Below are 72089 nucleotides of genomic sequence, written 5' to 3'. Positions count from 1 at the left end.
CCCAACTCAGGAAGCGAGAGAGAAAATGGCGGCCGCCGCTTCCTGGTTTCGACCGACTCGAATGTTTACTAAGATCTAAGAGCCAATCAGAATCGCGCTCGCGCACGCCACCGTACGCGTACGGTAAGCTTACGGTAAGCGCACCGTAAGTGCACCGTAAGCTGCTACAGATATATATATTGATTTAAAGGCTATTTTCTCAGAATCTACTGAACAGATTTACACCAAACCTACAAAAGGCACTTCCTTGACCTGGGGACTACCTCTCTGCCAAATTTCATTAAATTCTGTTCAGCCGTTCGGGCTGTAGCCCTGTCTAAAGGTCCTATGGAAAAATGCATGGGAAAAACGTGTTTTGGGACCCCCCTTTTATCTCAGCCCCCGCTTGACGAATCCCCCCGAGACTTTCAGGGTAGGAGCGGAGCGTAGCGCCCCACCTATTTTGAAAAATTCGCGAGGATTCGTCGACCGGCGCCAAAGTTATTCAAAATAGAATGTTGCGGATTTCCTATGGAAACGTGGTCCTAACTATAACTATCTACTGGCGACCGCCAGTAGATAATATATATATATATATAATCTACTGGCGGTCGCCAGTAGATAGTTATAGTTAGGACCGAGTTTCCATAGGAAATCTCAAAATTCTATTTTGAATAACTTTGGCGCCGATTGACGAATCCTCGCGAAATTTTCAAAACTAATGGGGCGCTCCGCTCCGCTCCGCTCCTACCCTGAAAGTCTCGGGGTGATTCGTCAAGCGGGGGGCGAGAAAAAGGGGGGGTCCCAAAACGCGTTTTCCCCATGGATTTTTCCATAGGGACTTTAGTCGCAGCTACAGCCCGAACGGCTGAACAGAATTACGTGAAATTTGGCAGAGAGGTAGCCATAAGGTCCATGAAGTGCCTTTTGCAGGTTTGGTGTAAATCTGCTCAGTATTTCCAGAGAAAATAGCATTGAAATCAATATATATATCTGTACGCGCGCAGCGTGCGCGCTGGGTGCGCGCACCTTGCCGTGCGCGAGTGCAATTCTGATTGGTTGTTAGATCTTAGTAAACATTCGAATCGGTCGAAACCAGGAAGTGTCGGCCGCCATTTTGTCTCTCGCACTCTGAGAGGGTGAAAAACAAATGTGGAGAACGTGAAAAGGGGGCAGGGTGGACAGTTCCTGACCCCCTAGCCGTGGTCAGGGGGTCCCAGAAGGACCCCCAAGGGCAAAAATTTTTTTTTTTTTGTTCGAAAAATCGCCGAGTGCGCGCACCCTGCGAGCACCACCCAAACGGAAAAAATTCTGCGAAGTTCGCGCAGCGTGCGCGCACTCTGCGATTTTTCGAAAAAAAAAAAATTTATTTGGACCTTGGGGGCGAAGCGCTCCGAGCCTACCGTGCGCTCATGGTGCTGCGTAAATTGTGCGCGAGGTGCGCGAAGCGCACCGCGCGCCCACTGTGCGCGCACGGTGCGTGAAGCGCACCTTGCGCGCACGGCATGAACTGCGTAAAGTGCACCGTGCACGCGCCGTGAAAAAGTTTTGTTTAAAAAAATATATTAATAAATACATAACTTAGCATTTAAAAAACCGTACAAATTCACTGAAAAAACCATAGGTTTCACACACGTTATAGTTAGGAATTAGCATTTAAAAAACCTTGCAAATTCACTTATAAAACCATAGGTTTCACACATGTTATAGTTAGCTGGGCATTTCCCTCGTAAAAAACCAATGAAATTCCCCCGTTATAGTTAGTGCAGGCAACTATAACTCACGCGACCGCAATCCGCTGCTGATGACGTCAGATATTACATCACTGATGACATATGTGACTTTCTGAAAAAAATGAAATATATGTATAGCTAAAGATGAATGGAAGAAGACATGGGTAAATAAGTGTCTAAATACAGTGATGTAATATCTGACGTCATCAGCAGCGGATTGCGGATGCGTGAGTTATAGTTATCTGAACTAACTATATCGAGGGAATTTCAATGGTTTTTTACGAGTGAAATGTCCAGCTAACTATAACATGTGTGAAACCTATGGTTTTTTAAGTGAATTTGCAAGGTTTTTTAAATGCTAATTCCTAACTATAACGTGTGTGAAACCTATGGTTTTTTAAGTGAATTTGTAAGGTTTTTTAAATGCTAAGTTATGTATGTTTTATTATATTTTTTATATATTTGTTTTACAATAAGCTACCTATGTATATAGTTATAGATTGACTGTATCCTGTAATTTGGAATGGCTCGTTTAAAATGTTTTATCTTTTTAAGGATTTTCACCATGCGCGCACGGTGCGCGCACCCCGCGATTTTTTGAAAAAAAAACTAAAATGTTTTTTTCACCCTTCGGGGTCCTTCAGGGACTCCCTGACAAAGGCTAGGGGGTCAGGAACTCTCTACCCTGCCCCCTTTTCACGTTCTCCACCTTTCTTTTTCACTGTCACACACAAAATGGCGGCCGACACTTCCTGAATTCGACCGATTCGAATGTTGACTGACATGAATCCACCAATCAGAATTACGCTCGCGCACGGTGCTTATAGATATTTATGTGCTTTTAACTGCAATTTTCTCAGGAACTACTGAACAGATTGACACCATATATGCAAAAGGCACATGCCTGACCTGAGGACTACCTCTTTGCCAAATTTCAAGTAATTTTGGGACCCCCCTTTTTTCTCAGCCCCCGCTTGACGAATCACCCCGAGACTTTCAGGGTAGGAGCTGAGCGGAGCGCCCCATTAGTTTTGAAAATTTCGCGAGGATTCGTCAACTGGCGCCAAAGTTATTCAAAATAGAATTTTCAGATTTCCTATGGAAACACGGTCCTAACTATAACTATCTACTGGCAACCGCCAGTAGATAATATCCTATGTCATAAATCGAAATATCTTTCCTACAAGTGGGAACAATACTAGCCCCTAAACTGGGTGTAACTGATTAACATCTACTATGGCAATGGTCTTATCCTCTGGTTCATGGACCCATAGAAGCCAGCACCGCCTACTCAGAAAGTCCACACTGATTCGAAAATTAAACAATATTAGCAAATTAATAAAGTATATATAAAATATAAAATGTTAAAATACTTTGTAAATGGAGAACATACATTAGGCGCAAGACTGTCTAGATCTTGTTTTCTTCTTTTAGAAATAAAAAAACTTTCGAAAAGCTACATGCCTCCCATTAAAATTTAGATTTTTTTAATTTTTCTGTTTCTTAATTATGTAAAAAAATATTTAGTCATTTATATTTGTTTAATGTTTATTTTGTTTCTGTATTTTTGTGTATTGTTTAGAGGTTCAGCTCGTAGACATTGGTTAGAATGGGGCGCCCAGCTTCCAATAGTGATGAATGGGGGTCCACTGAAGTCAAAATATTAGGAACCGCTGAACTATAGTATATTAGTTATAAAAAGTAGACACAATGATTCTTAAGTATATGAGCAACAAGAATAAAAAATAAAGAGCAAACCTAGAGGCCCCCTAAAGCACACCGCAATAACTATTGACAACTTACAAACAATAATTGATGAGATTTTATGTATAAACGCTGGGCATCTATTATTTAGTAGCACATACGAGACACTTCCCAAACTCATCGGCAACAAATATGATAAGGCATTTTTAATGACAAACAGACTTTAATAAGTGATAAAATCCCTACTCAGAAAACCACTACCTTTGTTGGAGATTTGTTGCTTTTGTACATTAAAATGTAAGTTTGGAACAATCATTTAGAGTATAGTTAAAAAATATGAGCAGGTGTGTGTACCGAAAGAAAATGATTTTTAGGCCACGTTAAGAATAAAATGTCTTTTATGGCAATTTAACATTGGGATTATCCTAGCAATCTGTTTGGGTTTGAAAATTTACATAAGCAGAAATCACATCATGTGGATCTCTCCATCAAGCCAGCAGTGGCTATTTATCGGTTCAGTTCATCGTTTAAGAAGCACTCTATCTCTCACTTACTTTCTCTCTCTTTCCTCTTGCTCAGCATTCTGAACTTTGTAGTTTAATCTCAGCATACTACCACAATGGAAGATGAACTAGAATCAATGGCTGTGGGGGTTGAGTCCAGTCCACACACATATAGGTGTGGGTGAATAAAAGAACACAAACGATTGTTGTAATTGTACTGCAAACTGAGTGCCTACTAATAAAAAAGGGTGCTCCACTTGTCTATTAGTATGGGTGCAGTTGGTGGGGTGTGGTTAGGATATTGTAATCAGAATATCTTTTGAGGTAAATAATATGTCCTATTTCGTTTACAATAATATCACTCTAAAGGTTTATAGTAGAAAATCTACACCCAGTTTGATGTTATTTGTGTAAAAGATATCTAGGGTACATTGTTAACGTCAGATGATATTTCAGACTATTATATTCTTATGCACAGGCTGTTTATGTTGTGAATATCCGCTTGTGAATGTTCGTTTGTAGTTCAATTGTCTGCTGGTATTGTTTGTATCGGGTAGATTGTGCATTGCCGTTGTACAAATATTTTGTAACTCACATGATTCTATCAGAAAGTTAGTTCATACCTCACTTTGTGAACAAAGTAAGCACAATAGCCTTGTGTCTATGGGCAGACTGAGCTCACGGCCAGACAGGTGTTTTATTCCAGTGGGCATTTCCCCGGTGGGCTGAAGCACTTGGAGATTGGTTTTGAGAGCCTAGGGCCGATCCTGATGTCTCTGTCACTTTCCCCAACTCCCCGAAGTTAACTGCAGCAAGCACTGGTAGGTTTCAAGAGAGAAAGAGAGGATGGAAGGGGAAGGTGGATAGAAAGTGATCAGGGAGGGAGAAGAAAAGAGAGGAGAAAGAGAAAGAATGCGGATTGATGGAAAGTGAAATTGTGCGAGGAGACGAATTGAGCAGGACCGTTTTGGGCATTTTTGCCAGGACTGCTTTTGGTTCCCCAGTCCGACCCTGACTGAACTTTACGTTCATGTGTTACCATCTTAAATTAATATTCAACAAAGGAAGTGCATAATGCTAAATGAAGAGGACTGCCTCCAAAATTTGAGGAACCATTGATATTTATTCCTTCTTTCACTGGGTTTGAGCTACAGTTTCCAAAGTAATTCCTGTTGTCCCAATGTAAGTTCTCAATTCCTTCCTCTTTTGAGCAGCTTAATTTCATATGTAACAGGGAAAAGCATGCCCATATTGATCTTGTGATATTATAGATAGGATTCTCTCACTGTGAATCTGGATTCTATACCACGTGTTTCTGTTTGTAGATGCGAGTTTCAGAATACATATTGTGATTTTGTTGTATATTTGACTACAAGAAGACTTCTTTGCATATGTGCTGTTGGAGGAAAAGAAAACAAATTCACACAATGAGAAAGACTTTGGCTACTGAGGCTAAAAGAATGGAAGAAGGACTAAATATGAGTGATGACAGATACACAGGCACACACATACACTGTGCAGTTACAATCCACTTTCTCTCTTAAAAACCAAATACCCCTCCAATAACTCATTGCCTGCACCTTTGCCAATGACCCGGTACAGCACTGTGCTGCCCTATATATATATGCCTGTCTGTGCTTTGCCTGTGATCAAGAACTGCTATGTCCAAAACACATTAGGCTGCTGAAATTTAAGGCAATGGAAGTTCCTGCTTGTGCTGTGTTCCTAATAAAAATGAGCCTTTTGAGAGTGTGTCTTCGTTGAGGGCACCTCTTTCTTTGCAAGTATTAAGGCCAGTCCAGTCATAGAGGTGCACCACTGCGGACACCAGCGGGGCCTAGTGCCTTTTTTGTTAGTCACTTTTGGAGCAATCGGCTTGGAGGTAATTGAACAGCACAGCAAGGAATGGGACACTGTTTTAGCCCACTGGAGGGTTTTGAACTTATTTTTACTTATTGCATAGAGTTGGCAGACCTACTGGGTTAGAAGGTATTGTTTGGGACTACCTTTACCAGCATGCACTAGCATAGTCACATGAAGCCCATCGGGACAGGATTCTATTTAAAAGGTATTCAGGTGCCTGCAATCATGCAGCTGACTCTCTGTGCTTTACCTGCCATATCCAAAACATGTTAGGCTGATGAAATTTAAAGCAGTGGAAGTTCCTGCTTGTGCTGTGCTCCTAATAAAAGTAAGCCTTTTGAGAGTGTGTCTTCGTCAAGGGCACCTCTTTCTTTGCATATATATATGCATATATATATTCAGCACAATGTTCGCGTTCTACCTCTGCCATCCAATGGTGGCGGGCTGCCGGCGAGGTCGCGACCCCCGAAATACACAAACACTAATCCTTAATGTAGAAAAGATTGAGCCGAGCACAAAATCCTTTTTAACGTGGTTTATTCAATCCAAAAGCATATGGCAAACACTGCCTGACGCGTTTCGGGAACAGCTGTTCCTTTCTTACCTGAGAAAGGAACGGCTGTTTCGAAACGCGTCGGGCAGTGTTTGCCATATGCTTTAGGATTGAATAAACCACGTTAAAAAGGATTTTGGGCTTGGCGCAATCTGTTCTACATTAAGGAATGGTGTTTATGCATATATATATATATATATATATATATATATATATATATATATATATATATATATATATATATATATACACATATTATCTACTGGCGGTCGCCAGTAGATAGCTAAAGTTACAACCTAGTTTCCATAGGAAATCTCAAAATTCTATTTTGAATAACTTTGGCGCCGGTTGACGAATCCTCGTGAAATTTTCAAAACAAATGGGGCGCTCCGTTCAGCTCCTACCCTGAAAGTCTCGGGGTGATTCGTCAAGCGGGGGCCGAGAAAAAGGGGGGGTCCCAAAACGCGTTTTCCCCATGCATTTTTCCATAGGACCTTTAGTCGAAGGTACAGCCCGAACGGCTGAACAAAATTACGTGAAATTTGGCAAAGAGGTAGCCATAAGGTCAAGGAAGTGCCTTTTGAAGGTCTCGTGTAAATCTGTTCAGTATTTCTTGAGAAAATAGCATTTAAATCCATATCCATATCTATATGCGTGCACCGTGCGCGCACTGTGCGCGCACCCTGCCATGCGCGAGCGCAATTCTGATTGGTTGTTAGATGTCGGTAAACATTTGAATCGTTCGAAACCAGGAAGTGTCGGCCGCCATTTTGTCTCTCGCAGTCTGAGGGGGTGAAAAACAAAGGTGGAGAACGTGAAAAGGGGGCAGGGTGGACAGTTCCTGACCCCCTAGCCTTGGTCAGTGTGTCACAGAACGACCCACCGTGCGCGCGCTGTAGGCGCTTGGTGCGCTTCGCGCACCGAGTACCAACGGTGCGCAGTGCGTGCCGTGCGCGGACGGTGCGCGCACGGTGCGCGCACGGTGAAAAACCTGAAAAAAAAAAATTATAAATACATAACTTAGCATTTAAAAAACCGTACAAATTCACTGAAAAAACCATAGGTTTCACACACGTTATAGTTACGAATTAGCATTTAAAAAACCTTGCAGATTCACTTAAAAAACCATAGGTTTCACACATGTTATAGGTAGCTGGACATTTCACTCGTAAAAAACCAATGAAATTCCCCCGTTATAGTTAGTGCAGGCAACTATAACTCACGCGACCGCAATCCTCTGCTGATGACGTCCGATATTACATCACTGATGACATATGTGTCTTTCTGAAAAATAAATATTTGTAATATATGTATAGCTAAAGATTAATGGAAGAAGACATGGGTAAATAAGTGTCTAAATACAGTGATGTAATATCTGACGTCATCAGCAGAAGATTGTGGTCGCGTGAGTTATAGTTACCTGCACTAACTATAACGGGGGAATTTCATTGTTTTTTTACGAGTGAAATGTCCAGCTAACTATCACATGTGTGAAACCTATGGTTTTTTAAGTGAATTTGCAAGGGTTTTTAAATGCTAATTCGTAACTATAACGTGTGTGAAACCTAGGGTTTTTTCAGTGAATATATATAAATATATATATATATATATATATATATATATATATATATATATATATATATATATATATATATATATATATATATATATTTCAAAAAACGATGACGACGCCATGTGCGGGTTCAAACATTTATTCTTCTGCCGCCACCAAACGCGTTTCGACTGCCAAGCAGTCTTGCTCACTGGTACAAGTATTGTAAAACGCGGCCATTTTTTAAAGTGCAACACGTGCAAATTGTGACTACAACTTTAAATGACATAAAAAACAGACTCGTAGTCTATGACAACATAATCACACAAAATATTTTCTAAAGCATAATACTTTGGTTGTACAATTTTTCTAATGACCAATTTGTTAATTTAAATTACTCGTATCACAGAGGCAATTTAATTCTTGTATTCTTTATGTTATCGCTGCTGTATATATTGCCAATTCAAGCTTCAGTAAGCTTTATTGATACCACATGCAAAACGACAAACGTAGTCATTTAGATTGACGAAAGCCTCTGTAAATTTACTCATATACTGCAAATAAAACTCAAGTGAGATTCGTTAACACAGCGCATTGCATCCTTATTTCGCTCAAGTGAGCTTACACTTGCTATTTTATAATTTGTTGAAACCTCGGCTCGACAAATTAACTTGAATACAACTAATTAATTCTTTTGCCCAACAAATTAACTTGAATACAAATAATTCATTCATTTGCCCAAAAAAATCATGCCCAAGTGGGCTTAAATCAATCGACTTTTGACAACCATTCCATACTCTTCATATTTAGTGATTCTTTTGAGTCTGTCAAGTTTCTCTCTCTCTCTTTTTAATTAAAACATGCATTTCAAAGGCAACGCTTGACTATTGCTAACTATAAGTGAGTGTGTAAATCTTCCTCCATGTTCAGGCCTTCAGGTTGTTTAGAATTCAACTCTATAATATATCGAGACTCAAGTCTCCGCAGTTTCTTGACTCTATTGCCTCTTCTTACATTTGCTTTTATCGAGTCGATCACATAGTAGGTTAGCCCTTTTGTGTCTTGGTTATGGACTTTCTCAAAGTGCCGGGCTACTGGGTATGACCTATCCCCATTCTTAATTCCCCTCAAATGCTGCAAAACCCGCTTGTGAACTTCGAGAATCGTGCTGCCCACGTAGCGCAGGCCACAAGGGCACTGCAGTACGTAGATTGCATGATCTGTTTTGCAGGTGTACCGGCCTTTGATCTTCCTCATCACATTTGTAAGGCCTACTTTGTATTGTGACATATTAATTCCATAAGTACAAGCCTTGCATTTGGTGCACTTGGTGAAACCTTGCTTATTGCTTAACCAAGTTGTTTTAACTGGCTGCTTTCTCATTGTATTACTTACTAGTGCCTGTCTGAAGGATTTAGCCTTTCGGAAAGTGATCTGTGGTCTCTTAGCAACTTGTTTGCCAAGCAGAGGGTCATTTCTTATTACGTGCCAATGTTTATTCAGTATTCTTCTCACTTCATCATGTTGCCTGCTAAAAGTAGTGATCAACCTACATTGATTATCACTATTTTTACTAGTCTTCTTATTGGTATAAAACAAGACTTCCTCTATTTTCTTCTTCAAAGATTTGTTCACACCATTGTCTATCCAAGCGTCTGGATAACCTCTACTTTTGAATCTTCTAGTCAATGTATCTAATTCCCTCCTGCATTCTTCTGGTGCACTACAGTTTCGCCTAACTCTAAGGCTCTCTCCATAAGGAATGCTCCTCTTTAAATTTACAGGATGGAAACTATGGGCGTGCAACAGGGTATTACCGGAGCTAGGTTTTCTGAACAGTTTAGTCTCAACTTTCCCATTGTCAATGTAAACTGTTAAATCAAGGAAATTAACACTTACTTTACTAATTTCACTTGTAAAGTTCAGATTCAAATCATTTCTTTGAATTTGGGCTATGAACAATTTGACTTCTTCTTCAGTACCCCTCCACACCAGTAATAGGTCGTCAATAAACCGACTCGAATGCATTATATGGTTATCCCATTCTCTGTGGTACTGCACTCCGATCACCTGCTCCTCCCACCAGCCCATATGCAAATTCGCATAGCTGGGGGCGAAGCAGGTGCCCATCGCAGTATCACATGTCTGGTGGAAGAGTTGCCCTTCAAAAAGAAAGAAATTACTGCTCAGACATTTTTCAACCATCCTAATTATCATCTGGGTATGGGCCCAGAGTTTAATTGATCTGGTATCGAGAAAGTGCCCCACTGCTCTCAGGCCATCTGTGTGCCTGATGCTGGAGTAAAGTGTTGACACATCGATAGTTACTAGTAAGTAATCATCTTCCCAAGGAAGATCATAGATCCTCCTCAGGAAATCTCCTGTATCCTGTATGTACGGAGGGAGTGTTTTGACTGGGGGATTCAGAAATGAATCTACAAACTTGGATGTGTTCTCTAATGCACTGCCCATAGCTGAAATTATTGGGCGGCCAGGAGGATTTTTCAAATCTTTATGCACTTTGGGGATTGAATAAAATATCGGAGTGACGGGTTGATCTATTTTCAAAAACATAAACTCATCATGATTCAACAGGGTTTGGTCATACCAATTCTTTAACTCATCATTAAATTGGTTGTTGCTCAACAACATAACTTGCTCCTCAACCCTTACATAACAGTTTTTGTTGTCCAACTGTTTGTATGCTTCTGTTAGATATTGCTTTTTTCCCCATAAGACAATATTGCCTCCTTTATCTGCATTACGTACTATACAGTTATCACATGAAGACAATTTCTTAATTAGGGCTTGATAAGTTTTCTGCTTGTTGGTACTTGATTTATTAAAGTTCTGATATGAATATTTGCCTAATTTCTTCAATTCATTCAAAACCAGATCATTATATACATCAGTCACATCTCTTGTAGTTATCGGAGTAAATTTTGAACTCCTTCTAAATCCCGTTGGTGCATCTTGATATATATCGATGTTTTCTTCCTGTGCAATCTCTGCAGCACTCCGAATGGCCTCATCATCGTTTTCTGCCTCCATGGCTTTCATTTCCATTAGTAAGTTCATATCTCCCACTGCAAGATTATCTACATTATCTGTTGTTAATCCCACTTGCTTACATCTTAATGATGGGTTGGATAGAAACTGTTTTTTTAGCTTTAGCACTCTGATGAATTTGAATAAGTCGATACGTGTTTGCACATAATCCAAATCTGCTTCTGGGCAGAATGATAGTCCTAATTTCAAAGTTTCCTGTTCGTCTTTAGTAAGTATGGTGTCCGTCAAATTTATGATCATTGTTTCTTTATTTTCTTCTATTCCTTTGTTATTTGCTTCTTCGGTCCTCTGCCTCCTGCAGGCTGCCCCCTTCCGCCTCTTCGACCTCTGCCTCTTCCTCTTGCTGTGATTGTACCCTGTATTGGTGGCCTTTGACGCAAATTGTATTTCCTTTCTTCGCGTAAAATATCAAATTCATCGATTATTGTAGGTACTAATCTCTGAGCATTTACTTCCTCTTCTAAGTCCGTATCAATTTCAGAACTTTGAAGGCTGCTTTGTTCTGACTGAGGTTCTGGGCCCACTCTGCTTGCCTTTCCCAGTTTTTGTTTCCTGATGGTATCAAACTTTCTAGCGAAAGTATAGATCTGACCTCGATCGTAGTCTTACTTGTCTCTTAAAAACTTCTGAGCTTTACGTTCTTTTATTGAGACTTCCAGTTTCTTTAGTCTTTCTTTTATTTCGCTTTTAAATTGTTTGATGGCTTCTTGATTTTCTTCTTTGCTTAAGCCTTCCACTATTAGCTCTATTTCTGCCAAGATTTTCTTTCTGTCTATGTCAGCATACTTAATTAGTATTCCTAACATTCTACGAGAAGCCTCATTGTTATTAGAAGCCCATCCTTTTAGCATCTCTGGGTTGGGTTCCTCATAGCTTGGTGCCACCATTATTCTTAACCCTCTAGGCACTCGTTGGACTTCGAGGTATCTCTGTAGGGACTTCGACTCCCACCATTTAGAAAGTTCGGATCTTTGCAACTTTTCTAATCTTTTTAGACGTGTTGTCAAATTCGTTTCATTCTTGCCACTGCTGCTGGACACAACTGGACCACTCTGATTTATACAAACATCGTTGAACACTTCAAGTGCTGCCTCTTCGCGCTCCTTTACTTCTGCGGCAGACATTTCTAGCAATATACAAGCGAACTCGCTTAAACCGCAACCGCTGTAACCATCTGTGCTGTGTCACTGTGGTATACAAGCTTCACTCTCTCCCCCACCGCTACTGTGCAGTCAACCTTACCCGGCACCCGGATCACGCAACTTCAAGTCCTCCGACTCGCCGATTCGTTCTCTCGTATTCCGGCGCTGATCTTGCTTCCGTCCTCGGCTTCTCAGCCTTGCGGTGTTGGGGGGTGGCAAACGTTTCAAATTCCTTCGTGCTCCTCGGGTATTCTCTGCCACTCCAAAGCGAGAGTTGCGTCGTCGATTTAGACTCTTCGAGGCGAGTCAAACAAATATTTCAAAAAACGATGACGACGCCATGTGCGGGTTCAAACATTTATTCTTCTGCCGCCACCAAACGTGTTTCGACTGCCAAGCAGTCTTGCTCACTGGTACAAGTATTGTAAAACGCGGCCATTTTTTAAAGTGCAACATGTGCAAATTGTGACTACAACTTTAAATGACATAAAAAACAGACTTGTAGTTTATGACAACATAATCACACAAAATATTTTCTAAAGCATAATACTTTGGTTGTTCAATTTTTCTAATGAGCAATTTGTTAATTTAAATTACTCATATCACAGGGGCAATTTAATTCTTGTATTCTTTATGTTATCGCTGCTGTATATATTGCCAATTCAAGCTTCAGTAAGCTTTATTGATACCGCATGCAAAACGACAAACGTAGTCATTTAGTTTGACGAAAGCCTGTGTAAATGTACTCATATACTGCAAATAAAACTCAAGTGAGATTCGTTAACACAGCGCATTGCATCCTTATCCTTATATATATATATATATACACACACACAAATACATCTAACTGCGGAATAATCTTTATAAAGATAAAAAGAAGAAGAATGAATGTAACAAGATATCTTTTGATTTCTGTCACCAAAAATGTAAACCTTTATCTGGAAATATGACATTGTTACTTTCAGAAACTTTAGCCTTCGGAATCAAAGTAGTTCAGCTAGAGTACAATAGAGCATTGCTGATTGGACTTAACAAACTGTATTAATATAAACATTAACATCCATGGAATTGGTAATTCCGTATGGTTTTACAGACAGAAAACAGACCCCCAAAAAAGGTATTTCTTGATTCCATGGGGTTTAACTCGTAATTGAATGGAACTGGGGGGGTTTTACAATGCAGTAAATCTGCCCCAGTACCATGCAGCTCATAAGTGGGGCTTTAGACTTTAAACAGCTTATTGAATGGAACCTATAGTGACAATTATGAGACTGTCTTTGCTTATACTTATGAAAAAACATATTCTGTAAGCAACTAAACCCAGACAACTTCTGTCTTTGTTATAACTGTTATCTTGTTAAACAGCTCATTAATATGTTAAACAATTAATAAGAGCTAGGAACTGATTTATAAACCAAGTGAGTTCAATTTACGATAGCATTTTCATGTATATTTGTTGGATAGTGCGTATGAGCGAAAATCCTTATTCTCTTAGGTCTTTTAAGTCCATATGTTTGGGAGTCATGACATATGCACGACCCATGGGCTATGCATAAGTTATCTACAGACAGTTCAATTTTAAATGCACAATCCACAAGGACAGGCACTTTATAGTTCAAGCTAAGAATTTTGAAATAAAAGACTAGTCTGGCAACTTAACATAAAAGCGCCATATACATGCAGGCATATTTATCTTCATGCTTCTTGGCCACTCCAAATGTACACATAAAAATGTCGCAGTCCTAAGCAGGCATTCCCTGAACAGTAACCATCATGCCATCCTAAGTATTGCTCTGTCTCTGCAGACTGAAAAGATGCTCTAGCAATAACTACACAAGTATAATATATGGACTACAATTAGCATCTACAGTGCCTATCTCCCTGCTACCAAACCCGGAAAAAGCAATGGAAAAGATGATAAAGAAATGCCACCTCATTGACATCACAGAATCTGGATGCAGGCCCAATCACAGTGCAGAAACCACCCTCATTGACGCCACGGATGACATCTGAATGATCATGGACAGAAATGAAACAATGGTCCTCGTTTTACTTGATTTTTCTGCAGCCTTTGACACTTGCTCCCACCCCATCCTTATCCAATGATAGCACAAAGCTGGAACCCAAGGTCAACCACTTTGCTGGGTGTTCTCCTTCCTAACAGGCTGTACCCAGTTGATTAGCCTGGCCCCCTTCGCCTCGGATCCTGTCAACCTCAATTGCGGATATTCATAAGGTTCCTCACTCAGGCCCACTCTGTTCAACGCCTGCATAACCCCACTCACCAGCATTATCCATATCCTTGTAAATACAGTCATATCCTATGCTAATGACACCCAGTTCATAGGCTCGCTCTCCGACAAGACGCCAAAAAACCTGGGCCAATTTCTCTACCTGCATGACCAAAATCACGCAGGAAAACCAATTACCTCAAACTCAACACAAACAAGAAGGAAGAAATAATCTTCGGCAAAGACAACTCACTTTGGAACTCCACCTGATGGCATGCTAAACACTGACCCACCCCCATCCTGGCAAACCACCACAAATAACCTCATAATAGTAATAAACAACCAACTCACCAAGACCGGCAGAGTGAATGCAGTCCCTGTCTCATGCTACCTAACACTTGAATTGCTCAAGAATATCTTGAAATGGATCCCCACTAACACTCGCAGAACCATCACCCATGCCCTCATCACCAGCAAGCTGGACTATGGAAATGCATTGTATTCTGGAATCAACACTCAACTGACCAAAAGACACCAAATCATCCACAACTCTTCAGCCAGGCTCACAACCAATCTCACTCTACAAACGAGAAACTCCACACACACACACACACACACACACACACCAACATTGGCCCCACATACCTCAACAACCGTATAAAATTCCACAAACCTACCACGGCTCAGCCGGACGCCTACTCCCACACACCCCACCACATAAGTAGAACCATATCTGGCAGTCATGCCATCTCTTACCTCACTCCTAAAGCCAGGAACGTACTGCCCTAACATCACAGCCTTATCCTTATTTCTTGAATTCCTCAAGAAACTGAAGACCTAGCTCTCTACCTAGCCCCTATGCTTCCTTGACCTATACAGCTCCTGCTTCATTGCCAGGATGCCCTCCCGGTACCTTGTGCGCTATACAAATACACATAACATAACAAAACACAGCAATGGATCCTTAACTAGGCTCATATGTATGCTTGGTATTTAGAAGTGGAAATACACCAATAAAAACATTATCAATTAATTTCAAGCAAAGAGTAAGGATGGGAAGGTGGATCTCTTAGTGTGTGGTTCTTTCACATAAAAGAAACACGAGATTTGTATGCTTCTAAAACTTGATTTTGAAAACAAATGTTTAAGACATAATTTCTTGAAGATGGCAGCTATGCAACAGCAAAGAACAACTATGATGCATAATGGTATTCTTCACAAATTCAATTGTATTCAGCAATGGACGAGGAATGACTAATATCTGTACCTTTTACAATATGATTCAATGATTACGCCAACAGAACCCAATTCTGAAGACGGTTTGTGAAGAAACAAGGGCTGAACTGCACCAGGAGATGAAGTTCAAACACTCATTTTGACACACATTCATGCATCTCTAAACATGAGGAACATTTGTGGGGCTTTATTTACAAGGAATAAACACAGAGTGGTGCCACAATCCATTTGGCTGCGCCGCGCTGCATTAATTCCAAAGCAAAGGGATGCGTCATACCTACAACAATACGACAGATCCCTTTGCTCATCCCGGCACTTGCGCACAATTGGCTGCCATGCACCGATGCAGGCACCTTTTGCACCATGGTGCAAGGGTGCCTGCGTCACAGGGATAATTGTTTTTGTGTAGGAAGGAACTCCTTCTTACACAAAGGCAATCACAAGAGAATATAAACATTTCTCCCCGTTGTGCCTCTCTATGCCTCTCCTGGGGAGGCGTAGCATTTAGACGTATTTCAAGGTTTACGGTTCCTCGTAAATCTGGGAATGTGTCAGGTTCCATGGGTGTTGCAAGGGAACCCTCACAGCAACACCGATGGAACGCCCCTTTCACGCAATGTGCTACGTGTAAAGGGGCTGTATTTACAAGGACAGGAAAAGCCTTGTAAATATGTGTCAGCACAATGCGCCACCGGTGCGTCACAAAAAGTGACATACCAGCGGCACAGGGGGCTTGTAAATAAGCCCCTTTAATTTTAAGGAAATCAGGAGGATATTGTTAATGGAAATAAGCTCTGTAAATTGAATATGCGTAACAGATCAACAACGGACAATAGAAGGCAAAGAGGAACTAATAAGAGGTCGCATGGCTGGAAGAGAACAAAGCTTAGCAGTAAATGGATAGACTAAACAAAGACAGGAGGATTGACAGAACAAACAAAAAAAATTATTTATCAGTTTGTGTATTCAATAACAAATATAGCTTTGTATTATTGTTGAAGTTTCTCTCATAAAAAACAGGTGAATTGCTTATTAACCTAATGACAGAGTTATTAAAGCATTTAAAGAAGACAACATTCAAACTTTTTTTTAAATTAAACCAACTAAATAAATAGTCAAGCTGCCTTTAGAGGGAATGAGTAATTGTACCATACAAAAACTGTTAGAGCTGCAGTCTTTCTAATCTTTAGAAAACCTGTGATAGAGACCTGAAGGACATAGCCAGGGAACTGAAGAGGCAGTATTCGCATGCAGTGGACAGTGGGCATAAGTTTCAATCCCATGTGTGCCTAATTTTTTCAATTTAAATAGTATTGATGTATACTTAAACAAAACAAGATCCAATACATCTAATATAAACATAAGTAACGATGACCTACACTTAAATTCCTCAATCTATCATAGAGGTGGTGGTGATAAGGTATTTGAATCGAAGGGAAAGAAACATGTTGGATATATAAATTAAAAGCTATCAATAATGACCTAAATAAAGATCATAAATATCAATAAAGAACTTAGGACCTTATTACGATGTTGTGAGTCCGACACCGATGGCTCGTCGGACTCACCGACCCCTGCAGTCCGCCAGCTGCATTACCATGTGGCGGGCGAAGGCATCGGGTGGAGTGACCGTCCGCCGCGCCTCCGACGGGATGCCTCAGAGGGTCAGTAATCCCTTCAATAAGGAGGATGCCTGCTCAGGCACCGCCGTAGGGTTTACAATGTCCCTTTCCACCTGCCCTTTCATGGCGGTTCACCCGCCATGAAAAATGCAGGTGTAAAGTGACTTCGGGAGCCCCTAGCGGGTCCCCCTGGCCCTCCTCTATGGAGCCTGCGAGGCACCTCTGGTAATCATCCCTGCACCATGTGTCAGGCACCACATGGTGCTTGTCATACGGTGGAGGGATGTTTTCAAAGTGTTTATTTTCTGTTGGGGCGAGTACTGCAGTCCGCAGCACATGCCACAATAGAAAACATATGCGGTTGCATCGTAATCAGGGCGGCGGAACCACCGACTTCTAGTCGGGCGCTCCTGCTTCTGCCACAGTGTCCGACCGGCATCGTAATCAGGCCCTTAATAAAGATCAGAAATGTGAATATATTTCTTTATAGCATTGGAAGACTGAGTAGAGAGAAATCTGGAATTGATTTAGCAAAAACTACTATGATCTTGTAAATGAAGGGACCCCCTCTAAAGCGATTAAGGTCTAGGAGTAAGAGGGGAAAATCAACAGTAATATATAAAGAGACTCCTCTGTGACCTATATTTCTTTTGTCAAAGATTTAATCAAAGCATGGGTTGACCAATGATTATAGACCTAAATATTTTGCATGTTAAATCATTTTTACTGAAACTTTTTGTTTTTTATAAAAAATATATTCTTTTTATTCATTTCACAATATCGTTTTTGTTATGTATCAATCTTCATTATTTTCTTACTTTGAATAAATCATTTTCCATTCCTGTAAACATATACACAAATATTTCACTGAAATCTGTGAGACAACAAAGCCCTACTCAGACAATGATCAATCAACAAACAAGTCCACACTCATTGCTCAATTATACTCTCATTCATACAGCACACTTATACTTTGTGGGTATAGGAAGTATCAGATTGTCAGAACTTCTTCAATAGTTGGTTATGGTAGAAATAACCTAGATAGGTCTGGGCGCACGTGGTCTACGCGCGTTTCGGTGGGATGTCAAGAAATAAACCACCTTCATCAGGACCTCGCCCAACTAACGTACAGTGTTTTCAGACTTGTACAGAGTAGGGAACCTAAAAACATGATAAACAAAATACATATTACTTTTTAATCAACCCATGCTTGTAACAGACATAATTTTAAAGACCAATACTGAGTGGTGTAATGAGCCCAAATAGTTATTAAACTCTATGCGAGGAAAGGGCACCAAAAACAAAATAAATATTGTGCATATTGATTCCAAAAATGAGTGATCAACATATATATAGGGCAAGAAGTAGTACAGACCCAAATGTACCTAGTGATCACCATTCATATGTCACAAAGAGACTGACAATGAATTTGATATATACAGTGCATGTTAAGAGAATTTTTGTTTTAAAAGGTTAAGGGGTGTACGATCTTTAACCGATATCAAGTGGTTCAAAGTTTCTATATCTTACTCATAAAAAATCGTATAGATATCGCGTTCTACAGATTTCAACTGGAACGATATGACACGTGGCTTCTGTTGTAGCAGGGGCAAAGCACGATTTCTGCGAAAAAGCAAAAACGATAGATATGCTGACTGTTTATGTGGGAAGACGAATATGAATGATGCCATATGTGAGTAGTGATCGTACCTGATAGGTATGAGAGATTAAATTTCACTAATCAGACATCGTGTCGAAGAAAGCGACGGCAGTGTGCTAGACTGCATGACATTCTGGGGATATGAGAGAAAAATTGTTTTTGCAAGCATGTATATAATGCAAACCGCTTTTAGTGTTGTTACATTTAGTGGTAGTGCTCCCTTAACTATCATATACTCACATACTTACTAAAATGTGCGCTAGATCCTCGAGTACTTGGATAAAAGAAGGATATCCTTAGTGCAGATACGATGGATGTGCGACAGTTGGTAAACTTTCTTAAGTATACGCGGAAGATGGCCTCCTAAACATGGAAAAGCAAATTTACAAGCGTGTTAGAACACAGGGGGATGATATCCTCATGACCTACTACAATAGGCTATGCACAAAGCAATCCATTGCTCATATGTAACTCTGCACACGACCAGAATAGATATATAAGGGAGTCTAGATACTGTAGACCAGAGTGATACGAGTAAGAAAAGCCTAACGATGGTTTGCAATGTGGGAATGCAAAAATACTAAAACGCTATGAAGGTCTGCGATACACGTATGTGTAGTCTATCTATGTCTGATTAGTGAAATTTAATCTCTCATACCTATCAGGTACGATCACTACTCACATATGGCATCATTCATATTCGTCTTCCCACATAAACAGTCAGCATATCTATCGTTTTTGCTTTTTCGCAGAAATCGTGCTTTGCCCCTGCTACAACAGAAGCCACGTGTCATATCGTTCCAGTTGAAATCTGTAGAACGCGATATCTATACGATTTTTTATGAGTAAGATATAGAAACTTTGAACCACTTGATATCGAATAAAGATCGTACACCCCTTAACCTTTTAAAACAAAAATTCTCTTAACATGCACCGTATATATCAAATTCATTGTCAGTCTCTTTGTGACATATGAATGGTGATCACTAGGTACATTTGGGTCTGTACTACTTCTTGCCCTATATATATGTTGATCACTCATTTTTGGAATCAATATGCACAATATTTATTTTGTTTTTGGTGCCCTTTCCTCGCATAGAGTTTAATAACTATTTGGGCTCATTACACCACTCAGTATTGGTCTTTAAAATTATGTCTGTTACAAGCATGGGTTGATTAAAAAGTAATATGTATTTTGTTTATCATGTTTTTAGGTTCCCTACTCTGTACAAGTCTGAAAACACTGTACGTTAGTTGGGCGAGGTCCTGATGAAGGTGGTTTATTTCTTGACATCCCACCGAAACGCGCGTAGACCACGTGCGCCCAGACCTATCTAGGTTATTTCCACCATAACCAACTATTGAAGAAGTTCTGACAATCTGATACTTCCTATACCCACAAAGTATAAGTGTGCTGTATGAATGAGAGTATAATTGAGCAATGAGTGTGGACTTGTTTGTTGATTGATCATTGTCTGAGTAGGGCTTTGTTGTCTCACAGATTTCAGTGAAATATTTGTGTATAAGTTTACAGGAATGGAAAATGATTTATTCAAAGTAAGAAAATAATGAAGATTGATACATAACAAAAACAATATTGTGAAATGAATAAAAAGAATATATTTTTATAAAAAACAAAAAGTTTCAGTAAAAATGATTTAACATGCAAAATATTTAGGTCTATAATCATTGGTCAACCCATGCTTTGATTAAATCTTTGACAAAAGAAATATAGGTCACAGAGGAGTCTCTTTATATATTACTGCAAAAACTACTATGATTCATCTCTAACTGGTGTGTGGCTCTCTAAATGAAAGGTATATCCATGATATTTTGGATCATGAGTACACTTTTTGCTTAATATTAAGTTATAATTTGACAAGTAGTAATAAAAACGTCTTCAGTGTGTAAAAGTGTTTTCTTACAAAGTGACCAATATATTCTATTCAGGCTTCTGAGATGATATGGTAACTTAATACGATTTATATTGCAGTTTATAAAGGTTTGTCATGTTTAGCTCATTATAATCCATGAATTATGAAATATATACGAAATGTATTTATTCGGGAGATTTTTGGTATAATAATAGAACACTATGCCACAGTGTCTTTGACTGTACCTAGCAAGTTTCGGGATGAGAGGTCATAGTTAGATTAAATTCCTGACAGAGTATTACTATACTAGAATCTATTTTTTTCCAGGGATAAATGTTAAACTTTAAAAGATATATTATTAAATGTATTTTTAATGAATTATATAATTAAGAATGAAATCAGTAAAGCGAATATAAATCAAAAATATTTGAATACATCTGCATTTTTCAAATGTACTATAACTTTTAATATTCTCAGCTCCCCCACACTGGTGTTGATCGATCCCTTCAATGCAAAGGATGTTTCAAACACCAAAAACGTAAGCAACGTTCTTCCAAGACTGCACACAGGTTATTGGAACAAAAAGTGAACACATGAGTCATGCCAGAGAATTTTGTTGAATTCATTGCAGCTGGTTTTAAAAAGAACTTAGATTATGTGAGAAATGCATCTGCCCATCAGTAATAGCACAGATTCTTTTCAGCATTTAATAAGCATGTTGTAATCTTGGCACTAGTTTCTCGTCTGCAAGATTGGGCATGCCCTAACCGGGGTCAAGCAAGGCCCTGATCACTTCCACTCCTGAGCCAGACTGGCAAATGGCTGTCTATTGGCAAGTGTCTAAGTGTGAGGCTTGAGGCACAAGCTAAATTGCTCCCCTAGCCTTTCTGTCATTGGCACTGCTCATTATGACACTTGCAGCTCTTTTACATTTGTGCTAGTCTATGTCTTGGTTTTTATTTTGGAAGAATGTAACTTTTATTGTTGCCAAAGATCAATATCTACACAAAAGCAAGTTACCCAGTGAGTGGTATATCCAGGCCCAGGCAAAATTTAATTTACGTCGATGCAACCTCTATAATTTCTGTTTTTTTATGTTACGATTGCCCGAGATAATGGCATTACGCCATATTACGTAAGTGAGAGTTCTTTCAGGTAAAGATAAAAATCCTATCTCACAGAAAGAACACGAAACAAATATAAAACAAGCAGCTGTTGCTCATCTCCTGCAAGTTCTTGTACTATGTTTAATTGTGAAATGCTTCCTGGCATTCAAACTGGACACAAAGAAGGATTTCACACTTAAAAATAGTGCAAAATGCTTTACTGGTGTTTCAAATTTTTTTGTAATTTTGGGGCATTTTATGCAATTTCCAGAAAAGGAATTTGTGTCAATTTTGCCCAGCCCTCGCTTTAACCACTAGTCAAATGGAGTTTTGGACAATAGTTCCTAAAGGATGATGAACCCTCACTCACTTAGTGAGGTGTGCTTCATGATCAGGCTCCTCGTCTATCTCTAAGAGATATGATACCGGGGTATTCCTCTGTATTGTGGCTACTCTTAATCGGGAGGCTGTAAAGAGGGTAAGTTGGGGCTGCGAAATTGCTGTTTGTAGAAAGAAATCTGGGAACTAAAATTTTGTAGGGGTGATTTACCAATCTGGTATAAATGTATTTGTGTCTCCAGGCCGGCCAACAAGTTTAAACAAGCATTGGCATAGCCAATAGGTCTCGCCTTTGGGACCTTATAAGTGTTTAGCCATGCAACAGTTGCATAACTAAATACTTATAAGGTCCCAAAAGCGAGACCTATTGGCTATGCCATGCGGCCCTGCGGCCGCGAAAGTGATCGCGATCGCGAAAGTGAAAGTTGTCGCGGTAAAAGCGCGCGCACATGCACTGTAGCTCTAGGCTGGCCTGGTAGCACTTTTTGGAGCCCTCTCAAAAAGTCTCGCCAGACCCAGCGCATGCGCTGGGTCATGCGAGACCTAAAAAAGGCTGGTTTCTATCGTGGACCCTGCATCTGTTTGCAGTCAACATGTTTCAGTCCTTGGGGAAGTCAGGAGCTTTCATCAGGACTAGCTTCCCTGAAAACACACACAAAGGATTCTGTGTCTAACAAGTCACTTTTACAAAGGGGATCACAACTGCTTCATCAATAAGAGTCTTCACAATACACAGAACTAACCCTGGATGTCTTCCAGTGCTAGATGGGCAACCCATTGGTGAAGCACGCCACATTAGGTGGGGGTGGTTTCATCATCACTTTGGAACTATTCTCGTAAACTTCATTAGATAAGTTGTTATGACCCTCAATTGGGAACTTGGCCTTTTTTTTTTTTTTTTTTTTTAATTGCTTTGGGAGGGCAAACATGTTTCCTCTCTTGAGAATTTCCCCTCCCTTTGCATACTGAGGGCAGATCACCAGTCCAAAGAAGAGGAAATTGTAGATGCATTGCCTATTTTTGCAGGTTGAGGCCTACGTGCTGTAAGTTCAAAGTCAGCTACAATGCCCCACCACCACGCCGCAGTAAATATCAGTGAGTCTCTCTCTGTGGTTGAACATGATTGACAGGGGGTGCACTGAACAGGGAATGTTTGCAGGATCATGTCTGCCCTGCAGCAGTCTACCCCATTGCCATGCCCAAAAAGGTCACAGGACATTTGCAGTGCTTTTGTGCAGCAGTAGCCACCACTGGGCTCATGCTGTAGTGAAGGTAATATTGAGTGACTTCCTCGCAGAGGTCCTTCATTCCTTTTCTGGTGCAAGACACGGGGATCGTGGGTGAGGATATTGCACAGTGGCCCCCACGCACAGGTAGAAAGCTCTTTGCACACCATGGCCACTTGTAGTTTGTTCTGCAACAGAACAAACTAGTGCTTTGGGAACATGTTCTTGCAAAACAAAATATTTTGCAGAGTGGGCACTTCAAACATGGCACCTGCTTGGAAAGGATTGATGCCTTCTTTGGCAGCTCCTCGGAAGGCTCGAGATCCACTAGCCAATCAGCACTCTCTAAATCTGGCCAGTGGTCCTCTGCCGGTCAGGCGTGGGCTACCTATCGGCCAGTAGCCTCTGCTGACTTGGCGGGCCATCAGGCTGGTTGCCATGCTCTCGATAAAGCTATGGGTCTTTTTATGAGGATGGTGTGAGCAGAACTCAGCAAATATGAATTAATCTCTCCACCCCTCAAAGGCCTGTACATTTTTTATCGTGGGAGGTAAAGCCTTGGCTGCTAGCCAATGGTATATATCTGGAAATTCAATCGGTGGATTTGTGGAAAAAGAAAGTTTACGAAATAATTCACAAAGTGGTTAAACGGTAAACGCATTGCAACGGGGGACGCATGCAAGGGACAGTGAGACTGACAGCAGGAACGAAAAAGAGAGTGAGCGAGAGAGCGCGCGAGTGAGAGAAAGAGCGAGAGAGAGAGAGAAGCAACGAGGGAAAGTGAGAGAGTGGCACAAAATGCGCAACAAAATAGGGGAAAGGCTAGAAAGGGGGCCTGAGAGAAACAACGCGAGTCATGGTTTAAAACCATGCGAGGTTCCTGTTTTGTAACCGCTAGGGCGCACCACACCTCTTCCTCATATCACACCTAGCCCGTGACCTTTCCTCTCTTTGGGACTGTGCCAACGTGAAAGAGAATCTCGTGGGATGAACCAAGTAAACAAAATTAGCCGGCGGCACTGGCAGAATGCGGCTCGCTCTCTCCCAGCCACACTTCGTGTGGAGAGATTCATGCCCGGGCTGACGGAGTTCTGCCCCCTGAGAGAGCGCTCCCGCCCTCGCTCACAGGCCCGAAACACGGCTCCCTCTTTCCGACACAGCCTAGGAGAGCCAGTGACGCACGCTGCAATGTTCAGACATGCCGAAAGGACTCCCTGCCATAAGGAGAAACCACGCTGCAGACCGCAGTTTCCGTAGCCTCGGCAGTCATAGGTTAAAGGGGTGGGGTGCGATGAAGTTCACCCCAAAACAGAAATCCTCTTCACTGCGCATTGTTAATTCACACGATTTTAATCCCAGCAAATGTTGAGGTTTAAATTTACTGAAATGTACTTGCCAGGTATTTCCTGTGGGAATCCAGATTCAGACGCCTTCCGGATTTCGTTAATTACTGAAACTACAGCTTATTTTTCCACGCATGATTTTCATCAGGTAAAACAGGACTTATTAAGTGTGGGGAAATGCATATTTCCAAATTACAGCATACCTCAGAATAGGGGGAAACATCCCTTATTGAACCATTATCCCCATTCCGAGACGCAGGACATAGATTACTGCATCCAGTAAATACCGTATTTTGCTATGTTGACGGTTGGTAATTTCGGGGGGCCAGATTTACTAAATTCTCATGCAATGCAGCGCAACGGCCAAAAATGCTGCGCTGCGTTGCGTCAGGAGAGAGCAGGAGAGCGGTATTTCTACAGAAACTACGCTAAACCTAGGTCAAAAACCTATGCTAGTAGACTCATGCACACACCCTTGCAGTATGGTGTGTGTGTGTGGTGCTCGGCAGCAACATTCTGCGCTGGTTGCGCTGCGTGACACTTTAGTAATTATGGGCCTCATTTATGAAAAGTGACGCATCACTGCGTGAAAACAGTGATGCGTCACTTTTAACTGCACCCTCCCTGCGACTCCAATGATGCGTCATATTTACGGTATGACGCATCATGTCGCAAGGAGTCACAGATACGTCAGTATTTCTGACGTATCTGTAGGCGCAAAAGTGACGCATTGCTGGAGTGTGTCACAAAAGTGACGCAACTCCAGCAATGTGTCCTTTCACATGGGGCAAGCCCCATGTGAATGGGCCTGCGTCAGTCTTACGCCTGCTGTGAGGCAGGCGCAAGATATTGATGCATTTGCACCCTAGAAGTGGCGCAGTGAAATCTCGTAGATTTCACTGCGTTACTTCTACGATGCTTACTTACGTGGGAACGCCCACCCTGCATACATTATACCTGACGCAGGTATAATGCAGCGCAGGGGTTTACAAAGTGACGCATCTACCTAGATGCGTCACTTTGTAAATATGGTGCAACAAGGTCCAGTTTTTACGCCACTGATGCGTCACAAAAAGTGACGCACCAGCAGCGCAAAAGTGACGCAAGGACACATAAATGAGCCCCTATGGGTCCATGCCTAGACAACTTTTAAAACTTTGCATGAACTAAGACATTTCAACTGGGGAAAGAGATTCCTCACCATAAGCAATATATTTTGAAGCACATTTTCCTATACATGTTAGTGAAAGCCCCACACTTTTTAGTGAAAGTTCTGACGTGAAACTTTTGAACGTATCCAGCTCTTTATTGTCACCTTGAAGCAGGACACAGACCGAGGAACTCAGGGTGAGGAAATCAAGAAAAGAGACTTCCCCAGGTCAACTACTCATTCCTTTTTCATCAAGAATTAAAGGTCTTACCTGCCTCTGTTTGACTCTCGAAGTTCAGTCCAGCGTGTACGAGAGTGACAAGTTTAATAGCAACTTAAAAGTGGATATAAGTTGCTAAGAATGGTGGAAGCTAGTTACTGCTATGCCTTCCTACGCAACAACAAAAAATGTAAATTCAACTGGTCCAACCTCATAGAAATAGGTATATTTAAAAGCAATTATTTATTGATTTAAAGGTCAAGTTGGTCACGCCATCTAGGCAGTGGCATAAAAAAATTCTGTGCAATTACCTTAAGAAGAATTTTACCCCAAAAAAATCATGACTACAAAACTCACTACTTAAAAGGCTGACTTATACAAGTGTTCTGTTTACTTCACGCCCTCGAACATGTCACCTCCTGAGGTCTCCGCATACTACATTTAACCTATTAAATATTCTTAGAAATGGTCATTAGAGGGTCTGCCTTTGCCTTTCCAGGATTTCTGCCTGCCTGCTCTCAGTTCCACCCCTGCCCTTCCAGTCTCTGCTTCTGACCTTAGATTTCCCGCATTGGTCAACTTTGCCACCTTGATTTTTCCTATCTGCACCCAGACCCAGTTGAAGACAGTACACTATTTGAAACTCCGCTTATCACTGCATAATGTCTAAAAATAATAATAATAATAATAAGTCCTTATTTTTCTGAATGCGTGAGATGCTGAATACAAAGGCTGCCTAGACTCGATTCCCTTCCTCTCTTTCTTCCACCAGCTTACACTTCCTATATCCATAGCTCCCTTTTTCACGCCTTGTTTCATTCCTGCTTTCTCCCTGCGTCACTGTTTCCTTATCTTTTATTTTATTTTATTTCTCCCTCTTCTGCCTATAAATGAATGCCAGTGAGCACTGCCTGTAACCAGCAGCACAAATGAAGCATTGTCCCTTTTATCTGTGTATAGATCAAACACAGATCAGGCTGGGACTCCAGCATCTGGCCCAGAGTCAACATTTATTTTCCACATGCAGCAACCACAAAATACTTTTTCCCATGCCCAGCATGGATGGTCACCCGTGTGAAGCACATGCTATTACTGGCACTGAGGATTCAGGTCATGGTGCTTTGCACTGTTTACTGGTTCAATTATGGCCAAGAGCCTTTTTTCCATCACTTACAATCCAATGTTAGTTTAGGTCTCCTTAGTTCATCAGCATTTGTACAGTGCACAGTCACCCCCAAGGTCTCAAGCACTAGGCTAGGTGCTCAGCAGGCTGTAGTAAAGGAAATAGCAGTTTCTAACAATCTAAATAACTTTACTATTACCCAATGTGATGGTGCTTAGTAACCTGCATTGGATGGAGGGCTGATTTAACAAAGTCAGGGCGCAACTTGTGTTACACACAAAACAAAAGCAAAACACTATGGGGCATATAATCAAGGACATGTGATATTTATCGCAAATGATTCACATTATCGCTGTATTACATCGCCGTGTTAGTGACTTATTATCAAAGTTTTGCTAACAGGCGATGTAATACCAGCGAATAACCGGAAAAGCGCGTGAAATCCAGCGAAGATTTCACAGCGCTAAGGAGAGGCTTGCTGATAGGGGAGTGTGGACCTAACATGGAAATCCACCTCCCATTATCAGTATGCCTAAGTCATTTTAAAAGCAGGCGTTACATACCAGTGATAACCGCGGTTAGCGCGGTAATTTTCATCGCTTCGCGGGTCTGCTTCACGGCTTGCTAATATCGCAAAGCCGTTTTAGCGTGGATTTTCCATGTTGTTTAGCTAGGGAATGCCTACTTTGCATGTCATTAGCGATATTGATCGCTGACATGCAAAGTTGCAAGGAAACACGCGCTAACGCTTGTTAGCGTGTCCTTGCAAATAGGGTGATGAAATGTTCGCCGCTATTTCGCCGCTATGTGTCGAAAAAGCGTCGATGTTTCCCTTAATAATATGTCCCTTTGTGCCTGATTCACAAAGGGCCCCCGCACTGTGATTCCGCCCGAGTGACAAGACTCTCCCACGACTGTTGGCCTCCACCAAGAGTGCGGAGGCCCTTTGTATTTCAGGCCCCATGAATCAGTGCTATACCCAGAGGAGGGTATAGTTTATGAGTCCTGTATGTATGCCAAGGTAAAGTGAACATATCACAAAAATGTTAGGTAAGCCCTCACACAACTACCAGTGTCTTGCTTCTTCCTCAGGCTTCCTTATTCACCAAGAATGATTGTGATGGCGAATGTGCTTCCTACACACGAGAAAGCACGTTGGCACTCTTATTCATGTAAGAAAGAAGTGGGGATCCTGAGAGTGTGGTTTAAATATCTATCAGGTATCTCAAAATATCCCATTCCCTGAGTACCGATGAGACGATTTCAAATTATGATATGGGAATATGGGGTGCTATGAAAGACCAGTATTTGTGCACCACGGTGCTCAGTGGTCAGCATGTTTCGGCCTGGCGGCCTCATACGCAGTCCACGGCATTCATTGGAACCTGACTTCCTACCGTGTACAGAAACTGATCATACCATCATTCACATTATATTCAGCTCAATCAGATAGTATACTTGCTGAGGATCGGCAGTGATTGCTTTTTGCTTGATGTGGGACCCTACCCTTCATCATGCGCAGTGAGGCCATTCGCCATTACAATCATTCTTGGCGAATTAGGAAGCCTGAGCATGAAGAATGGCAACAGATGGCACTGATACACCAGGTATTGCTTTTCTTTTGTGTGTAATGAGTAAACGCTTGCTGATCCCAATTTCTTGATCCCAACTATTTCCTCCCCTTTAAATTCTTGCGGGTTTTCGCTTGATAGTGCAACTCAAGTTAAGCTGTAAATCAGACAAGATGTCGCAGAACGTGTTATTCTCACTGAGCTATCTTATTAGCTCTACGGCCAGTGGCAGAGGGTTGGAAAACAGATAATAAAAATGATAGAACAGCCCCATGCCCCTAAACAAAAACAGATAAGTCCTTGTACACTGTGACTGTTTAAGAAGTGATTTAGAGAGAATGTTTAGCATTTCATGAGCCCTCGCGGCCTGTGCATGTGGGTTGCAGTCTGAGATGAGTAATTGTAATTGTAGTTGCATTTATATAGCACTTACTACCCCTGACGAGTAGACTAAGGCTTCCACCACTGGTGGAAAGGGATGGGGCAACAGATACAGGGAAAGCAGCGGCATGCCTAACAGACACCTGATGAAGCTGCAGGGCTGTGCAGGAGAGGGCCTTTAAATCCTGTGATAGATCTGACAGGATGTGGGTTTCCTGTACGAAATACACTTCATGGATCAATCTAACATTATGCATTCCTGCAGAAGCAGCATTATGGTTGGTTATGGTTGAAACACTGAGAGTGAAGACTAAAGTGACTGCTCTGTGGACGTGAGTAGTATCTAGAAATGTGAGTGTGCGTGTGTGGGTGTGCGGGTGTGTATGTGTGTGTGTGGGTGTCTATGTGTGTGTGTGTGTGGGTGTTGGGGGTGTGCATTGTTGTATGTGTGTATGTGTATGTGAGTGTGTGTGAGTGTTTGCAAATCACAAGTTCCAATGAGACACTTCCCTGCTGAGCCCTGTTAATGGGCCAGGGTCACATAGCAATAGGCCGAGCACAGAGGAGAGCCCTGTCTGCTGAGCTCTCTCTGCACTTCAGGCTCTTGCTGTTTTCTGATAGAGAGTTTCCTTCCTGACTCAGGAGGACTTTGCTGAGATTTTGTGGGTTACCTTTACCTTGGGGTTTAGGAGATTGGTACCTGCTAGACCACCGATTCCTTCACTGACAAGGCAGTTCGATTACAGGCAAATCCCAGAAACAATAAAGGTAATTCTCTTTCTTGGTCAAAACACAAGATTTGTGTTAGATTTTTGCTGTTATGAACCCAGTTAGTTAGTGTGTGTTTTTTGTCTGTGTCTTTAGTGGGAAAATCCTTCATAAGGAAGATCTGGGCCTCAAAAACCCAGGGGAGCCCCTGAAGCCAGTAGTCTAGTTTGCAGACAGATATGCTTAGCCTCTCTTTGGTGTCTGGTCAGCGTCTGTGTGCTCATGACCTCTGACACCCCTTCTACCCTTCTTGAGAAATACTGATAACCAGATTGGTTATTAGGAAACTCCTTATAACCAAATTGTTTAATGTATAATGGCTTGGCCCATACCTCGCCTTGTGAGTTCCAAATGACTTGACACTCTTTATTTCTGAGAGATGTACACACAGGCAGCCTCACAGGAAAGGCTACTGGAATGATGTGACCCTACAGCCATGATGTATTCCGCATAATATTGGATTTATCGGACTTTTCACAGAATCTGCTAACTACAGCATAAGTTGCAGATTTCAACCCAAAAACAAGCATCTACTCAAATGGATCAAAAGTTACTTAAAAAGCACAACACTTTTTGCTGCACAGCAGATAACTCTCTACAAAGGTTTACTGCACACCTTGCAGATGCGGATTGCAGTATTTTGGTGTTACCCTGGCACTAATGAGGTGAAACGTTTGCCCAAACAGTATTGCTGTGTGTTAAAATGACAATAAAAGCCAAATACATTTTGTGGTAAAGAATAATTAATGCAATATCAAGCTTGATGTGAACAACTGCTGCTCAAGTTCAGTTCTTTTACATTCTTCCTGTTCTCCCACAATAGATTTTTTACCTGACAAAGTCTCAATTATGCAACATTTTGTGATGGCCTATTCTCGGTCATTTTTCGTAACAATCGTATATGTAAAATGCCAGAAATTACGCAAGATTATGTTAGTGTAAATTGAATTTTGCTTGTGCCTATAAATAATGCTGTCATAATATACACAATGTTATGCATCATTATTTGCCTTTTCTTGCCACATTCAGTCAAACCTCCTGCATAATGTAGCTCTCTGTCACCATATAATTCCAATGGCCTTGCATGTAGCTCAGTACAAAGACCATAGGACATACAATGGTGACAGCGGCCACCACATATTGGCCCAGACTTCCTAATGCTTTTTATCAGGGTTGTGCTACTTTTGTAACATAAACCTGACACAAAGTGTTACTGTGGGATTTACTAACCAATGCAAATCAATGGGACAGTATCCCGCAGTAACGCCAAGTTGTAAAAAGTACTGCATTGAGTTACTTTGTGTCAAGGTGGCATTCAATGGGTGGTGTATAAGGGTTCCCATGCACATTCCATTGGGTGGGAATCAAATCCTTATCTATTAACATTGGTGGACAGGGATTTGCACCCAAATCCTATGCCTCCTCAAGGCAGAAAGAGGAGTAATGTTTCATTACTCCTTGTTTTTCCAACTTTGCTTGTGTGCTGCACTGAACAGCACATATGCAAAGTGGATAACACCTTAATGCATAGTTTTTAAACTGGAAGTGACCCCTTAAGGTCCTAAACCTCTGCTTTAGAGAATGCACACTTCTTTGCACTATGGCACAAGGGTGTATGCATTGGTGCATGGCTGCCAAAAGTGCAGCAGCAGAGGGCGAGAGGAATAGCAGCACCACAGCTTAGTACATATGATGCTGTTCAGCTCTCTCCCTTTCACAAAATGCAGCAGAGCCAGTTCAGTTGCTGCAATGCATTGTGTTATGTTTTTAGTATATCTGGTCCATTATGTCCCTGATTGGGGGTAAGGCCAGGTTATCAGTTAATGCAAGAATTCCCAGAGAGATCTGTAAGAAGATGGTGCTCTCGTTCAGTCTCATTTGCCGGCTTCCAGACCATTCTACAGCACACTGATGCAACCAGCCAGAAGTTTGAGACAGAAAGAGGCAGCAGGAAGGGCATTGTTGGAAATATGTCTTGCTATTAACGTAGCATTTCATCTCTTGATATCGACGTCATTAGAAATAGTGATGCTCTTTGCAGTTGCCACATTTTTGGGTGGATTTGGCTTGGAGTCTGAAAACTTGTTTTTGTAGCACAGCACATTCAGTTTCAGTGGTGGCTTCTCCGCTATGGCCGAGGAGCATCGCCCCAGCTGCCAGCAGCCCACAAAAATGAAAAATAAAATTATAATAAAGCCTTGTTTATTATCGTTTTCTTTTTTCTCTCAGAGCCGAGGCCAGGGTAATGCCAGGCTTGAGCGGAAGTGTCGGACACTTCGATTTAGTATGCATGATGGTTTGGCCGGCCGTCTCAGACCAGCCAAACAATCATGCGCACTGAAGCTCTCTCCAACCCAAGCTACGTTGCCGGGTTGGAGAGAGCAAGCACAGGCTCCCAGTATAACTGGGAGCGCAAATCATCTGCGCTCAGGCCAATCCTGCGCTGCTTTCAGCACCATGAAAGCAGCCTCAGGATTGGCTGCAGTGCACTCTGGGAGCCTGTGCCTCCCGAAGAGAGGGGCACGATGTGGCGAGGCAGGTGTTTATTTTTAATGTATTTTATGTCCGTTCCCCCCTGCACTTAATCCACACACCAGCAGCTTCTGTTCAATTTCTGGACTTTCCCACTTTATGACTTTGTAGACTTCGCCTATTATGTTACGCGACGTGACCTGAAAGTGAACCCTTCATATAGCAGGAAGATTCACCTATGCAGCACTCTTTCTAGGATATACGGGTAAATAATAATAATCCACATTTGTAAAGCGTGAACAATCACCCGTAAGGGTCTCTAGGCGCTGGGGGCCGTCGGGAAGATTAAGCAAGCTATTGCCCAGAGTCACATGGTGCTGGGCTAATCTGCCGCCAGCGATCGAACTGTGATCCCCAGATTCCGGAGTCAGTCGCCCTGGCCGCAGCGCCACACCTCTTATCAGTATATTAAGCACATAGTTCAAACAGTGCACTTTTAACTGGGTCACTTAGGCCAATGTTGTATTGCATAGGGAATGAGCATCTGTTTCGCACTAGTGCGCATTAGGATGCTGAGTACAATCTTTCTATGCTCGAGAGTGAGTCCAAGCGCTTTACTCAAAACTACCTGCTCAAAATGTAAAAAATCTTGAACGAATCCCTCTAAAATGGGTCTAAACCTGTTTTGCACCAGATTTTACTCGTGAGGCAGTACGTTTGGCTGCACTAGTACAAACAGAGAATTGTTTACGTTGGTGTGTGTGGCTGCATTACACAGATGCAAACATTAGTGTCTGGAGTCCTTGTGTCAGTACTAGGAGCGATACAAACAGGACAGTCTTTACAGTCTGCAAATGCATTTAGCTGCCCTAAGCACATGAAATGAATCATGCTTACACAAACGTATAAAGCCTTAGCCGGGTCTTATGGCTTTGTAAATCCATGATATGTTTTGACTTACCACAGAGGTTATGTTATGTTATGTGCACTTGTAACACACATATCACCTGGGAGTGTGTTCTGGCACGTAAAGATAGGGGTGCTGCTTTGTTTGGGGCCTATTGAAAGAGCCAGGTTTTCAGGACTCAAGGACTGAGTCGGTAGCTCTAATGTAAAGTGGGCTGGATACAAAGAATATGTATATTTATTTTTTGCAGTTTTATATACTACAAACTCGACCCAAAGGAATCGGAGAGCTTTACGTGAGCACCAGCTGCATTACAGACAGATGCATTCCTTTTTAAGCATGTAGAAGTTAAGTGATTTGCCCAGAATCACAGGATCTTGAGACTCTGCCCAAGACTCGAACTTGGTTCCCCATCTTCAAAGTCGGCCGCTCTAGTGTTATGCCAAATCCTCCCAGAAGGAGAAAGCCTCAGAACCCAACGTAATCACAGATGTATCTGTATAAGGTAAAGGCTTACAAACTGAACAAAAATGTTTAACCACTTTCCCAGAGTTTACCCGGCTGGACTTCTGTTTCATCGCTTCTGAAAGAAATTCCATTATGGTGGACACATGGCAACATACCTGCAGTTCCCCTTCTAATACAGGGTAGTCCGTGGGGTCCTGAGGAGCTGCCTGGTCTCAAAACTCATATTGGCTTACACCATGATAATTTCTTCAACACATAAACTGGGGAATTTCCCTTCAGGCATTTAAGCACCAAATATAGCAATTTTAACATGACCGCTTACGTACTGGCAGCCAACGAAGGTAACAGAGAACCGCCATACTCCTGTCAAATTTGCTCTGTCTGAGGACTAAGCTAGCTGCCAAACTGTGTACAAATTGTAATAGTTTGATTTGTTGTTTTGAGTAGTTTTACTAGTATGATGTGAGCATTGTCCAATTTTGAGTTCAAAAGTTATTCTACAATTGATTTGTGATGTTTAGTGTCCAAATAAGGTAGTCTTTTTTCAGTTGCTTCAGGCAAAATAAGGCTGAACACCCCACTGCTCTGTTCTTATGTTCTTCATAATTTAAATTGGCATCCCACGCACCCCCCTAGATTCCTTATATTCCTTGCTGATCTTAAGACATGGGCATGGTGATCAAATAATACACGCTTATACCCTACACCTTGTGACTGCAGCCTATGAAAAGAACCTCAGTTTTTGCCTCATTAAGTTTAAGCCCACCCTGTTTCATCCAGAAGACTACATCCTTCAGTGCATTTCCTAACATAAGAGAGCCACCATCTTGGCCATTGCCATGCAGATAATTTTGTGTGCCATCTGCACTGGAGTGGTAATGCAACCCTGTAGCCCTGATTATTTACAACAATGATTTGACAAATATATTAAAACGAATTGGGACAATAGGGAGCTCCGAAGCCCTTCACACTGCTCTAATACTTTAGATGACTGAAAAAGGCCATGTTGGAAAATGGCCCTCTCTTATAGGTCACCCTAAACTTTTTGCCTTCCATCTTTTTCTGACCTTCTTTTTGTTGGCTTTAGTGCTCTGATCACTTTACCACTGCTAACCAGTGCTAAAGTGCTTGTGCTTTCTTCTCTAAACATTGTACAATTGGTTTACACCTGTTTGGCATATTTAATGTACATGTGAGTCCCTTGAAAGTTGGTATACCATATACCCAGGGCCTGTAAATTAAATGCTACTAGTGGGCCTACAGCACTGATTGTGCCACCCACACAAGTAGCCTTTCAAACCTGTCTCAAACCTGCCACTGCAGGGCCTGTGTGTGCAGTTCACTGCCACTTCAACTTGGCATTTAAAACCCTCTGCAAACCTTAAATTCCCTTATATTGCACATACGTCACCCCTAAGGTAGGCCCCAGGTAGCCCAGGGGGCAGGTGGCAGTGTAAGTAAAAGGTAGGACATGTACTTGTAAGTTTTACATTTCCTGTTAGTGAAAACACCTGCATTTGTTTTTTCCTGACTGTGAGCTCTACTCCTCTCATAGGTTAACATTAGGAATTCCTTAATACACTTGTAAGATGTAATTTCTGAGTAGAAAGGAATAGCTGTATCATGTTTTATATCTTTGGAATGGTAATGATAAATCCTCTTTACTGGTAATGTTGGATTTAACATTACTATTTTAGAAATGCCACTTTTGGAAAGTGCACATTTCTCTGCTCTTACTGCTCTGTGTGCATGCAGCCTGTCCCCAATACATGTCTGGGGTGGGTGACAGCTTCACTTTGTGCATTCCCTCGAGGCAGCCACAAACACAGGAAGGTTAGGTGTGTCTGAGCGCTCATCTGCATTCTGATGGCTCTTCCTGGGCAGGAAGGGAGAGAGGGGCTGACACTCACACCTCAATAGGCAGTGTCATGTTTCCCACACAAAGTGCTGATTAACCCCACTTCAAAGACCTTTCTTTGAAGTCAATCCCACAGGAGTGGGTCTACTGGGTCTCTGACTCCATCAAATCAGACACTTCCGGACCTACAACTGGACTCTGTCAGAAGAACTGCTATTTTGCATCAAGGACTGACACTCTGCTGGACTGCTGACCTGGAAGTCCTGCTTTCTCTTGTACTGCCCTCCTGCCTGCTGCTCCTGACTCTGCTGAGGAGAGCTTGACTCTGCTTTTGCACCAAAGTGATCTTCAAGGGCTTGTTGGCGAGCGTCCTGTTGCTTGAGACTCAGGGATATCAAAGTCTCTACTCCTGTGCCTGGTTCACTGGAAGTGGACCCAGATACTTGCTTCAGAGAAATTGATGCACCTCAAGTGTGCTTGGAGCAGAACCAGCGCATCTACCCTGCTGCTGGAGTAGAATCGGCACATCACTCTCGGAACGAATGCATCTCCTTGAGAGCCTGATGCATCGGAACCACACATCACCGATGCTGCAGTGTGGATAGATCAACGCATCCCATCTACTGCATGGAGAAACCAGGCCCATCACACTTCGGAACCAACGCATCTCGGCTCTGCACTTTATCTTCAGAACCGCCTCTTCGCCATCACTGCGTGGAGAAAATCAACGCATCATCTACTCCAGGTTCAACATCGATGCATCGCTCGACGCATCATTCAACGTGGCCCTGAATCTTTCCATTGCAATCAGGATGAGTTACTTTGTTCACTGGGGCCATCATGGGATCCTGTAGCCGGCCTGCACTCCATCGTTCTTGGCCCAGACTATTGACTTTGCCCTGATGCAGTGTGACCAGATAACCCCCTCTTAACACATATTGCTTCTAAGCGCTAGAGTTATTTTTATACTTTAAAAATTCATAACTCAACTTCTAATTATTGGACTTCTGTCGTTTGCGTCTTGATTTATTTATTAAATGATTGCCTATTTTTCTAAACCTGTATGAAGTCTTATAGTGGTGTTTTAATTGTGTTACTGTGTGTGTTTCAGAAGTACTTTACAAATTGCCTCTTTTGATAAGCCTGACTGCTCTGTGCCAAGCTTGCAGAGGGTGAGCACAGAATATCTTTCAGGTTGTCTAGCTTACCCTAACAGGAGACATAGTCCCTACTTGGACAAAGTGTATACCTCTGCCAACTACAGACCCCATTTCAATCAGGCCAATTTTGACCTTGTGTGTGCAGTCAAACAAGAACAATTTAAATAACCTAATTGCTGTATTCAACATGACAGCCTCAGAACAAAGCCTGTGGAATATCAATTTAAAGTTCATTGCAGTAAATAATACTGAGAGGTCCAACAAAATGAGAAATAACATATCACCCTCATGCTCTACTGCGAGTAGCGCAATTAAATGACAGAGCCTTATTACTGCAAGGTTTTGGTAGCACCAGTCAGAATGCTATTGTCCTAACCAAAGGGCAGTACTGAATATGTTTGTAGTGGCAGTCTGCACGACAACTTCTAAAGTGCAGTCAAGAGTTGGATCATCTACAACTGTCAAGCCTTCAATTATGGAATGTGAAACAAACAACTCAGTTGATGTTTGAAGGATCTGTCCTTGGAGCACTTCAGGATAAATGACAACCTGGTCCAATTAAGTTGACTTTGTGTGTTTTTCTGTCTGATGATAGATGCAGTCGCTCCCATTAGATCTTCAGGGTGGTGGATTGCATTGTAGATGCTGTACGCCCGCCAGTTACTTCTGAGCCTAGCCTCAATTAGATTCTGATCTTTCCAAGGATAGTTTTGTACTACTCCCTCTCAGGGCCTCCTAAGGCTCCATCCTGGAATAAAAAAGGATGACCTGCCCTGCTGCTAAAGGCTTCACAGTTACCTAGTAAGACAAAATAGTCATGAATCCTAAGGAGGGGAAACTCATCAAGCTGTGTCTTTGATAGAGAGTGGTCCCAGACCATTGAAAGAGTTGTTCACCCACGATCTTCCAAATTCCTTAACCTTGTATACATGGGTGGGTTTATTAAGCGAGATCTCCTCACTCAGACTGAGCTCTCTGACCCAACATAGAGGAATATCAGACAGGTTTTCAGGATATCAACGATAAATAGCTCAGAGAAAAAAAAAAAAAAAGGAATTCCCTTTGAGCTCAATGGCATATCAGTCATTAATTCTGAAAACCTTAGGTTTAAGCTCTTTGGAGGGCGAGTTCAAATGGTGTGGTGAGTTCTTAAGAAGAAGTGCAACTTTTGGATATTCAAACTCATCATGGACAGATTCTGGTCTGGTCAATATGGCCGACTCATACTTGGCATCTATGAAGATGTTTATAGGCTCCTGTCATATAAGAAGTAGATGCACTGGGATTCCATGTACTGGTGGCCCCACCACTTTAGTTTTTTTTACAAGTTTCATGCTGCCTCTATGTTCTTCATTATGTATGCAAGGTCACTGGATGGGTCTCCAGAAGACATATTTTATTGTGCCAGCAAAATGTTGACACCCACTTCAATTTCTTTATCTATGGCTGTCATGAGGCAGTTCTCATTGCTCTGTCAGACTACCTGACTGACGTAAGAAGCTGACAGATGTTTGAAGCTTGAACCACTCAAGGCACCGTTAGTGGTGTCAGGCTCAGAGTCTTAACTGACGATAGGCTACAGTGAGTGCCTGTTCCTGCTAATCAATGAAGTTTTGCCTCTTCTTGTTCTCAGGATCATGATTTGGGGATTCCCTTTACTACTGAGTTTAATGTGAGCACAATTTACCTTTACAACTAAAGTGGGCTTCTACCATCCTAGGGTAATCCAGGATTTCAGGGGCCCTTTTGTGATCAAAACCAGAAGCAAATGACTCAAATTGTTTGTATTGCTATGTCCAATGTATGGGAGTGGCGGTCTAAATCCAGATATACCCTTATCTCTGACTAGGAATCTCCATGTATGGCAAAACAAGCAACTCAAATGCAAATATCAGCTTGCCTTTTTAAGAATATCACTACACTACACTTAGAGTGCTGTGATCTTTAGAGTCACGATAGTCTTTCAGGCCCCTTTGAAAGGGATCAAGCCAGACGTCTTACAGACTTGACTGATCGACCGGTCACCTTGTTTGCCAAAAGATTTAACATATTTTTTTGGGAGACTGTGGTTTCTGAAGTGCCTCCACTTGTGTGAAACATGTTTTCTCCCGCTGCTCTTTGATCTATACAAAGTTGTTTCACACCAGATGTTCGTCTCAGTTTTTTGGCAGGGATTCCACTTCAATATTCTTCACTGTGATTTTATTTGTGATAAGAACTGCATCCTACTTCTTCCCCAGACATCCTCTCACGAGAACGTTGTCTGATTTGCTTGAAAATCTGACCCCTTCAATAAAGCTCTCACACACCATGGTTGCTTGGACCTTGATGTGCCTCTTTCACCACTACCCGAAAGTCAGCATCTCTTACAACCAGTAGAAGATGATGGCCACACCTTTGACTTTAATTTATAATATTTATTAGGAGAATTTATTTCAGTAATATCTTATTCACTAGCCTCTCTACCTGCCAAGGGTTATCAGCTACCATGCACTGCTATGTTTTGATATATGGTTTCCTATAACCTATGTTCGACATTTCTGCTGGAGACGCTCATCAAATCCATGAGTAACAACACAAAAACATGGATGCCTGTCCCATGAAATTGATAAATGACTAGCAGATTAACTAAAAATGCAGTGATGGGGATTCCTATTCCTATTTCTTTCAAGGTACATTTTGCAGTTATCACACACCTCTTCTTCCTCATGCATAAATACAGTCCATAACATCAGGAGCTTGTTGGTGAACCATCCTAGTCAGGTCTCCATGAAATTCACAATGCGTGAACAGTGTTTTTCACTAGGGATGCAAGCCTACCATTAGGTTTGATAGTTACCCTCAACTCTAATCCTTCTGCAGATGAAGCTAAGGAGACACCCAGACAATGCAAGCCTTTCCTCTGCTGTGGAGAGATCACTGCTGAATGCATATACTTCCAGGTCAGCGGTTTTTCAGCCGCCACCACCATGTCTTGCGATGCTCAATTTGAGGAGAGCTGATCTGACAGTATTCACCCTTCAGGTTCTCTTTCCAGACTTCCCCTGCTGTTCGGGGTTTGAAATTTAGCGGCTGGAGCGGGAAGATCAGCAGCCAGACATCAACAGTGACCTACTCGGTCTGCTGGTTCTGTCAGCCAGCCATCTTGAAAGGGCTTGAGGGACTTCTGAATCGACATTGTACCGTCTGTAACATTTGTAGACGTATGACCTCCGGAAACCCTGAAGTCTTGCATGGCTGGTAAGGTAACCAATTACTTAAAACATCAGTAGACGTAGCGCGAGCTGACAACAGACAGAAATTTGCCGCAGTCTTAAAATGTGTCAAAGACAGACATTTGCGCGACCGATCCTCACGCGTTCACACTCTTGTTGATCAGTGTGTTTGGTCTTCATTCATTCACTGAATTCCATTTTAGATGCTCTTAGTTTCACACATAAATGGTTGCGTTAGTGAAGACCCCCGAAAGAGTACTTGTGCTTGTACATATCTTTAGTGTTCCTGGGGCATGTTAGATGAGGCCCAAAGATTTTTTTGCGACCCCTTCCGTAATACCCACAGTGAACGCCAACATGGCGCCTGTACAATGAGAAATGGCCACTCACTCATTTGCGTGCTGCCGTAAGCACCAATGGAAATGTCCTTGCCTATGGATCTGCGTCTTATTACTGATGCAGGTGCACAGATAACCCGCCCTCTCGGACATATCAAAATGTGCCACTCAAGATGTGGGTATTGAGGATCCGCAGAACTGCCAGGTACCCACCAGCTATTCACAGAATATTCCCCTTGTATCACTTTCAAAGGAAGGCAATGCGTGAGGCTCAAACAGTGCAGGAAGATGTGCCTAGTCAAAAGCTCTGCGGTGACTATTCGATCCTACACCCTGCTTCAAGACAGATTTTGACTGCACCAGTCCCCCTGGGGGCATCCACTCAAGCATCAGGGGGTCACACTGCACTGAAACAGTAAGGGGCAGGTGAATAGGGGCTCCATGTTTCCAAGCTGCGCTCTCTGCACTGAATAACAGACCGCACTGTGGACATCCATGCCCCGCAGACAGAACTTTTTCTTTGCTAATTAAGCTGCTTCCCCAGTAGGAGCAGGGACACCCGATGGAACTTCCCAGCTATGAAAACAAGGGCCATTTGCTCCTTCACTACTGCTTTCGCTTAGATGCTCCAAAACGTATTGGTTTAAAGTCAATAGAAAGGTTTTTGCACTTCTATATATTACTTTATTATTTATGACGTTATATGGAAGATCCGACTATTTTTAACAGCTTCTACTTTTGGCTGATGTGGGGATGCTGTGAGCTGTCAACGATCCATAATTTGTCGCGAGGGTGAAAAGAGATTTAACCCATATACAGTTCCTGCTTAATGAAGCATATTATGCCATTCATTTGTCTAGTGGTCTATTCTGATTGGTGGAATTGGATGCTGCACTATTTGTGCATCCAAAATAAGGAAGTCATTGTCTAGTGAGCCTGCCTGTGGAGTGATAGCAATCTGGTGGACATTTTGTCGTTCGATTACGTACCTGACTCTAACATGGCAGCTGCAATTAGCAGAAAATGCTACCACCCCAAAACACCAAACGTACACACTCCCCCAGCTATCTTTCAACATAGAATTAGAGTAAGTTCCCCCCACAGAACTAACATCGCCACCAACCCCATAGTAAAACAATATTGTACAACGCTTCTTCCATCGTCACCCTCCAGCAATGCACTGTTGCCTCAAACGATGACCTTGGCTACCACTTCAATCAATATTTTCAAATACATCATAATTGCTTTCCTGGGCTTTCATTTGGCAAACTGACTAATTCTGGGAGTTGTAGTAGTGGTTTCCTTCCAGTGACCCGTGATAACAATGAATTGTAACAGAAAAGCCCTCGATTGAAAACATAGGGGCATTTTTACAAGCCACTATCGCCACACAAAGACACTTTTTCATACTTAACATGACTTAATGCTGCCTTTAAAATAAAGCGATACCAAAGGGAATGATGAACGGAGCGTTTGAACAAATCAAACACTCACCCCCAGTCAACCAATCTGGGTTTAATCCATCATCATTCTTTAGCTCACTCCACCACCCCAGTTCAGACATGGCCATATGCAAATCAGTCTGACCCTGTGCCTCATGGGAACAGTCCAGCCTGAACTGTCAAGCCATGTCTTCCCTGGACCGGAAACAAGCATCCTGGGACCGGTTTCGGGTTCATAACCCTCATCAGCCAGGCTATCTTGAATCCAGTGGCAAAGTGAGCAAGGGACCCACGTCTGTGCATACCCTGCCAACTTATGGCGAACACAGCAAAAACCAAAGGGGATGATTGTCCTAGGATGCTTGTTTGCAGTCCAGGGAGGTCCTGGCTTGGCAGTTCGGGCTGGACTGTTCCCATGAGGCACAGGGTCAAGACTGATTTGCATATGGCTGGGTTCAAACTGGAACGGCATGGTGAGCAAAAAAACCATGGATTTAGGCCCAGATCTCTGTTCTGTACTGGGGTGAATGTATGACATTGTTCTGCATTCTGTCCATCAACTGTTGTTTTTGCCTTTTAAATAAGGTACCCTTTTATGCTACACTTAGCGTGAAAGGGTAGGGCAGTGGGTGTTTGGTGGGCGTTTCACCGCTACATCCACTGACTTTGACACTGCCCCCTATTTACAAGGTTAGCGTAAATTGGAGGCAGCGCAAAATTAAGACCAGGGAAAACCTGGTCTTAAACATGCGAAATGAAGAGAAATGCTTTATTTCTCTTTGTTTTTGCTGTTTTCATGTGTGTTGCGTGTGCAGCACACATAGAAACAGCAAAACGCCATTGATTGTTTATGTGCAGGAAGTTGTCCCTTCCTGCACATAAACAATCATTGAAAAAAAATTACGTCTTGCAGCTTCTATGTGTGCTGCATTAAGCAACACGCACAGAAGTTACAAAGCGCCATTACTGATTGTTTATGTGTAGGAAGGGATACTTTCCTGCACATAAACAATCATTCCCCTACAACGCAAACACCATTGCACTATGGTACAAGGGTTTCTGAGTTGGGGCTAGGCAGCTAAATTAGTGCCAGTGCAGGGGAAAATGCAGGGCTACACTATATTCTTGTAAATAAGGTGCACCCCTGCGTTTCAGAGGTGGCTGAGCGTGGCGTTAAGTCAAGGAGGCTAACACCATGCTCCGCCACTGCTCTCATTATTATGCCCCATAGTGCTGTGGTAACACAGAGCAACGTTGTGTAGTGTTCCGGTCCTAGCCACTGGGCTCACCATGCACACTTCAGCACTGCTATGAACCTTCGAATTGCAGTGCTTAGAGCCAGCAGAATGGTAAATTGCAGTGCTATATCGACAACAAATTCTCCGGGGGAGACAGTGGACCTAGACCTCCGACCCTCGGTCTAGGTCCACTCTCTCCCCACAGCTCCGCTGTGACGTCTCTTGCCTCCAGACCCGACCTCCTCCTTGGGAGGTTTGAGGCTGCTGCCCGAACCTGCGCCTGCTGCCCGCTCTAACTGGGACCAGACTGCCTGCAACCAACGTAACCTTTCTCAGACTTTTTTTTCTTAATTTTTCCCTGTTGTGCCACTGTTATTGTGCCCGTCTGTGTCTTGCTTTAATTCCACCACCATTTTTATTTTGTCGTGCCTGCCTGTTCCTTTCGCCTTTCTTCGCTGCTGACCCTGCAGCCCCCCCCCCGGAATTCCCCCCTGGAATTCCCCTGCTCCCGCCTCCCAGCCTCTCCTACCTCCCACCTACCCTACTTAATGGCGGCCGCTGCATGGTCGCGCAGCGGATGCGTACAGCGAGTGCGCCAAAGGCAAGCCCGTCTGCACCCGTCCGTGACCCGACCGCGGCCAGTGCCAGGACCTCCCACTACCCATCGCTATGACACCACCACCCTCCTCGCACTCAACCCTGGAAGACTTAGAGAATGCCAACAGGCCTTGCCGAACACGACCCACGGCCAGTTCTCCTGCCTTCACTGCCACCAGACCCAGACCCTGACCTCCAACACAGCCGACGCCAGCACCGGCGACACCCTAAGATTCATCCTCCTCAACGTACGCTCCATAAACAAACACGCCATGGAAATCTGGAACCTACTCGACTCTCTCTCGCCAGACATCGCCTTCTTCACAGAGACCTGGATCAACGCATCCTCCGCTCCCGACATCAGCACCGCCATCACAGACAGATACAGGATCCAGAGGAAAGACCGACCCAACCACCCAGGAGGGGGCCTCACCATCGCCCACAAGAGCACCCATCGCCTCACCATCTCCAGCGAAACCTTCCCTCGGCCAAACACTTGCACTTCCAGATCCAGACCACCCCCAAAGCCAGACTCTGAGGAACCCTCGTCTACAGACCCCCCCAGCCCCTGAACACCCTTCGTCACCACCAACTTCATTGCACCCCACGCCATCGCCTCAACAAACTACATACTCATTTGAGATCTGAACTTCCAACTCAACAACCCCTGTGACCCCAACTCCACTATCCTTCGTGGCAACCACACCAGCATCGGACTTAAACAACTCATCAACACATCGACCCACAGAGCAGGACACACCCTCTACCCCATCTTCGCGGCAGGAAACAGCATCTAATTCAGCCACACAACGCAGCTGCCATGGACCAACCACCACTGTGTACACTTCGCCATCAATAAACCCAAGGCACCCAAACCAGCCCCACGCCCACCATGAAGGAACCGGAGCAAGGTTACCAACGAGCAACTTAACTCCACCCTCACCCGAGACAACCACTCCTGGGCACCTGACGCAAACAACGCAGCCAGAGAACTCCACACATGGATCTCCAACTGCGCAGATGAGCTCTCCCCGCTATGCAACCCCGACAGACAAAGCCCCAGGAAAGCCGCCTGGTTCACCACTGCTCTCCAATAAGCCAGACGCACCTGCAGACACCTGGCGAAGAACTGGAGAAACACCAAGACAAATGAAAACCACACCACCTACAAGGATGCCATGATGGACAACCACAACCAGATCAGAGCCACCAAGAGAAACTTCAACCACAACAAAATCCTGCCCAACTCCACCAACTCCAAAGAACTTTTTAGTGTCATTCAAGAATTCAACAGCCCACGCAGTGAAGCCACAGACATCACCCCATCCCAAGACGTCTGAGGCAAGCTTGGAACCTATTTCCACCTCAAGATGCAAAACCTCTACGACAACTTCATCGATAATCCACCAGGTGCCACAGAGGGGCCCCCGCCCCCCAGAAACACCAGCCAGCCCTCCATCTCCAACTGGACACCAATCATGGCCGAAGACACCGCCTCGACCATGAAAAGCATCCACTCAGGGGCCCCCACTGACCCCTGTCCCCCTCACATCTACCACAGAGCTGCAGCCGCCATTGCACCCAAACTACAACGCACCATCAACACTACCTTCAAAACAGGCACCTTCCCAGATAACTGGAAGCGTGCAGAAGTCAGACCCCTGCTCAAGAAGCCCACAGCTGACCCCACCAACCTCAAGAACTATCGGCCCATCTCGCTCCTCCCCTTCGCAGCCAAAGTTGCAGAGAAAACAGTCAACAAAAAACTGACACGATTCATTGAAGAGAGCGCCGTCCTCGACCCGTCCCAATCCGGATTCCGAAGCAACTACAGCACAGAGACCAACCTTCTCGCCGCCACAGACGACATCCGCACCCTCCTGGACCAAGGCCACTCCGCAGCCCTCATCCTACTCGACCTATCAGCAGCCTTCGACACCATCTCCCACCGCACACTAGTCACCGGACTACACGACGCAGGCATACAAGGAACAGACCTGGACTGGATCCAATCATTCCTCACCGGAAGAAGCCAAAGGATCAGACTCCCACCCTTCCTCTCCGACCCCACGGAAATCACCTGCGGAGTCCCACAGGGTTCATCACTGAGCCCCACCCTCTTCAACATCTACATGGCCCCCAACGCAGCCATCATCCGACAACACGGCCTCAACATCATATCCCATGCCAATGACACCCAGCAGATGTATGTCGTTACAACGCACACTTTTACAACGCATGCACTTACAACGCATTTTTTACAATGCACAATCCATTACAACGCATGACATTACAACGCAGGACACTACAACGCATTTTTAAAAACTACCTTTACAACGCATTTCCATTACAACGCATACTACCTTTACAACGCATACCATTACAACGCATAATATTAAATTGCATTTAAGGTAAGTATTAGATAGTATAGGGGTAAAAATTACTATTCTAACTCCAGGGGGTGCAACAGTAGGGTAAGTGTTGGATAGTATAGGGGTAAAAATTACTATTCTAACTCCAGGGGGTGCAACAGTAGGGTAAATGTTGGATAGTATAGGGGTAAAAATTACTATTCTAACTCCAGGGGGTGCAACAGTAGGGAAAGTGTTGGATAGTATAGGGGTAAAAATTACTATTCTAACTCCTGGGGGTGCAACAGTAGGGTAAGTGTTGGATAGTATAGGGGTAAAAATTACTATTCTAACTCCAGGGGGTGCAACAGTAGGGTAAGTGTTGGATAGTATAGGGGTAAAAATTACTATTCTAACTCCAGGGGGTGCAACAGTAGAGTAAGTGTTGGATAGTATAGGGGTAAAAATTACTATTCTAACTCCAGGGGGTGCAACAGTAGGTTAAGTGTTGGATAGTATAGGGGTAAAAATTACTATTCTAACTCGAGGGGGTGCAACAGTAGAGTAAGTGTTGGATAGTATAGGGGTAAAAATTACTATTCTAACTCCAGGGGGTGCAACAGTAGGGTAAGTGTTGGATAGTATAGGGGTAAAAATTACTATTCTAACTCCAGGGGGTGCAACAGTAGAGTAAGTGTTGGATAGTATAGGGGTAAAAATTACTATTCTAACTCCAGGGGGTGCAATAGTAGGGTAAGTGTTGGATAGTATAGGGGTAAAAATTACTATATTATGCGTTGTAATGGTATGCGTTGTAATGGTAGTATGCATTGTAATGGAATGCGTTGTAAAGGTAGTTTTTAAAAATGCGTTGTAGTGTCCTGCGTTGTAATGTCATGCGTTGTAATGGATTGTGCGTTGTAAAAAATGCGTTGTAAGTGTAGTGCGTTGTAAAAGTTGCGTTGTAAAGGTTGTTCCCCCACCCAGCTCATCCTCTCCCTCACCAAAGACCCCACCACTGCCAAACTCAACTTCCAGAAAGGAATGCAAGATGTCGCAGTCTGGATGACCAACAGCTGCCTGAAGCTCAACGCCGAGAAGACATAAGTCCTCGTCCTCGGTACCACCCCTTCTGCATGAGACAGCACCTGGTGGTCGACCGCCCTCAGAAGCCCACCTACCTCCTCAGACCACGCCAAGAACCTTGGCATCATACTCGACTCATCACTCACCATGAACCGACAGGTCAACGCCGTCACCTCCAGCTGCCTCAACACCCTCTGCATCCTGGGCAAGACCTTCAAGTTGATCCCCCTTGAGTCAAGGAAGACAGTCACCCACGCACTCATCACCAGCAGACTAGACTATGGAAACGCACTCTACGCCGGTATCAACAAGTCCCTACTCCGAAAACTCCAGACAATACAGAACACCGCTGCCAGACTCGTCCTCGGCATCCCCTGACACAAACACATCAGCCAACACCTACGAAATCTCCACTGGCTCCCCGTGGCGAAAAGAGTCACTTTCAAAATCCTTACTCACACCTACAAATGCCTACACAACAACGGACCCAAATACCTCAACGACAGAATCTACTACCACCTCCCAAAAAGAAACCTCCGATCTGTCAACCTCGCACTGGCCGAAACCCGCGCATCCACAGAGCCAGAGCAGGCGGAAGATCCTTCTCTCACATTGCAGCCAAGACCTGGAACGAGCTACCTGCACACATCAGACACACCCCCTCCCTGAACACCTTCAGGAAGATCCTCAAGACCTGGCTCTTCTGCTAAACAGATCTGCCCCCCCCCTCCTCAGCACCTTGAGACCCTCATGGGTGAGTAGCACGCTTACCATTCCCTGATTGATTGATTGATTGATTGATTGATTGATTGATTGATTGATTGATTGATTGATTGATTCACATAGACCAACAGACATAAAACAGACATAACGACCATCATCCATGTACACAGAGGAACAGATATTCAAACACCCATAAAGAGACAGACTGAGAGTTACTAATGCACAAATGGTTCTCCCTACCAGGCACATGGGCCTGTAGCCTTAGATAGTCCTGTGCAGCAGTGGGTGCAGGGAGTTAAGCATCTACCGAGAACACATTAATGTACATCTTGGGGCAAAAGGGTGAGCGCTATAGGAAATAACATGGTGATGTGCCACAGGGGGAAACGTGATAATGTGCATCAGAGGATCATAGAGTTAAGTATAATGGTGAATACAGTAGTGATCTGCAAATGGGAAGCATGGGGTGATGTGCATCTGGGAAGCACATAATGATGCCCCTATATGGAGTAGCAGGTGATGTGAACAACAAGCGTCATGCGCATCAGTGGAGCAAAGAGTCAAATCCCACAGGGGAGCAAAGTGTGATGTTCCAGGGGAAATGGGTGATGTCCTGCAGGGGAAACGTCTTTAGGACGAAGCCCCCATCACACTGTGCCTTCCCAGCAGCAGCAACAGAACGAACAAGTCTTTAGCATGCATTAGTTCTGCACGCAAGTCATTACAACGACTTGCTTTAGGGGGATACATTGGTGGAATGGTGTTGGAATTAAAGTCAAACAACTTCCCTGCTGTTGCGCAGACTGTAGTTGGAAAAGTAAATTAAACTATTCCAAAATCCAGCACTCCTCTAAGGCAAGTCGTTATAATGACTTGCCTGCAGAACGAATGCGTGCTAAAGACGCGTTCATTCTAATGATGGCGTTCCCAATGTGTGCGTGATAAACGCATGCGGAATACTGTCATACATTCGTCCTGCAGGGTGTACTGTGTGATGTGGCTCAGGAGAGCAGTGGGGGCTTTGCATTAGGGAGCTCTGGGATTTATTCACCAAGGGAGAAGTGGGAGATGTGCAGCTCTGGGACGGTGTGAAGCAGGGGCACAGGGTGGCCGTAGGCCTTCCATTTTATGTGGGAGTCAATAAAAGAAAACTGCACCCTGAGATGAGCACCCATGTAGGTTACAGCAGTTATAGCTTTTTAATTTCTACAAAACATACTTTGTTTTTATGATGTTGACAATATTACTTATTTCCATTTTCCTGCTTTCAAAGAATTCACATATATGTCCTATTGATATGTTGCAAGAACGTAAATGAAAAACAAGCTTAATAGGCTAATACTTTTACTGTGATCTGCTCTCGACAACACATTAGCTTGTGTTCGCATTTCCCTGCAGACACAAAGGATGCTAAGCAATTATTCATTGTCAGGAAACATCAGAGACAATGCCTGGATTGAAAATGGTTTACACGAAGAAATGATTTGTTACAAACGAGACACCAATGAGAAAAACATGTCACATTAGCCAAATGTACTGTAACTTGACTCCCAAAGCATGATCCTTGCACACCTTTGTTTACCAGCCCAGGGCCGGTTTTAGGGCAGTGCAGCCGGTGCGGTCGCATTGGGCACAGACCTGGGGAGGGGGTTGCAGATCATAGGGGGGGCTCTGTGTTCAGCAATAACTTACGAATTTAAAACACCTGCAGCAGAGTTCCTTGTGCATCCAGTTTTCAGGCAGCATTAAAAATGTCAAGATAACTTTTGTGATTAATGTTCCTGCTAGAGAGAGAGAGATCAGAATTTTGTCAAGTGTCAGTTTTGACTCGCCATAAAGCAGCGAGTAGGGTCAAAAGAACGTGCACCGTGCAGATCACAGATCTGTATTTTATGTGGATAGCTGAGTGGGTTACTGCTTTTGTCACAGAGATCCTTTTGTTACTGCAGTTCATAATATACAACAGAACAGTGACTGTTATGAACTGTCATCAAAGAGCTGCATGCAAACTGCATAAAATAGGTTAGGATGTTATGTTTTTCCCACTAGACTTTCATTATCTATTCCTAATGTTGATCAAAAGGGTTTGTTTAGGTAGATATACAATCTTATTAGTAAATCCAACCTTTACCAATGCTTTAAACCAAATTAAATGTATGTGTGAGAGGGGCTATGGAGCGATGAGGGGCACTTTTGCCTGGTGGTAGTGAGGTAATCCGAGGAGGAGGTCATGGGTGGAGGGCGCCAAAAATGATTGTTGCACCGGGCGCCAACAGCTCTAAAGCCAGCCCTTGTCAAGCCGTGTGGTGTAACACACGGAAAGGGGAAAAACAGATAAAAGCTGCAGGTGACTCATTTGCGGTAGTAAGGCTTATAAGACGTTATTGTGCTCCTCCAACGTACAACATACGGATATGTCAGCTAAAATGGGACAGATTGAGAAAGAAGTTAAATCACAGGAAAAGACTCAAATTCAATTTAACATGATATGGCTCACATTTACAAAAGCTTTTAGTCAGGTTTGCAGTACTTTTCTAATGCAAACCAGACGCAAAGTGTTGTGTTGAGATTTACAATCCAATGCAAATCACTACTTGTGTTGGATCAAAACTAATGCAAAGCTGCGAAAGATGCATGCCATTGGGGGTGCATGGGCATTCCTATGCAACCAACCATTGGTTTTGATGCAAATCCCTACCTATAAAGAATTGTAGATAGGGATCTAAGCTAAAATCCTGCACTTCCTTGAGGCAGGCATAACGAGCAGAAATGTTTTCATTTCTCCTGGTGTTTCTTTCCTTAACTGTATGCTGCAAATCTACAGCGAGCATCCAAAGTGGTAAATGCCTTAAACCATAGTTTTAATACTGGAAGGGACCCCTTCTGTTAGGAAATGCGTTTTTTACATGATCACCCCCAAAGGTTTAGACTCATGCTGCTGTTTTTTTTTACTCTGAGAGTGCACTGAGGCCTGCTAACCAGACCTCACTGCCAGTGCTCTAACCCCTAACAGTATATGTTTGATTGGTGTATTCCAATTGGCTTAAGTTCACTTACGTATAAGCCCCTAGTATAATGAACCAGGGATACCCTAGACCTGCATAAGCACACCATATAATACACCACTTTCCACACTCTGGTGCATAGCGGTGGGATCCAGAGCTTGTGTTTTGCAGTACAGGGCAATTAATGTTTGGAACTGCCATAAATCTGCCAAGCCGACACCTAAGAAAGAGTGGCTGAAAGTTTGCCAAGTTCTGATTCTCTAAGGCATTGCTTATCAACTTTTAGAAAAGTTTGCAAAAGTTTGAAAATGTTGGGTGAAAGTTTGGTTTGAGTTTGTCAAAGTCACAAAAAGTTTGGAAAACATAGCTTTAACAGAGAATTTTTTCGAGTTCGAGGGCCAACTCTTCCATCAGATACAGGGCACCTCGATGGGGAGCACCTTCGCCCCGAGTGTGGCCTGTCTCTATATGGCAGCCTTTGAGGAACGAGAAGGGTTACTTGAACCAAGGGAGAAGAAAACTGATGACTGCCTCACATGTGTGACCACTTACACCCCTAACTCATCCCAACTAAAGAAAATCATCAAAAAACACTGGGGCATCCTACACACCGGGGAACTTTCAATAATGAACCCCCGGTTTGCTTTCAAACGCACCACCAATCTGAAGGAGAGACTTATACACACGAGACCCAAACAATCCAAGAGCACCACACAGTCCACTTTATGGAACCTTCCTCCTATAATGGGTCATTACCCCTGTGGTTCCTGTGTGGTCTGCCCATTAACTAAAGTAACAAAGAGCATCGAATTCCCCAACGGGCTCACGTGGGAGTGCAGAACACACACCAACTGCAACACCCCTTATTGCATTTATTTAATATCTTGCCCATGCAATCTCCCCTATATAGGGATGATGACGAGACCAGTGAAAACCAGAATCATTGAACATCGGAGTAATTTCCGGTGTAAGAAAGTGAATACGAAGATGTCAACACATTTCTTGGAGAAAAAACATTCCCCTGATTCTTTACAGTGGACAGTTCTCCAATCCTTTAAAAACATCAGTAAAGCCAAATTATTCACATTAGAACAAAGGTGGGTAATGAGATTGTCCTCCCACCTTGAAGGGCTGAACGAAGATATCCCCTGGGGTAGCCTTGTTAATATTTGAAATAGTGGACTGGATAATCACGCCTTGATACATCCGAATAGTTCACTCATAGTGAATGTTCTGGGTTAGATATCTGCCTACCACCACTGGGGATTACACAGTAGGTTATCAGCCTTCTCACACCTTGAACTTTTCTGTCGGAACAAACTTTGCATTTAATTTTTGCTCTATCACATTATAACTTTTTTCTCTGAGTAATTACACTACTTGTCACATTATGTGGTTAATATACGACTACTACGAGATCAGTGCATACACTTCTCCGTGACTTTCGAAATCAGTTTTTATACCAGCTTCGCACCGTTCCTTTAGTCGTCAAGAAGGAGTGACGTGGGACGCTCTCTGACATAGTAGCGTTGCTACGACTACACCAGAGCTTGCACAACCGGAAGGTAACTACGCGCACCACTCCTTCGTTTTGATGAGCTAATCGGCTCTCCTATTTGATTGGCTCCTCGTCCCCGTGTATCCATCCCGCCATATCCAGGTAGTGACGTGGGACGCTCTCTGACATAGTAGCGTTGCTACGCTGATTCCAGAGTTCGCGCGACCGGTAGGTTACTCCGCGCACCACTCCTCATTTTTCGATGAGCTAATTGGCTCTCACATCTGATTGGCTCCTTGCCCCTATGTATTCCACCCGCCATATCCTGGAAGTGTCCCCCGAGTCGGCGCGGACACAGGGTAGGATTGAAGGCGTCCCGCACTGCGGACCAGTGTAAGTTACCCCTTGATCTTTGACGTTCATTCTTGTGCATTCCACGGGATGCATACCTTGTCCATTTAGTCTTTGGTAACCGTTTTTTTCACATGAGACCTTGCGATTGCAATGTTCCCTCTTCCCCGCCTTTTTTACTTACAGGACACTGTACTAGTCAGTGTCGGTATCCAGCGCCATCTCGTTGGAACCCGAAGCCTTGCGCCTCAGGGTGAGTTGAATATTCTAAACAGCTTTTTCTTTCATAGTTCTGTTGTCACTGTGTGTCTCTAATACTAAGACACTTGTGGATACTGCAATAACGCCCGTCACACCAGGGGTACTATCCCCTTGAGCCACCAATAAGGGTGTTTTGACATACCTTCATCACGAAAATGAACACCACATTGTTATTAATACTGCATGACACTAGTTGGTTGCAGTTTATAAGGCGATTTTACCAAGATTGTGTTAATAAGATGTTTTTTTGACATGTATGTTTGTCCCCCTGCATTTCTTTTTCAGGCGTTTTACTTCACCTCCATAAGTAACCACTTATTAGGGTGCTGTATTAGTGGTAAGTTCCTTATTAGTTGCTACCACTACCAATAAGTGTGTGAATTATTTGGTCCTGAAGAATTGCGGTTATACTAAACCTATGCAAGAAACATGTTGACCATTCATCACTATAGCGTAAAACAGACATCTTAACTGTAGTATTACGCATGTTATTGTTTTTAATTAAGAGTGGGACCTCTTTCATTAAATAAACCTTGTTACTTAGGATCCCCACTACTTACTTTTAACACACTATTTCCACCACACACTTTCACTTTAGGGCCCTCACCTGCACTCACCTACCGGCAGTTAAAGGAATAAAGATCTCCACTAAAAGGCGCCACTGAGGTCGCCGATCGGGGATTGCAGCGCCGCCCCGATTCGGAGCAGACCTAATGATGAAACCTGACATCTGGGCCACATGCTGACGATATATGACAGCTAGTCTGCCGGATGTGTGAGGGTCTTTTTCCTTAAGGAGGAATCTCCTCCTGATCTTGTGGACTCATACATTTCTTAAATCATTAAAAGCCCTCTTGAGGAACAGCATACTTCTGTATTTAGACTTCTGCCCGGGCTACGTATGCTGGACCTATTCTAAACAGCCCTTGTTCCTTCCTTCTTTGGATTATACTAGATACACAGAGGCCATACCCCTTGGACAGTTACTGCTCCTGCCGTAGCAAGGACCCTCCTGGGAATTTTCACCAGGGTTGGGTTCCCTAAGGAGGTCATTTTAGATACCGGTACAAACTTTACACCAGCCTCTCTGAAAGCAATGTGAGATGAGTGTTGTGTGACCTACAAGATCACCACCCCCTGCCATCTCAAAGGAAATAGTCTTGTGGAGAAATTTAGTAAGACCTTGAAGCACATGATCATGAGTTGACCTGAGAAAATCAGAAGAAGATGGGATGTTCTCCTTCTGTTTGACTACAGGGAGGTCCCTCAAAAAGGAGTGGGCTTCAGCCCTTTTTAACCACTCTGTGGTCACTCTGTGAGAGGTCCACTAAGCCTGTTGAGGGAGAGATGGGAAAGGCCCATCAAGGTCCCCAATCAAGACATTGTGGATTATGCACTAGGTCTTCTCGCAATAACGGCTAAGTATATGAAAAAGGCAAACAAAAATTTGGTGGTCAGCCAGGAACTTGTAAAGCACTGGTATGACCAGTTGTCCTCAATGGTAAAGTATCAATCAGAACATCTGATGTGGGTTTTAGAGCGTGTAGCACCTAGGGCCCTCCAGGACAAGTGGACTGGTCACTGTCCCATTTTGGAGAAGAAAGGGGAAGTCACTTATCTGGTGAACTTAGGAACTCCAAAAAACCCACAGGGCTATTCATGTTAACAGGCCGAAACTGGAAACAAAAATAAGAAAAAGGGGGGAGAAAGAGGGAAAAGAGCAAGGTCCACCCTCCTGTATCAATCGTGAACCAAAAACATCCGAGATCTCGGATAAAGAACCTAGCTAATGAAAAAGGTTTTCTTGCTCATTTAGAGTCAGAAAAAACTTGGCATGAAAGGAAAAATGTCCTTTCTTGAGTCCCCTCACTCACCAGGGTTTCCTCACAGTGACATGCTTCATCATAGGTACCATCCCAACCTGCTGCAGGTTGAGGCGTGCTACGACTTGCGACACTACGTAGGTGCACTGTTATTGTGAGTGACTATGTGTAGTGCAGTGGTATAAGTGGAGTGGGTGAGTTAAAAATATCTAACTAGTGGGTAAAATTACTTTATTCGAGCATATGGCATGCGTTGTAATGGTATGCGTTGTAATGGAATGCGTTGTAATGGTAGTTTTAAAAAATGTGTTCTAATGGCATGCGTTGTTAAATCATGCGATGTAATGGCAGTTGCGATGTAAAAACCGTGTTGTAAAAGCATGCGTAGTAATTGTTTGCGTTGTAACGTCATATATTCAGCTGAAACCTTCCCATGACAAAGCAGCCATTACCATGGTGACAGATGGAGGGGAAGAAGAGGAAAGTGAGCCTGTCCCTGACTACTGTCAAGCAATGCTAAAGATGGCTCAGTGGAGGAGTAGTTCTCTCTTCCACTCTAACAGATCAACAGCAAGAAGATTGTCATCAAAACATTTTCCTGGGACGTTTTCTTTTACTTCCGGGTCTGGTAGCTTGGTATACTATGCCCATGATGTGGACACAGGTGGCAGCTTGCCTGTCACAAGTTAGATTTATAGGTTGTAAGATCAGAGCAATCCTAGCATCAAAGCCAAGGTTGGCAAGATGCTTAAGTTGGGAGTGATGTAGTCCTCTAGCAGTCCTTGAGCCAGCCCAGTGGTGCTGGCCCCAAACCAAACCCCACGGGAGGGAAATCTGCGATGAGGCTCTGTGTGGACTATAGAGGCCTAAATGCAGTCACCAAGACTGATGCTTACCTCATACCCACAGCTGATGAACTCAATGACAAGCTGGGGGAAACCAAGCACCTAAGTACATTTGACCTGACTTCAGGTTACTGGCAGATAGCCCTTACACAAGGCACCAAGGAGAGGTTTGCCTTTTCAACATCGGAAGGCCACTTTCAGTTTAAAGTGATGTCCTTTGTTTTGACACACCTGCCACCTTCCTGGGGTTGGCGAACAGAGTTAATTCAAGACTGGAAAATTTCAATGCAGCATATCTAGTTGATATTGCTGTATTTAGATCCACCTGGGAGGATCAACTCTCCAACCTCAAGAAAGTGCTTCAGGCTGTGCAGCAGGCAGGACTGACTATCAAGGCAAGCAAGTGCCAGATTGGGCAAAGCCCAGTCCTGTACTTGGGGTGCCAAGTAGGCGGAGGCCACGTACAACCCCTCCAATACAAACTTCAGACAGTTCTGGTCTGGAAGGCTCCTAAAACCTAAACAGAAATCAGAGCCTTTCTCTGGCTGACTGAGTACTATAGAAGATTTGTTTATGGTTATGGTACCATTGTGACACCACTGACAGAGTGTACTTCTAAGAAGCAACCCAGAAAAGTTATCTGGATTGACCAGTGTCGAAAGGTATTTGCACCCACAAGGAAGCTTTGTGCTCAGCACCTGTCCTAAAGGCACTTGATTTGAGTTTATTGTTCTGACAAATGCTTGTGATCATGGGTTTGGGGCAGTGTTGGCACATGTGAATGATGAGGGCCAAGATCAATCAGTGGACTTTATCCTTAGGTGACTCCCCAGAGAGCAGTGTTGGAGTGCCATTGAGAGGGAAGCCCTTACTGTGGTTTAGTCCCTGAAAAATCTGGGGCCCTTCCTGTTTGGGTCTCACTTCAGAGTTTATACTGACCATAGACCTCTTATGTGGCTTATGCAGATGTGAGAAGAAAACCCCAAACTGCTGAGGTGGTCAGTTTCCCTACAGGGTATGGACTTTACAGTGGAACACAGACGTGAGTCTACCATGCCAGTGCAGATTGCCTTTCCAGGTTCCTCCACTTAGATGATAAGAGCTACCAGTTTGTAGGTTAGTTGCATATCATCTTCTGGAAGGGGAACATGTCAGAAAATGCCTCTGTTTGTGTGATCACCCCTAAAGGTTTGGACTCTGAGAGTGAACTGAGGCCAACTAACAAGACCTCAGTGCCAATGCGCTAACCCCCAAAAGTATATGTTGGATTGTCTTATACCCAACAGGCATAGGTTAACTTACTTATAGGTCCCTAGTATATGGACCCAGGGGTACCCAGGGCTTGTAAGTTAAAGCGACCCCAGGGGCTGCAGCACTTATAAACTAATGACAAAGTCCAGACCACCCATTTTGATTTATATGTCACCCCTACAGCAATCCTATCGAGTCCTAAGGCAGGGTCCTAACAGCGAAAATCCCAAATTTTAATTTTTGCTGTGGAAAGGCTAGTAGCCCCATTGACAGAGTTACACACTGATAACTCAGCTGTGTGAACTTCTGAAGGGAACTACTAAAATTGGTACTTCTAGGTATCAAAATAATCATTACATTAAACCCTACTTGATACCCAAGTCATATTTAATATAATGTTTATGTAAAAGGCAACTTTAGAAAGTTGCCCTTATGTTGCTCAAGTTTTCCAGTGGTTATTCGCTAATGCTGACCACAAGACAGCCTTCTGCTGCCTTGAGAGAGGTGTGAAAAATTCCCAGAAAAGGAAACAATGGAAGCCTGCCATTGGAAGAGGTGTCACCTCTCCGTGGCACGAAGCCACACTGGGTTTAAGCCCAATGGTGAGTTTTAAACGGAAAGCCGCCTTCGATGGGCAAATTGTGGACACACATGAGAGGGAGTGCTCTTTTGTTCAGGTAGGCGATGGGGACAGAGAGGGGAAAACAGTTGCTAAATTGGTTTTCCCATGGGTGTGGAGCACTCAGAGAGCCGCCCCTCTAGGATAGGCTATCAAGCTCCACACACTGAGAGAGGGGTCCAGCCATCTTAGGAGTGGGCAGAATGTTGCACTCTGGGATAGCCAGATGCCACACATCACAGGCAGTCGTCATGAGACAGGAAGGAACCTAGTAGCCAATTGGATATTAAACACTGCTTTCTCTGAGGGCACTTTCTGGGCATAATTATGACACCCCTGGCACCCAAACCTCAGATAACATATGCAGGGGAGAAAGGAACAAAGTAGGACTGCCATGCTGTTCCCAGGACCTGTCTGTACCAAAGACTGGACTGCACTTGCTGCTCTTGGCCTACCAAGGATAGAACTGTGCCTGTGGTACCTCGCTCGAGAAAACGTTGCCTCTGAATCCGAGACAGAAGAGGTGAACTCCAAGAGTCAGTTAAATGACTTCCTGTTACAGCTCCAGGGCCGCAAAAGTTGAAGAAGCCGATCAAGTGATTGTGGCTACTGACTAGCCAAGAGGCTAGTCAGTAGCCACAGTCACTTGGTCACCAATGACCATCGATGTGCAGCCTGGGATACTGAGTCTCAACACTTGAAAATTGTACCTGAGTCCGTTGGACCCGGGAGAGTTGTCAGACTGCAGTTTGGTCACCCAAGAAATACACTACCATTCAGCAAAGGAAACCGCTGGAGACCAGTAGACCAGTGGCATCTGGACTTTTGCTGGACCAATCAGGACTTCGATGGAGATCGACCACTGTGGCAAAAGTTGCCCCACTGAGACTGTAGACCAAGGAGTAGCCCAGGAAACCCATTGTCGACCACACAGCATCTTTGCAATCCTACCGCACCCTCGGCATCCTGTATCCCTTCCATCAGGACCACTCCATTGATGCAACATTACAAACGTTTTACAAAGTTTATACTGTGCGCAGTGATTGGCAATGTTAGTTTATATTTTGAATAAAATCGGTAATTTACGTTTTACTTAGAAATCGATATCTCCGGAACCTTCCAGTGGATTTTGTATGTTATGGTCCCTACAAATTCATAAAAATAAGTTCTATTTTTAGGTCTCGCCTACGCAGCGCACATGCGCTGCATAGGAGAGAGACCTAAGGCCATCGGCACAGCTTTGGGAGCAAAAATGTGCACGCGTTGCATTGCTTGCAATGGCAACGCGTGCACGTCTGGCGATTTCCTTGCGGGAGCGCGCGGCGCCATATGGTCACACGCTCCCGCAAGGGAATCTCCGAGCCCCCTCCCCTGTGCGATTATAGCAAAAGTAAACAAGCATTGTAATAGCCAATAGGTCTCGCTTTTGGGACCTTATAAGTATGTTTACTTTTGCTATAATCGCGGCACGTAAAGCGCGGGTGCCGCGATTATAGCAAAAGTAAAGAAATAGAAAAAAAACATCTATTTCTTTACTTTTGCTATAATCACGGCACCCACGCTTCACTTTTAACATTAAAAGTGAAGCACAGGTGCAGTGATTATAGCAAAAGTAAAGAAATAAATGTTTTTTCTATTTCTTTACTTTTGCTATAATCATAGCACCCGCGCTTTACGTGCCGTGATTATAGCAAAAGTAAATATACTTATAAGGTCCCAAAAGCGAGACCTATTGGATATGCCAATGCTTGTTATTGATTGGTGTCAGATTTCTTTTGTGTTTTGTGACCTACATATTTTGCTGTTTTGGTACTTCTAAATGCTTTGCACTTGCTCCTTTGTTTAAGTCTGACTGCTCGAAGCCCCAGCTACCCTGGGTTGAACTAAGGTTTTTACACACAAGTCTGACTGGACCCAAGATGGTATTGTGAGTGTATAACACTGTAAGGTTGCACAACCATATCATAAAATACATCACTTTCCTCATACCTTTCTGTAGAAAAACTATGCTAACCACAAAACGGACACCATTGCACTATGGCGCAAGGGTGACTGCGTTGGCACATGGCAGCCAAAATTGCACTAGCACTGGAAGAGAGGAGAATGGCAACACATTTTATTAGATATGGCCCTTTCCTGCTCTCTGCCTTTCATGCAATACAGTGTAGCAACTGTACTTGCTGTGCTTCATGTTTTTCAGTAAGTCTGGGTCTTTGTCTTCTTCATAAATCCCTATGTTCATTTGCTCCACATTTTCTATCTAAGCAGATCAGTCACTACCAACCAAAAATAACTGTTCACTTTTCTAATTTGTCTCTAGTGCAGGCTCCGAGGAACTTCACAACTTCAATCAAGGAACAATCCTTTTCGCATTTAGCCCCCATGGGTTGAAATGGCCTCCCTCTGGAACTAAGGGTGTTGTCCTTTCATATAGACATCTATAAAAAGCAAAAAAGTATGTTTTTCAAATAATCATCTTCATTGTGATGGCATTCCATGATATAGAACCAAGAGACCCTTTGGTCAGGTGTAAGCGAACTCAACTAATTCAGTTAACATAACTTAACATACCATAACAAAGCCTTGCTGTTAGGTTGCAAAATGAGGAGCAGGGAATAGAGTGTTGTGGTGTGGAAGGATCTAGAGGTTTTTGGAGCAGGAGCTATAGGGTCATGGAGCAGGATCTAGAGGGTTGTGGAACAGGATCTAGGGGGTCATGGAGCAGGATCTAGGTGGTCATGGAGCAGGATCTAGAGGGTCGTGATACTGGATCTTGGGGGTCATGGAGCAGGATCTAGGGGGTCATGGAGCAGGATCTGAATGGTCATCAAGCAGGATTTAAAGGGTCATGCAGCAGGATCTAAGGGGTCATGGAGCAGGATCTAGGTGGTCATGGAGCAGGATCTAGAGGGTCGTGATACTGGATCTTTGGGGGTCATGGAGCAGGATCTGAATGGTCATCGAGCAGGATCTAGAGGATCATAGAGCAGGATCTAGAGGGTCGTGGCAATGGATCTTGGGGGTCATGGAGCAGGATCTAGGGGGTCATGAAGCAGGATCTGAATGGTCATTGAGCAGGATTTAGAGGCTCATGGGGCAAGATCTAGGGATCATAGAGCAGGATCTAGGTGGTCGTGGAGCAGGTTCTGGAGGGTCGTGGCACAGTATTTAGAGAGTTGGTCTGGAAGATCTAGGGGTTTGTTGAGCAGGGTCCAGAAGGTTGTGGATCATTTATTGTGGAGCAGGGTCTAGAGAGTTGTGTGAGAGGCACTGCAGCTGTTTTGAAGGAAATGACTACCTTCAAAGACATGTATGATTGAAAGATTTATGGAGCTGAATATGAGGGTTGAATTCCTTAAGTGTTTGAAGATGGAAGATCATCTTCCAGTGCTTGGCATCCTGATGCTGATGGCAGCAAAATCACATGTTGAAGAGATGGAAAAGGTGAATGGACTTGGAAGGGTTTGTCAGAGCCCAAGCTAAATGCCTATAGGCTTTCTCAAAGAGCATCAGAGAACAATAGCACAGTTTTAGCACACTGGAGAATGGAGAGGGAGAGAGAGAAGATATTTCAGGTGGCGTTCTAGGTAAAGGCGACAATGGGTTACTTGACCTGTGCTCTATCCTGATGTGAGAAACAACACTCTGGTCCAGAAGACATATTACCTAACATCGTAGTGTTTCACAGTATCAAGGTTAATGTCACCTCCTTAATAAGCCACTCCACAACTAGAAGCTTATCAATTAAGTATGTATAAGAAAATATAGGTTTACTATCCTCAACCCCACATCTACTTACCCTAACCATATGTTGATAGTCAATTAGGAGAACTCAATATAAGCGCAGGCCATTATTTGATATTGAGGTAGCACACCCTTTGATGTGAAGCAAGAGAAATGATGACACAATATCTTAATGCTTCATTGTGCTTTCCTGTGAGGCTAAATGCGTCTTCCCAAGCTCAGTTGGCCATGGCCTTCCTGGGGAGGCTGAACTCCCCTTCCCGTGGAGCCCGGGTTGGCTTCTAAACTGTATACTCACATCAGAACCTTCAAAGGGTGCCCTCAGGGGTTGGATGGGATGGTTAGTAAGGCCTAAGATAGACCACGGTTAATGTGCAGGAGGTTTTGTAGAGCGATTCTATATATTGATGCTTGTCCGTTGATTTACTTTTCTGTTTTAGAGTCAAAAGCAGGGTCAACATAAGTGAAGGGTTTGACTGTAAATAATTCACTTGTTTGTGATTTGTTAAGTTGTAGAAGAAAGGAATGTAGATCTGTTCATAATGTTGCATAGTTGACTGTGCTCCACCTAATTTCATATTTAATATCCAGATTTAGAAATGATTAGGATCAACATGTCGGGAGAATGCTCCGCCCACCTCTCACCCTGATCTATTTATTTTTAAAGTAATAACATATATATATCTTTGCGTCTCATGAATTTGCTGTTATTCATCTGTTCGGCTAACATAAACCTGTACCATCAGTGATACTCAGTTCAATATATGCTCATTGAAATATGTTAAGTATGCATTTGTATATTTATTGTCGATCTATTTTTTCAATTAAAAAAATTGTCCAAATGTCATTAGCTTGTACTTTTAACAGGTGCAGGAACTGGGCAGCTTTCCATTACGGTCCCTGAGATTTTTAAGTTATTTATATTAATTTTACAATTCCTGGAATTTTGTCAGAGATATGGTCTGCCAGCTACACCTTCTTGTGATGTTACTGGTCAATCTGGAAGTAACATAACTTTTGCTGTCTTCACTGCAAACCAAAATCAGCCCTTGCAAAAACGTTCTAATCCTCACACAGACAGAGGCTAAAATAGGGGTATGGTTGGGTCATGGCAGCCATCACAATGCTGAAAACAGCCCGCTTGCCACCGACCGGGAGGCGCAGTCGACCCTAGAGGGTAGGTGGCTAATGCCCCCATGGTTGGCAGAAACTGGCACGGCAAGAGCAGGGCGCCAGAGCATGCCAAAAGAAAGGGTCAGCGAATGACCAGCGAATGACCAGCGAGTTTGGGTTCAAAGGACCCAATAAGGCAGGATGGGCCTGACCATAAGCATGGCCATAAAGGCAGAGGGGACAAGCAGCCCCTAGCTTGCTGCCATAAGAAAATTGATTCCCACCCACCCACACCAAGGAATGCGGACGTCGCAGCCGCAGGACCAGGTGGCGGGGAGTCACAAGACTTTACCAATAAAGATCTTCACCGAAGGAGGTAAAAGGGGAATTGCCTGAACAAGGTCCTTAGGATGCTTTAACGGCAGGGACTCTTGACACAACGGCAATTGCCCCAACAAGGTCCTTGGGATGCCTTACAGTAGAGACCATTGAGAGAAGTGCCCGGAAAAGGTCTTTGGGTTGCGTCACGGCAGAGATACTTGAGGGCAAGCAAGAAAGTAAGAAATGGTCAGTGCTGGGCGGAAACGGCACTTGCAGCCCAGGCATGGACACAGGGCCACAAACGCCACACATTTGGTAGCAAGTTGAAGCCTGGAAGCCGCGATATGCTGCACCAAGTGACAGAAGTAGAGCTGTCACAGCAATGGTAAGCGATTTGTAACAACCTCGAAGAGACAGCATGGCTGTAAGGTTGGCGCATGGAAGGGTTAGGCAAGTAATGGCTACCAACATACAAACGAATACAAGATGTATACAGTATAACCTGCTAGTAAATGCCTTATAGCGAAATCCAAGGTAAGCAAGGAATGAACATGTTGATGACCAATGCATCATGACAAATGTGTAACAACTTAAGATGTGAATAAACTGCGGCCGTTGTAACGCCACAAATTTCTTGTGTACAGAAGTATGTTTGTGGGGAAGGGAGGAATGACGGGAATGCAGATGAGATGCTCGCACAGCTGGGAGAGGTTTAGCCTGTAGCCTACTGGGTAAATGCCAGGGTGACACGGTGACTAGTCCGGCCATACCTGCCCTTTTGGGCTGGATGAAATGTAGCAGTGCTTCTCTGCAACACTTGTAAAGAGAAGACTTCCCAATATGGCCCTTTTTCTCTGTTTTCTACTTGTACTGTAAATAATTTGTCAAAACAGAAAAGACCTTCTATTCCAAACTTGCATCCTGCATAATAAAGCCAGATGTTGCATACACTGATGACCAATTGAAATCCCATTTGACAAACTAGTTTATGTGGAAACTTCTTTCAGAGGTTCCCAAGTTACCTGTGTCTGTTTTGGGAAAGAAAGTGTGTTCCCCCACAGGCGTCACAAAATGAAATATCCTTCAGTACATTCACCATTAGTGAAAGACGTGTGGAAACAGCACTACAATTAGCTTACTTTGTTAATTGTAATATTTCACTATTGAAAATTCTAGATGACATGTTTTTCGCAGCTAAAGCTTCTTTCTCCGGCTTGTGAAGAAAACATGGTAGGTGAGAATTTGATTGTATGCTTCAGAAAACATCTTGTTAAATTCTCAAAACGTTTGTACATACGCTTTAAACCTATTATCTCATATTAATAACCAAGTGTGACCAATAAAACCAGGCATCTGTCGACATTCAATTACTTAGCAACATACAAGTCAGATTAATTCGAAACAATCTCCTACCCTTTCATGGTTCTACTTCCAAATTATTTGTCTTCTTGATTGTATTTGTACTTGACAATTTATACAGTTGATGAAACAAACCAATAAAAATGTTCACTCGGCTTATGATTATAGGACACTATTAAATTCCACAGAATATCTTTCAATTAATGAAATACACTCCTTCATGCACGTTAATGAATTTAGACTGTCACTCACCTACTAACTCTCAACATAATTTAACACTCATGTTATTTTTGTATCGCAGTACCATCTCTAAAATACTCAGGAACAGAAAGCACAATATATCTTGTTAAATTTGCACTCAAAACTAAATTCTTTAATGTTAAGTAAATTAACCACGTGTAATATAGAAGTTGTGAAGGCATGATGCGCAATAATAAGAGTAGAAATCAAAGTAAGGGACACCCCAGTATATTCAGGTATATAAATCCAAATCTGAATTGAAACATTACACTAAAACCTGCCTTCCAGAAGTCCTTGTCTATGCCTTAAAGAGGGGCAGGAAATGAAAATGCTCACATCTTTGATTCTGAACGAAGAAAAAGACACTTCAAGATACATTTGAATATGTTCCTTACAACCTCAAAAAGACTACAAGGGGCTGCTCTTTTTGATTTCAAAATGAATACTAAAATAGATATCAAACCTGCCAGTAAAGGTGAAGGAATACTTATCATGGATAGAACTTATCGACGAAATGAAATATTTTGCCAACTTTCCAATAGGGTCATTTACTTACCTTTACATTACAATTCCACCAAACATATTTTAAAAGCTATCTTCTGTATTTTCAAGACAGCAGAAGATGTCTTTATCAGCCATAATTCATTTTTGTTACCTATCAACAAGACACAGTACACACATATAATATACATATTACCCAAAATCCACAAAAATGTGGAAAATCCCCTCATAAGAACCATCATCTCCTCAAGAGGGTCCATTTTGGAACCAAATGGCAAATACATAGATCTCTTTAATAATATCCTTAACAAAACCTTAAGTGCCTCATAGCATGGACCTCATAAATCAGATAGAAGACCTGAATTTTGAGGACATAAGGGACCCACTAGTTGGGGTCGACATAGAGTCACTTTACATCAGCATCCCCCGAAAAGAAGAAGGAATTGATATAATCAAAGTCTTTTGGAACGTCAGACCATTCTCCACAAAGGTTCCCACTTCTTTTCTCACATTTCATTTCATCCTTGCAAAAGATAACTCTAGATGAAAACGTTTTCCAAAATGAGGATTTTTTTTAATTAACATAAGAAAGAAGTTTCGTTGGGAGTTCCCTTTGCACCGCATTTTGCAATACTGTATATTGACAATTTTGATAATAAAATGGTTCTCAATGAGCAAAACTCTTTTTTTCTCCAATCTAAGGCTGTAGAAATGTTACATTGACAAAGTCCTTTAAATATGGCGACTTACTAGTTTTATCACTTGGCTTAATGCCAGCCTTCAGCATTTCCATTTTACTTCCAACTACAGTAAGACCACTCTTCTGTTTTAAATCTTGAATATTAAAATATATAAGGAAAAAGTGGGTCATGATCAATTCAGTAAAACTGTCAATGGATTTTATCAAATCGAAATTATCATTAGGGGTGGGCAAAACTCATGGACTTTAACTCTGTGGAATTCAGTGGGGTTATATGAAAACACCACAAGATGCCACAGAGTTCTGCTACCGGGCAGAAATAGGCACATTGTTCTGTTTGCACTGTAATTTAGTACATGTAGTGCGTTCCACGCTGAAAAATCTGTGTGAATGGCACCATGCAGTGCAACAGAGAGCACAGCTACTCATGTTGATTTTGCTGTTGCTGGAGTAGATTTTCAATTCGAGTGACAGCCTTCTGACCACGAATGCTCGTGACAGCCCGCATTAGAAAAATCTCACTGGGTGTCCTCCTAGCGACCAGAAATCACGCTAGGGAACAACAAATCTCACTAGCCAACTTACCTTTCTGGAGCCTCACACAAGAAAAAATTCCACCACGTGCGTCTGGCAGAATTTGGCCGGAACACCGCATCACAAGAGTAATGCAGAGTCACCAAATTCCACCAAATCCACAGGCGGGAACAGAATATTTTACCCACCCCTAATCACTATCCACATAGGCTTAAGGATGGCCTTTCTTAAAGCCAATTCCGCTAGATTTGTAGAAACTGCAAGTGGAGATCTATTTTAGAGACGCTGCTATACTTTCTATCAATTTGCAAGAACGTAGGTATCCCAAGCACCTTTTCTCATGGGCTCTCAAACATGCACAGTACTGCCCTCAACAAGACTTCGCTTACCTCAACAGACAAAATAAACTGAATAAAAACATCACTTGTGTCACTTGCTGGACCACTTAGTTGGGGCCATGAATTGTACACCTATTGTCAATACCAATGCTTCCATGTTAGGCTTGCCAGCCATTGTAGGACATCACAAGCTGCCACACGTTTGAAACTAAAGTCTTCAAATACAACCATATAACACATACTTTTACACACTGTTACAAATGTAATTCCAAAAATCTGGTCTACACAATCGGGTGGACCAGTAACTTGACGCATATAGGCCAAACCACAGAGACGATCAAAGACCTTATCTGTATCGTCCAACAGAAAAGTAGGTTCCAACATCACAACGAGATAGTTGTAAGACTTGAGGCTTTGTCTATTATTGTCAGTGTTAGGCTGTCACTTCATTATTGGCTGAGAGTACTTTATCTGTTGAACTGAGCATGAAGTGTTTTCTAACTATCGGTAGTGAAACAGCTCCTTTCCATCATCCTGTTAGTTATCTTCTTGAGCTATTGGTGATCAAAGTGTTAACTATCATACCTAATTGTTAAAATGTTATTGGTGGATGCCTTGTCTATGTGTGTTAGTGCACTTAATTTGAGCTGGTGGCTTCTGCTTCACAGGACCGGCACTCAATCATCAACACCAGTGCTTTTCATGAGCACCAGTTGAGGACACATTCATTTATGAGGAGATTAAGTGATTTGCCTAGAATCACAGGATGCTGAGCTGATGCTGAGACTCGAACCTGGCTCCCTAGTTCTGAGGTCGACAGCTCTGGCCATTACGTCACATCCTCACACCACTTTCATGGTAAGTAGTTGGTTCTGTTTTAGGTGGAGCTAACAGGAGAAATTGGCTGGTACACGCTGCCTCCTGACGAGAGGCCCGGCAATTATTTTTTTACAAATAAACCACTGTGTATTAAGCATGATTGTTGGCTTAGGGAGCATTCTTATTTGCTGACGATTTCTCTATTACCAGCTTGTTGGGTATCCTCTTAAGTATTGGTAGTAGATGCATTGTATGTTGCTCCTAAAATGCAAGTTACTTGTTGATTGATGTGGGTGATTTCTTTATCTTTGACCATTTGTGGTACATGTTCTTTAATTAAGGTGTTGATGCTGCTGCCCTATGTTGGACATGTTTACTGCTTGTTGTTGATGAAAGGTTCCCCTTTTGCTGTATGTGTTGGACATTTTATCTGGTTGCATGCTAGGAAATCCTTGCCAGTGGTGTTAAACTGAATCGTGGTTGATGGTGAATCTCCCGCTGACTGTGTTGGATATGTTTTTCCTTCATTGGAAGCAGAAGATTTCTCTACAGCAACCAGTGTTGGACATGTTATATTTTATTGGCGATGGAAACATTAGTCGACACTCTGCATATGGTTACTGGTGGTTGGTGCTGTGCCTGCATCTGTATTGCTGCTACCTTTGTTGCCCTGCATCTGGTTACAGTCCCATATTTTTCAAGTACTCATCGCTTGTATGTCAGAATATCAAGAACAAACATTGGTGTGCTGCCTAAATATCAAAAGCTGAACAAAGACTACACAAATGTTGTGAAAGGACATATAGATTTACTATACTTAACCCCATAGCTAATCTCAAGCTATAAATCTTTAGGTACATATAAGTGGATTTAAATGTAGTATATCTATAATTTCCTATCTATATTTTAAATTCTGAATATGTTGGTATTTGATATTCTGGCTATGATAGCACAATAATTAGAACTTTATATTCCGATAAAATACCGCTCCGCGTAGGGCAACTATCTCAGCTAAAAGAGCCTTGAAACTATTAGGGATCATTTTGGCACTAAACAAACAACCAGTATCTTTGCGTTTTAATTAAATTTATATAATTCGATGGAAAAAATGGGAACTTATTGTTACCACATAAACTAGCAGTAAAAATACATGCATAGACTATAGTCCACGAGCTTGGAGGGCCAAAATGTAGCGCAGTCAAGAGAGAGCAGAGAGGCAGGTTGAATAACGGTTGGTTGTCCGCGGCTTTCATATGCAACTGCAAATTCTGCTTTTGCACTACTAATTATTTTTAGCTTCACTCTTAACTTTCGGGAGCTGATGGAAAATAAAGCAAGAATAAAAACTCTGATACGGTCCCTGGCAGAGCGAAGCGTGGAGAGATATATTTTTCCAACGCGTGAAATTCCGACCTCTAACTGTTTATTTCAGTTCCAATCCACCTCAACAAGTCTCGCCCGGCAGGCTGATGGAAAATGGTGAAACGCAGCCCAGATTCATCTTCCGAAGGAAATGAGAGAATATAAATTAATTTGGAGGCTGACATGCCAAGCCCTCTGTCTCTCGCTCTTTCTCTCTCTCACACACACCCACTGACAGGCGCTGCCAGGGACGTCTGCGAAAATGAGGGTTGCTTTGAAAATCAAGCATTATAAAGAATGCAGCGCCAGACACGTAGGTTGTGGGAGTCCAATTCCCAGTGGAGGGCGCGCGCCAGAAAAATTTAAAGCGAGTTGGTTGGGGGGCTACGGGGGCACCTCGCTTTCAAATATCACAGGTTTAATACGTCCAGCGATAGTCACTGCGTCATCGAGATGTTGGCAAAACACATCTTCCATTTCCTTAATGGATTGGGCCTTTACGCGGTAACCGAGGGGAACAAATGGTGAGATGAAGTAATTGCTTCCAAACATTTCTGAAATGAAGCAAAAATTGGAGGCAGCTGCTCCGGCTGGGCCGCCTGACAGTTTCTTATTAAACTAGGTTTGCCCTGTTCTGACGATGGGAGAGGCTAACAGGGGACTTGGACAGATTTAAAGATGCACGCTTGGAACGAACGCCTGTGGGGTGGGTGGGGCGGCGGGGGTATGGGCAATGTGCTCCTTCTTAGATCCAGAGGCACACCGTTCCTATGGGAGCCGAGTGATGATGGCCCATATTCAGCTGCACGCACATTCCCACCCTCTAGAGTTTATAGGCAGAGGGACGTCACGTGCATGGTGCTTTGTAAACCACCATAGGGTGCCTATTGGATTATTGTCACTATGACATCACCGGCCTCATTCTGAACGCCACAGTAGAGTCGAGTGGGGCAAACGTCGAGGGTAAAACCATTTGTGAATGTTGGACCTGGAGGGCATTGCATATGAAAAACAGGGGGCTGATTAAAATGTGTGCAAACTCCATTGCGGTAAAACAAGGCACAAATATCATTTGCAATGAATTTTACAATTACCACAGCACTCAAAATGAGGTGACACGTGTCGAGCCACCGGTCCCCCTTCTGCAGACCCCTTCATTCTGCTACCTTGGTACAGTCTGTTGAATAGAAGTGAATCTGAACATCTACTCCCATTGATCATTTTTCTAAATGGAGCAATACCATGAAGATTTGGGCCCCGCGACATGGGTAATCGGGTTTCCCTGGCCTTTCATGACCACATGGGTAATCGGGTTCCCCTGGCCTTTCATGAATACATGGTTAATCGGGTTCTCCTGGCCTTTCATGACTACATTGGTAATCAGGGGTCTCCTGGCCTTTCATGACTACCGTAACCTAAATCATCCTCACTGTTCCAGGCACCATAACGAGTGGGACTGAACGCTTCTGTAAAACTTTGTGCAAACCACATGATCAGAGCAGACGAGTAGATACCACAAGTCTTCACACAGAGAATCAAGTGCACACCTTGCCAAGGAGTCTTATCAAGACCCCATTGACTTTAATGGAGTTCTGCAACTCAACTTGAGTCTTTTGAAACCTGAGCTGAGAATAGGAAGGGCCCCTTGTGTGTTGGGACACAAATAGTTTAAGTAGACTGCAAAAACATTATAGAGGGAGCTGTAGCATTAAGGATGATGGGCAGATTGGTTGGTCCCAAAGGCAGTGAGTGCTGGAGCCATTAAGTAGTCTGGAAAGTAGGGAAACAAGCTGGGTTGTCAAGGGTAGAAATGTATACTCCAATGTTTCTTCTTATAGCAGTGCTTCTCTTTTTTCAGATTTATATAGTGAGAACTCGACCCGAAGGTATTGGAGTGCTTTACATGAGCGCCAGTTATATTACACAAGGACACATTCATTCTTTTTTTTTTTGAAAGGCACAAGAAGATTAAGTGATTTGCCCAGAATCACAGGATGTGGAGTCGACCCAGAGGCTCGAACCTTGGTTTCCCAGCTCCAAAGTCGGCAATCTAGCCATCAGACCACATCCTCTCCCCAACCTTAAACTCGTAAACCTTTCAGAAGCAGAACCCTATTTTGAAGGACCAACGTTCGCAAATTGCAGTGGAGTCTGAACCTGAAACACTTTTCCAAGTGGTTCCTAAGGCATCCGTGCACTAAAATCTCATGCCTTCTGAAAAATCTTTGTGCTAATACCAGTGATTTTAGAAATTTTATGAACCCTTTTCGCAGCAGAGTATTGGGTATGGCTTCATATCCATTTTTGTGTGAAAACGAGTCCCAGTGGTGCATTTTGAACTTGAAGTATATATCTGGAAAGAGGTTACAGGGACGTTATAGTTTGGAAATAAAATTAAAAACACCTTAGAAATTCACTGAAAAAAACAAAGGTTACAGGGACTTTATAGTTAGGCTCAGATTATTCATGCACAATAACATGGAAATTCAGCAGTTATAGTTACCTTTGCTAACTATAAATTATGCCCCCCCACCCAATGCACTGCTTATGAGCTCACATATTACATCACTCATGAAATGGTCAGTGACATCACTCATGACATCTCACATGACATCACTGATGACATCACTGATGACATCATCCAGTGATTGTCAGTGTACTCTAAACGTGTATGAGTGTTAAACATGTATACTAAGTTATTAGAAAAGTTAAAGTAGTATACTCTGTGCACTACTAATGAGCAATATAATTTCTAACATATGTGCGTGGCTATGTGACTGTATATATTTATGTGTGAGTAGGTGTGTGAGAGGCTGTATGGGTGTGTGAGAGAGTGTGCGAGTGGCTGTATGGGCGAATAAGTGGGTGTGTGAGTAGCTGTATGGGTGAATAAGTGGGTGTGTGAGAAACTGTATGGGCAAGCGAGTGGGTGTGTGAGTGGCCTTAAGGGTAGGTGAGTGGGTCGGTGTGTGAGTGGCTGTATGGGTGAATAAGTGTGTGTGTGAGTAGCTGTATGAGTGAGTGAGTGGCTGTATGGGTGGGTGAGTGGGTGGGTGTGTGAGTGGCTGAATGGGTGACTGAGTGGCTGTGTGAGTAGCTGCATGAGTTAGTGACTGGTAGTATAAGTGGCAGTATGGGTGAATGGGAGGTTTGAGTGGGTGTTTAGTTAACTTAGTGAGTGTGTGAGTGGCTATATTGGAGAGTGAGTGGCTTTGTGAGTGGCTGTATGGGTGGGTGAGTGGCTGTGTGAGTGGCTGTATGGGTTAGTGACTGGAGTGTAAGTGGCTCTATGGGTGAGTGGGAGGTTGTTTGAGTGGGTGTTTAGTTAACTTAGTGGGTGTGTGAGTGGCTATATTGGAGAGTGCCTGTGAGTGATTGTATGGGTGAGTGAGTGGCTGTGTGAGTGGCTGTATGAATAGGTGTATGGGTAAGTGAGTGACTGTTTGGGTGAGTGGATGGGTAAGTAAGTGGCTGTATGGGTGACTGGAAGACTGTGTGAGTGGCTCTATGGATGAGTGAATGGGTGTAGAAGTGTTTGTGTGGGTGTGTGAATCGGGGTGTGAGTGGTTCTGTGGATGATGTCATCAGTGATGTAATTTGAG

This window comes from Triturus cristatus, chromosome 7 (assembly GCF_964204655.1).
Source record: "Triturus cristatus chromosome 7, aTriCri1.1, whole genome shotgun sequence".
In the NCBI taxonomy this organism is placed as follows: Eukaryota; Metazoa; Chordata; class Amphibia; order Caudata; family Salamandridae; genus Triturus; species Triturus cristatus.
The sequence above is the reverse complement of the archived record's forward strand: the minus strand, read 5'-3'. Positions refer to the sequence as shown.